The 72,089-nt window shown below is 38.1% G+C and overlaps 1 protein-coding gene across 1 annotated transcript; it reads left to right on the top strand.

The window, feature by feature from the left end:
* Window positions 1-24,054: 24,054 nt before the first annotated feature.
* SH2D1A (SH2 domain containing 1A) lies at window positions 24,055-70,238 on the top strand. Its single transcript, XM_007524283.2, has 4 exons — window positions 24,055-24,236; window positions 63,781-63,844; window positions 68,470-68,614; window positions 70,127-70,238. The coding sequence occupies exons 1-4, from the start codon at window positions 24,100-24,102 to the stop codon at window positions 70,165-70,167; spliced, it is 387 nt and encodes a 128-aa protein (XP_007524345.1). The 5' UTR covers window positions 24,055-24,099; the 3' UTR covers window positions 70,168-70,238.
* The last annotated feature ends 1,851 nt before the right edge of the window (window positions 70,239-72,089 follow it).

Raw genomic sequence — 72,089 nt, 5'->3', positions numbered from 1 at the left:
GAGTGAGGGGGAGAGTTCCTGTCCTGAAACAGGATAGCAGAGGACCCAATGGGGCTTGTATTGGTGTGTGGAAAACAGAAATGTTATGCATGTACAAACTATTGTATTTACTGTCGACTGTAAAACATTAATCTCCCAATAAAGGAATTAAAAAAAATTGCTCATCATGGCCAAGTGGGGTTTATCTCAAAAATACAAAGCTAGTTCAATATACATAAGTAAATCAATGTGATTCACCACATCAATAAAAGCAAAACCAAAAACCACATGAGTATCTCAATAGATGCAGAGAAAGACTGACAAAATCCAACATCTATTCATGATCTAGACACTACAAAAATGGGAATAGATGGAAAATTCCTTAAGATAGTGGTGTCCATATACAGAAAACCTATAGCCAATATCATACTCAATGGGCAGAAGCTGAAAACATACCCCCTCAGATTGGGGACTAGACAGGGATGTCCATTATCACCATTAATCTTCAACATAGTATTGGAGTTCTTCCCACAGCAATCAGGCAAGAGAAAGGAATCAAAGAAATACAGATTGGAAGGGAAGAAGTCAAAATGTCACTCATTGCAGATGATATGATGGTATATATAAAAAAAAACCCTAAACAATCCAGCAGAAAACATCTGGAAATAACTAGACAATATAGCAAGATGTCAGGCTACAAAATTAATGAACAAAAATCAGTGCCCCCTCTTGATTTCTCTCTGTCTCTATACAATAAATAAATAAATAAATAAATAAATAAATAAATAAAACCAAAGTTAAAAATTTAAAAGGGGCCAGGCGGTGGTGCATCTGGTTAAGCACACATATTATAGAGCATAAGGACCCAAGTTCAAGCCTCTGGTCCCCACCTGTATGGGGAAGCTTCATGAATGGTGAAGCAGGACTGCAGGTATCTCTCTGTCTCTTTCCCTTTTTGTCTCCCCCTCTTGATTTCTTTCTGTCTCTATCCAATAAATAAAACAAAATAAAAAGTTAAAAAAAATTTAAAAATTTAGTGGCATTCCTTTCTGCAAACACTAAGTCAGAAGAGCAGGATATCCAGATATCACTCCCACTCACTATCAAAGCAAAATCAATAAAATATCTAAGAATAAACCTGACCAAAGAAGAGAAAGACTTGTATACTGAAAACTATGAGTCGCTATTCAAAGAAATAGAAAATGATACCAAGAAATGGAAAGATATCTTATGCTCGTGGATTAGAATTCATATCATCAAAATGAATATTCTACCGAGAGGCATATACAAATTTAATGCGATACCCACCAAAGCACCACCAAGCTTCTTTAAGAGAATAGAACAAAAAATTACAATCATGTGGACTAGAAACTATCAAATACTTAGAGGAAAATATTGGCAGAACACTTTCCCTTCTAAACCTCAAGGGCATATTTGATGACACAAACCAATTGCAAGGAAAACTAAAAAAAAAAAAAAAAAAAATCAATGGGACCACATCAAACTGAAAAACTGCATAGCAAAACAAAGCATCACCCAAACAAAGACAACTCACAGAATGGGAGAAGATCTTTATAGGACATACATCAGACAAGAGGCTAGTAACCAAAAAATATAAAGAGCTCACCAAATGTAGCAACAAAATTGAAAATGACCCAATCCTAATGTGGGGAGAGGATATGAATAGAACATTCACTACAGAAGAGATACAAAAGGCCAACATATGAAAAATTGCTCCAGGTCACTGATTTTCAGAGAAACGCAAAAGACAACAATGATATACCACCTCACTCCTGTGATAATGTCATACATCAAAACCTACAGTAGCAACAAATGCTGGAGAGGTTGTGGTGACAAAGGAGCCCTTCTGCATTACTGGTGGGAATGTAAATTGGTACCACCTCTATGGAGAGTAGTCTGGAAAACCCTCAGAAGGCTAGAAATAGGCCTTTTTATGACCCAATAATTCCTCTCCTAGGGATATATCTTAAGTACTCAATCATACCCATCCAAAAAGATATATGTACACCTATGTTCATGGCAGCATAATTCCTTTTTTAAATGTTTAATTATCTTTATTTATTTCTTTATTGGGGAGTTAATGTTTTATATTCAACAGTAAATACAATAGTTTGTACATGCATAACATTCCCCAGTTGCCCATAAAACAATACAACCCCCACTAGGTCCTCTGTCATCTTTCTTGGACCTGTATTCTCCCTACCCACCCACCCCCACCCCAAAGTCTTTTACTTTGGTACGATATGCCAATTTCATTTCAGGTTCTACTTGTGTATCTTTATTTATTTATTGGATGGAGACAGCCAGAAATTGAGAGGGGAAGAGGAATTGAGAGGGAGACAGAGAGACACCTACAGCACTGCTTCACCACTTGCAAAGCTTTCCCCCTGCAGGTGGGGATCGGGGCTTGAACCTGGGTCCTTGCACATTGTAACATGTGCACTCAACCAGGAGTGCCACCACTTGGCCCCTGCAGCAAAATTCCTAATAGCCAAAACCTGGAAGCAACCCAGGTGCACAACAACAGATGAATGGCTGAGAAAGTTGTGGTATATATACACAATGGAATACTGCTCAGATATTAAGAATAATGAACCCACCTTCTTCTACCCATCTTGGATGGAGCTAAAAGGAATTATGTTAAGTGAGATAAGTGAGAGAGACAAAGCCAAGTATGGGATCATCCCACTCATAAACAGAAGTTGAGAAAGAAGAACAGAAAGAGAAATGCAAAGTAGAATTTGACTGAGTTTGGAGTAAGGCACCAAAGTAAACATCTCTGGAGGGAGGGTGAGCGTAGATTTTCAGCTTCACTATAGGAGTGTGGGGATAGGAACATAGAACTTTGTGGGCGGAAATGGTGTTAAGATACACTCCTATTAACTTATAGTCTTATAAACTGTTTAATCTATGTGAGAGGGGAAACTAGATTGAATGTCTTGAACTTTTAGATGTATAGACCCCAGTTCTGACTATACATTCCTTCAGTCTAAGCACTTAAAGTTTCAAATTGGTACCCAGATTGAATTTTAACAGTGTGTTCTAATTGTTAATACATTTCTAATAATGACTATTTCTTTGAAATATTAAATCACCTGTAATCTTAGACCTGGGAGACCAGAAGAAACTGTGTCACTATATAAGATACAGCTATATGTAAATAGCACTAAATGGCATAAATCATGGTGATGTCTTGTATGATATAGAAAGTCCTAACCATCGGATTTTCAAAGTAAACCAAATTCCCAAATAACTTGTTTACAATAATAACAATCTATTGCCTTCTTAAAGTTTAAGATAGCAGGAGCATTCCACACTCTCTATAAAACCCATATTTATCCCAGTCCTTAAACCTTGGGGAATGGCTCATTTTCCTGCAAGCTTCTCTCAGTCCATACCATTTGATACTGCATCTGCTGATCTCAACCAAATCAATGCAAACAGTATCACATTAACACGTTTCACTTTGGATTGTATTCAGAGATGCCAGGCATGCAATGTCAACCCTTGATCTACATTACTCTGGTGAGACCAGTCCTAACTCATAGGACTCCTGAATTCCAAGTAATTACAGAAAATAGACGTTCCACCTTCTGCATATTATAAAGGATCCTGGGTCCATAATCCCAGAGAGATAGAGAATAGGGAAGCTTCCAAGGGAGGGGATGGGATATGTAATGCTGGTGGTAGGAATTGAGTGAAATTGTACCCTTCTTATCCTATGGTCTTGTTGATCATTATTAAATCAATAATAAACTTTTTAAAAATATGAACTTTGCCAAGGTAAGGTGAATTGTAGAAACCAAGGATATTTTTCCCCCCTCACTGTGGTGCCAAAAATCAAATATATTGCCCCATACATTTGAGACTTCTGTTCTACAATTAATCTATTCTCTCAGCTGAAAAACTAATAGTTCTAGTAAATTTTAAATACAAGTGTCTAAGTCTAATATATACCATCTTGTGTTGCAATGTTCTATAATAAGCAGATAGTTTTAGATTGTGCCCCTCCCTCCTTCAGTCAATGTAAAAGTTACTATCTAAGTTGACTTTATTTTATTTACCTCAAGATAATATGCATCATGGAAGCTTCACTTGTGACATTCCCCAGCTCTTTATTTTTTTATGTTTATATCTACTCTTTTAGGTTTTATTCTTTATTCTGTACTATATTACAGAAATAATTGCACATAAAGCAGAAACCTGTGACTGCTTTTATGGTAGGCAGTATTATACCACAGTGTTTATAAAATGATGAAAAAGAACTCTCTTATGTTTTTTGTATATAAGTGAAAGTTTTAGGAGATTTAGTCTCATTTATTTATTTATTTTTGTTTGATAAACATTTACCTTGATAATTACAATGAACCATATTTTCAGTAAAGAAAAGGACTGAGCATGTATTACGGATCTCTTGTTTTTGCCACTGTAATTCCTGATATTGTCTAGACAGCTTTGAAATTTTATAGAATATAGGACTTGCTTTGTCAAATACTCATCCTATTGAACTCCCTACTGATCAATGTTTCCAGCATTTTTTCCATGAAAAATTTATTGCTAAGAAGAAAAAGGAAAGCACTGACAATGTTGTACTACAAGATGCATTAGATATCCACCATTAGTAGCTTTTTTTGCTGCATTGCAACATTTCATTCACATTTCCAAAGCCGCCTAGGGATACATTCATAGTCTAGTTCATGCCTTTCTCTTGTTTATGGTGCATAGATTAAAGTGGTAATCTGTATTTTAGAACATCAAAACTTTCTTTAAAAATGTTTGGGAAAAAATGGGATTGAATTGGATCAAAAAGTTTCAAACTTTATTTAATTTTTTTTTAAAAAAAGGAGACATTAACAAACCATAGTATAGGAGGGTTACAACTCCACACAATTCCCACCACCCAATCTCCATATGCCATCTCCTCCCCAATAGCTTTCCCATTCTCTATCCCTCTGAGAGTATGGACCCAGGGTCATTGTGGGTTGCAGAAGGTGGAAGGTCTGGCTTCTGTAATTGCTTCCCCGCTGAACATGGGCGTTGACTGGTCAGTCCATACTCCCAGTCTACCTGTCTCTTTCCCTAGTAGGGTGGGTCTCTGGGGAAGCGGAGCTCCAGGACACATTGGAGGGGTCTTCAGTCCAGGGAAGCCTGGCCGGCATCCTGATGGCATCCGGAACATGGTGGCTGAAAAGAGAGTTAACATACAAAGCCAAACAAATTGTTGAGCAATCATGGGCCCAAAGGTTGGAATAGTGAAGAGGAAGTGTTGGGGGGTTATTCACTGCAAACTCTAGTTTACTTCTGCTTTCAGCTATATATTTTGCACTAGTTTATGGATACATGTGAAAATATGCTCTACCTCATGGAACCTGGTCTATATCTAGGTTTTGGGACTTTGTTAGAAAGTGAACCACTTGGGATGGAATTAGAGAATACTATGAAAGGAAAGGTCTCACCCGAGTAATAAAGCTGAAAGGTTGTAATGACAACCTGAAGTCTCTGGACACAGTCATGAATACAACAAGTGCCACCTCAACATGCTTTAGCTCAGACTGTAGGTGGGAAAGTGTTTTACCAATGTTTTCCTCTAAGTATTTGATTGTTTCTGGTCTGACATCCAGGTCTTTGATCCATTTGGAGTTGATTTTTGTTTCTGGCGAGATAAAGTAGTTCAATTTCATTCTTCTGCATGTTTCAACCCAGTTTTCCCAGCATCATTTATTGAAGAGAGCCTCCTTCTTCCATTTAATACATTGGGCCCCCTTATCAAATATTAGATGTCCATAGGTGTGGGGATTTATTTCTGGGCTTTCAATTTTGTTCCACTGCTCTGTGTACCTATTTTTGTGCCAGTACTAGGCTGTTTTGATGATGATGGCTTTATAATATAGTTTGAGATCTGGGAGTGTGATGCCTCCATTTCTGTTTCTTTTCCTCAAGATGGTTTTGGCAATTCTAGGTGTTTTCAGGTTCCAGATAAATGATTGTAGTATTTGTTCCATTCTCTTAAAGAAGTTTGGTGGAACTTTGATGGGTATCACATTAGATTTGTATATGGCTCTGGGGAGAATAATCATTTTGATGATATTTATTTATTCTTCCAATCCATGAGCATGGGATGTCTTTCCATTTCTTGGTATAATTTTCTATTTCCTTGAATAGCGACTCATAGTTTTCAGTATACAAGTCTTTCACTTCTCTGGTCAGCTTTATTCCTAGGCATTTTATTGATTTTGCTGCAACAGTGAATGGGAGTGATTTCTGGATGTCTTCTTCAGATTTAGTGTTTGAATAAAGAAATGCCACTGATTTTTGTACATTGATATTGTAGCCTGACACCTTGCTATATTGCCTAATAACTTCCAGTAGTTTTCTGCTGGATTCTTTAGGTTTTTCTATGTATACTATCATATCATCTGCAAATAGTGAGAGCTTGAATTCTTCCCTTCCAATCTGTATTCCTTTGATTTCTTTCTCTTGCCTGATTGTTATGGCAAGAACTTTCAATACTATGTTGAAGAGTAATGGTAACTGTAGACAGCCCTGTCTAGTCCCTGATCTAAGGGGGAATGCTTTCAGCTTCTGTCCATTGAGTATGATGTTGGCTTTAGGTTTGCTATATATATGGACTCCACAATCTTGATGAATTTCCCTTCTATTCCCATTTTTTTGTAGAGTTTTGAGCATGAATGGGTGTTGGATTTTGTCAAAGGCTTTCTCTGCATCTATTGAGATAATCATGTGGTTTTTGGCTTTGCTTCTATTGATGTGGTGAATGACATTGATTGACTTACGGATGTTGAACCAGCCTTGCATTCCTGGGATGAATCCCACTTAGTCGTGATGAACAATTTTTTGATGTGCTGCTGTATCCCGTTGGCCAAGATCTTGTTTAAGATTTTGGCATCTATGTTCATCCGAGATATTGGTCTGTAGTTTTCCTTTTTTGTTCTGTCCCTATCTACTTTTGGTATCAGGGTGATGTTGGCTTCATAAGGTGGAAGGGAGTGTTCCTGTTTCTTCGATCTTATGGAAAAGCTTTAGAAGTACAGGTATTAACTGTTTCCTGAAGGTTTTGTATAATTTGTTTGTGAAGCCATCTGATCCAGGACTTTTGTTGTTGGGGAGATTCTTAATAACGGTTTCAATTTCTTTGTCTGTGATTGGTGCATTTAGGTTTTGTAGTTCTTCTTGGTTCAGTTCTGGAAGGGCATATGTTTCTAGGAATTGTTCCATTTCTTCCAGATTCTCTAGCTTGGTGGCGTATAGTTCTTCATAGAAGTTTTGCATGGTTTTCTGGATTTCTGTGGTGTCAGTTATGATAGCTCCTCCATCGTTTACAATTCTATTAATTTGAGTCTTCTTTCTTTTTTGTTTGGTGAGTCTGGCTAGGGGTTTCTCAATTTTGTTTAATCTTTCAAAGAACCAACATTTGGCTTCATTGATCTTTTGTATGGTTCTCTTATGTCCTATGTTGTTTATTTCTGCTCTAATTTTAGTGATTTCTGTCCTTCTGGTTGCTTTAGGGTTTCTTTGTTCCTCTTCTTCTAAGTCCTTGAGGTGTGCAGTAAGGTCATTTATTTGAGCTTTTTCTTCTTGTTTAATATGTGATTGTATGGCTGTAAGTTTCCCTCTCAATACTGCTTTAGCCGTGTCCCAAATATTTTGATAGGTTGTGTCTTCATTTTCATTTGTTTCCAGGAACATTTGAATTTCTTTCTTGAGTGACTCTCTGACCCAGTGGTTCTTAAGCAGTATGTTGTTGAGTTTCCAAATTCTGTGTCTTTTAATAATTTTCTGTTTGTTGTTAAATGTTAGTTTTACTCCACTGTGGTCTGAGAAGATACTTGGGATGATTTCAGTGCTCTTGAATTTATTGATGATGTCTTTGTGGCCTAACATGTGGTCTATCCTTGGGGATGTGTTATGTGGATTTGAAAACAATGTGTATTCCAGTGTTTTGGGGTGAAGGACCCTGAAAATGTCCAGGAGGTCGAGTCTGACCATCTCTTCATTTAATTCTCTTGTTTCTTTGTTGATTCTCTGCTTTGTTGATCTAAGTGTGAGAGTGGGGTGTTAATGTCTCCCACTATTATTTTATTACTATTGATGTATTTTTGAAGTTCTTTCAGTAGGTGCTTGATGTATTTAGATGGTCCCTCATCGGGTGCATAGATGTTAATAATTGTTAAGTCTTCTTGGCTGATTGATCCTCTAATCATTTTGTAATGTCCTTGCCTATCTTTTATTACTTTATTTAATTTGAAGTCCATTGTGTTAGAGATGAGAATGGCTGTTCCTGCCTCTTTTTGTGGTCCGTTAGCCTGTATGATTGTTTTCCATCTTTTCACTTTAAGTCTATGTTTATCTTGTGTTATATGGGATTCTTGCAAGCAGCATATGGTTGGGTTATGTTTTCTGATCCATCCTCCCACTCTGTGCCTTTTGATGGGTGAGTTTAAGCCATTGACATTTATTGATATTATGGATTGAATGTATTGTAGTGCCATTGTTCAACAAATTTTTATTTGCTCTGATATATTGCAAGTATTATAGTGATGTTCTTGTTTATAAGAGGTCTTTTAGAACCTCTCTAAGGGCAGGTTTGGTGATAATTGCCTCCTTTAACTGTTGTTTGTCTAAGAAGGTTTTGATCCCTCCATCTAGTTTGAATGAAAGTCTAGCAGTATGTATTATCCTTGGTTGAAACCCTTTTTCATTCAGGGCTCGATAGATATCTTGCCATTCTCTTCTGGCTTTTAGAGTTTGAGTGGAGAAGTCTGCTGATAGTCTTATGGGTTTTTCCCTGTATGTGACTTTTTGTTTTTTCTCTTGCAGCCTTTAGGAATCTTTCTTTATCCTTACTTCTTTTCATCATGACTATGATGTGTCTTGGTGTCTTCAGGTCTGGGTTGATTCTGTTTGGGACTCTCTGGACCTCTTGAATCTTAATGTCCTTTCTGTTGTTCAGGTCTGGGAAGTTGTCTTCTATAATTTCCTCTAGAATGTTTGCTTCCCCTTCCTCTCTTTCTTCCTCTGGCAGGCGAATTATACAAATGTTACTTCTTTTGAGATCATCCCATATGTCTCTGATGTTGTTTTCCGTGTCTCTCAATCTATTTTTGAGCTCTTTCACCTCTTTCTTAGTTTTCTCTAGCTCATCCTCTGTCTGGCTAATTCTGTTTTCTGCTTCTGTTAGTCTGCTTTCCCTTCCCTCAGCTGCTTTCTACAGTTCAGCTATTTCAGCTTTCAGTTCTCTAATTGCCTCAAGGTAATTAGTATTTTCCTTGATGGTCTCATCTGTTGTTTCCCTGATAACGCTAGCCCTTTCCTCCAATGTTATTTTCATTTCTGTGATTAATACATTTATTATTGCTTGCATACTTTTCTTATCTATGGTTACTTCTGGCTGATTTGGAGTTTCTTCTGGGCTCTAGTCTTCATTCATTGTAGTAGCAATTTTATTTGCTCTTGATCTAACCATTTTTTATTAATGTGTTTTTTATTTTTATGTTCTGTTGTTTTTCAGTTGTTGTGTTTTGAGTACAAGCCACACTATACTAGATACCTTTATGACAAATGCAATCACCAACCTTAGAAATTAAAATAGCAACTGAAGCAAGGATTGAGGCAGTTTAATCACTACCAGTTAGCCAAACAATGTCTCCAGGCCAATAAAAAATAGCAACCAAATCCAATTGAAGAAGAAAGAGAAAGGAAAAAAGGAATAGCAAGACTAGACAATTATGCACATCTACTATCCACTGTATATTATAGGGGTAGCAAGAGGAGAAAGGGAAATAGAGCAGAGATACATGCAGAGAGAGTCCACTCTGAGTCAGATTTCTTTCCCCAAATAATTCACAGACACGTATCAGTGAATTCAGAAAGCCGAAGAAGGAGGAAGGAAGAAGGGATGACAAGAATGAGAAAAAGAAAAAAAAGGAAGAAAAAAAAGAGAGAGAAAAGAAAAAAGACAAAAAAAGAACAGTAATAAAAGAGCAGTGAAAGGAAAGAGTTATTTATTATTGTTATTATTATTATTATTATTATGTTAGGTCTGTAATCCAAGAAATTCACCAAGAAAGACCAGAGTGATGTAAAAACAAAGAGCCTTTATTTGTAGCCTGGGCATGGGGCTAGGGCTGAGACCTCACAGTTGTTCTAGGTGCTTGACTTCGAACCCCAACACACGAGGAGATATATAGAGTATGGGTTACATAGCATACATGACAAGCTTAGCCTTGTTGTTATCTTCTTTACACATTTTAGGAAAATGTGGGGAAATGTTTAATTGTCTCTATCTCTCCAGAGATGCCTTGGAAATGCTTAATGGTTCCTATCTCTTTGGAGATACCTTGGCTCTTTATCTTTGGAGATGCCTTTCTTAATGCTCAGCTTATCTTTGTTCCTGTTGACTCAGGGCCATGAGTTCAATTTCCAGTAATAGTCCTGAATTCTAGGACCTGTTCTTCTGAAACTGGGGCCTATCTTATTTCTGCAGTTTTGGGAGCCTGTAATGGAGTCACTGCAGTCTTCACCCTTCAATTATTATTATTTTTTTAATTAGCTAGGTGGAGGGAGAAGGGGGAGAGTGGATAGGGGAGGTAGGAAGAGTGAAACAAGTTCCTCTCACAATAGATATGACACCTAATGCCCTAGCAATGAAAAATACTCTAAGAGTTAATTCTGGTCAACCTGAATGGAGGGAGGGGATACACACACACACACACACACACACACACACACACACACACACACACACATAATAAAATAGAACAGAGTAAAAAATCTGTCCTGTCTTCAGCTTGGATGGCTCCAGATTGCCTCAGGCCCCCTGAGCAGAGGCAGCTGATTGTTAAGAATATAAAACAAATAAACAAAAAACACCTCGGGTGTTCTTTCCCTGTCTGAGTAAGGCTCTGCTTGGTCGAATATTTGTAGCTGGGTTTGGCCACTTAGAAAGAAAAAGGGCCAAGGGTTTCAGAAAGGAACCGGATTGGAATTGGAATGACACCATTGTTGAGCCAGGAATCTTGGTAAAGAAAGAAGCTCAGCAGGGGAGCCTGCTAGGAGTAGCTCTCTGGCTCCTAGGGTCTGGTTATGGGGGGGCAGGGGTGTGCTTTGGGAATAATAATTAAAAAAAAGAAATTTCCTTTCTTTTTTTCTCTGTTTTCTAACCCAAATTGAGTTATAGTCATCTCCTTGATGTCACAGCTAGGACCCCTTATTCACTGTCCTGCTAAGGGCAAAAAATCCTACCATTTCCAGTAGATGTTGTTGGAGCTCAAGCCACTATCAGCTTCTCAGTTGCCATCTTGGCTCTGCCTCGCCCAAACTTTATTATTTTTTTTAGCTTAAGCTCCAGTGGTGAAGCATTATTCTTTAGATTCCAAGAAAGAGAACAGATTTTTAACAGGAAATCTGGTGTACCTTTTCAAAGTGACATTTTCTTGCTCTGTTATAACTGAGTGCCCTTAAGAAGGATGAAGGGATATAGGGAAAAAGATTTAGTTACAATTCAAAGGGAAATAGGTTGATGAAACCAAAAGGGATACATGATGATTCATTTTTCTGTCAGGCGTCAAAATGTGGGATATAGATATAGATATATAATATAGTTTTATTATAAACCAAAATGGGGCAGACTACAGGTTAGATACTGGTAAGCAAAGAATATGAAAGAAGTCTGTCAGACATTATACATTCTTCAGGGCAAATAAGAAATCACACTCTCTGTAGAGTGTTTTCAATGCAGGGAAAGAGCTGCTGGAAGTATGGTGACTGAACAGGTGGAGATAGTGTGTTAGGATTTGAGTGTGCAAAGATGAATCATCACCTCTTTCTACAAGTAGTTCATAAGCTAGTATGGAAAAGTTTGAGTAACTCTTAGGTTTTAGGTCTATCTATCTATCTATTATCTATCTATCTATCTATCATCTATCTACCTATCATCTATCTATATCATTTATATATATATATATATATATATATATTATTGGATAGAGATGAAGAGAAATCGAGAGGAGGGGGAGATATAGAGGGAAAGAGAGAGACACCCACACCCCTGCTTCACCTCTTGTGAAGCTTTCTCCCTGCAGGTGGGAACCAGGGACTTGAACCTGGGTCCTTGTGCACTATAATGTATGCGCTTAACCAGGTGCGCCACTGCCTGCCCCCCTCTGTATCTATCATTTATAATTTTCAAGGGCAAATATAAATAAAGCCTGATGAGGAATGACCTCTGGTTTCAAAAAATAAATTGGTGAGGAAACTGGGTGGTGGTACACATGGTTAAGTGTGCAAAGACCTAGGTTCAAGTCCCTGGTCCCTACATGCAGGGGAAATCTTCACAAACAGTAAAACAAATTGTAGGGATTCTCTGTCTCTCTTTCTTTCCATTCTATGCCCTTCACTTTCAGTTTCTCTCTGTCCACACTAATAAAATAAATGAAGTTAAAAAAAAGAAAAAGAAATGGTTAAGACCCTCTCCTGTACATCTGGGTTGATCCAGAATATAAAATGCCCTGAAAGCTTAAGAATATTAAATTATCTGGTAGTCTATTATTTTGGATGGTAAATAGGTTCTGATAATAATTCCAATGTGCACATTTGGAGGTAACAGGGGCTTCCCATCATCAACAAGAAATTCTCAGGTGCCAGAGAATTTGACTAAACTCTGATACTATCTACCCAGAGACAGCCTGATCTCTGCAAAGGTTGAGGACTCAGTTCCACAATATTGCACCCTCTACACAGACTTCAGATGACAATTGGAAGCCCAGGTTATCATCTATGTTTCTTTAAAAAAATTGTTTTAATTTATTTTCCCTTTTCTTGCTCTTGTTTTTTATTGTTGTTGTAGTTATTATTGTTATTGTTGTCATTGTTGGATAGGACAGAAAGAAATGGAGAGAAGAGGGGAAGATGGGGTGGGGGAGAAAGAGACACCTGAAGACTTGCTTCACTGCCTGTGAAGCAACCCCCATGCAGGTGGGGAGCTGGGGGCTTGAACAGGGATCCTCACACCGGTCCTTACACTTCGCACCATGTGCTACCACCCCACCCCCATCATCTATGTTTCCAACCAACAGTTTTTATATATTGGAGGTTCCAAGGATCCCTTTCTTGGACTTCAATGCTGGTTACAAGTGTAGTTTTAAATCTGTACTTCTTACTGTCTGACTATAAATTTGAAGTTTCCATGCACCTGTGGTTCCATTAACCTTGGGTTAAATTAATTTGCTAGACAAACTCATAACTCAGAGAAACAGTTTACTTATTAGATCACTGGTTTATGGAAAAAGGATCTAACTCAGAAACAGATAGATGGAAGAGAGTTATAGAGCCAGGTATAAAGAAAGGACTTGATATGCTGCTGGGTAGTCATGAGATTTTCTGTTGAAATAAGAACTTCAAGATGCAAGATATGAAAAATGACTTTATTGGAAGGATAGATTGGGAAGGAAAAAAATGAATCAGCTAGTTGCCTGCTCCCTTTAGTTAGGAACAACAGTGGGCCCACCTGTCAAGGAGCTTAAATAGGAATTTGCAATACTTGAATTTCTTTGACTTCTTTTGTTCCCCAGCTATTATATTAACATAAGCATGTTATATAGTATGTTGGGCTGGGGGATACCTAACTTTTTTTTTAGTTCCATGAGTTTATTTTGCAAATTTATTTATCCCTTTATTTTGTCTTTGTATGGAAAAAAGGTTTACAAGATGAATCTTTTTTTGCCCTTTTTAGCATATTTTTTCTCATCATTTTATTGGGGAGGGTTAATGGTTTACAGTACAATTGTTGAACCATGGGAACAATTTCACATTTCCCTTGATGTCCTCAAAACACTCTCACACTCAACCTAGGCCCTTTTCCAGCATCATGTACCAGGACCTCAAGGCCTATACTCAGCCCCTTTCTACTATCTCCCTCTCTCTAGTTACATTTATTTATTGGATAGAGACAGCTAGAAATAGAGAGGGAAGAGAGAGATACAAAAGGAGAGACAGAGACATCTACATTACTGCTTCACCACTTGCAAAGCTTTCTGTCTGCAGGTGGGAACTGGGGGCTCGAACTCAGGCCCTTGTGCATTGTAACATGTGTGCTCAAGCAGGTGCTCCACCACCTAGTCCTCTAATAATTTGTTCAATCCACATGTTCAAATCCTCTCTGTAAATATAATATCTATATATCTATATCTATATCTACATCTACATCTACATCTATATCTATATATCTAACAAGAATACTGTTTACCTCTGGATTATAGTAGTGTTGGGGATTGAACCTAGGACCTCAGAGCTTCAGGCATGAGATCTGTTTGCAAACCATTATGCTATCTCCTTTGTTCTACTCTCTTTCCCCAGAGTGCTTTGCTTTAGTGTAATATACCATACCCATTCCAAGTTTCACTTTGTGTTTCTTTTTGTTTTATTTATGTATTTATTTATTTATTTAGTCTCCCTCTGCCAGACTAGCTTGAGAGTGTTTCTTCCCAGGCACGTGTTCTCTGGGTTGGAGAGAACTCGACGAGAGCCAACCTGGGCTGCTGCTTACTCAGAGATGCAGGAGAGACACCAGGAACTTGTGGCAGAGCAGGAATGCAATGCGTCTTTATTGATCAGAGACAACGCCCTTATATCTTTTGAAACAGAAGTGGCAAGTCAGAAAAGGAAATGGCTAGGAAAGGGGGTGGAGAAAAGGAAAGAGCTTGAAAGTAGAAAGCTTCCATAGCAACTGTTGTGAAGGTTTAAGCTGGTGGGATTAATTAATACCCTGCAGGCAGGGCGGGTCTCAGGCAAAACAGTTATTATGTAAATAGACCATAGTATCAGTGATGGAGCAGAGCAGGGGGCTGCCCGATATCCCTACATTCTTCTCCTTCCCCAGAGTCCTTTGTTTCCATGCAATGCACCACACCAGTCTTTTTCCTTTGTGCTTTCCATTTTATCCTTCTTTCTTTCTTTAACATTTTTTGTCATTAATAGTATATTATAAGAATGTAAGATTACAGTGTTTCCTTCCACACTACACACGTCACCAAAGTGCTATCACTTCACCCTTCGGTCTACCAAGATAACCACGATAGTTCTCACAAGTCTTGGAAACAGTTCGCTTGCTTCTGTTTTTTTTTTTTTTTGTTGTTGTTGTTGTTGTTTGTTTCTTTAATTTCTTTCTTTTCTTACTCAAGTTCATGTGTATCTGATCTCTAGATTCCATGTATGAGTGAAACCATCTGGTAGTAAGAATAGAGATTCTAGAGTGGTAAGAAGCTATAAAGTCTATTTTAGGTATGTAACTAGGGGCCCATGACTTTAGTGAATTTTGCCTAAGCAACATGGAGGTGGGCTGAAAATAGTCTCTGGGAAAATATAGTCAGCATTGAGAATAGAACTAGAAAGCTGTATTAGGGCAGAAAGTAGCTCCCAAACTTGAAAAATATATAAATATAATTAACAGTTTACCCCATTAATTTCATGGCTGGCAATTCTTATCTTTTAATACTTTGAATCTCCATTCTACTCCCTCATTGCTTCTAGGGTTTGTGATGAGAACTCTGATGAAAACCTGATGGTTCTGCCTCTGTGTGTGACTTTCTTCCTTCCCCTAGCAGACTGCAATGTTTCTCCCTTACCCCTAGTTTTGGACAGTTTTACAGTGATGTATCTTGGTATGTGCCATTTTGGATTCAGTAGTTTAGGTATGTGTTTACATTCTTGGATTTCCATATTTTGAACATTGTTCAGGTATGGAAAGTTTTCTGCTATAATTTCTTTGAATGCGTTCTCTGATTCTCTTTCCTTCTCTTCTTCCATAGGGATCCCAATAACTCTGATGTTAATATTTTTGATGGAATCTGTATTTCATAGAGAAGTACTTCAGTCTTTCTAGACCTTTCCTCTCCAAGAGTTTTAAATTCACAGAGTGTGGTTGTTGTGTCTTCTAGCATTCGTATTCTTTCCTCCACCTGACTAAGTCTACTTTTGAGGCCACTTACCTCAACCTGAACTGCATTAGAAGTGTCCTTTAAGCCCTTCAGTTTTCTTTGTAGTTTCTTTTTTCCCCCTGTACTTTGTAATTCTTTGGTAAAATGACCATTGAGTTCTTGAATCTTAAGTTTAGTTTCTTGAGTTAATTTCATAATGAGTTTTCTGAACTCTATCTCTGTCATTTTTTTCTAGATTTGTGTCTGACTGGTCATATGGAGTTTCTTTTTAAAATTTTTTTAGATTTATTTATTTTCCCTTTTGTTGCCCTTGTTGTTGTTTTTATTGTTGTTATTGATGTTGTCACTGTCAGATAGGACAGAGAGAAGTGGAGAGAGGAGGGGAAGACAGAGGGGGGAGAGAAAGATAGACACCTGCAGACCTGCTTCACCTCCTGTGAAGTGACTCCCCTGCAGGTGAGGAGCCGGGGGCTTGAACTGGGATGCTTAACCTGCTGCACTACCACCCAACTCACCATTTGGAGTTTCTATCATTGCTCTTTGTATTTCTAAGTTTCTTCATTTAGTGTTAATGTTGTTGTGCCAGTAGGACGAACTGTGGCTAACATGTTTGATTTCTTCGTTTGTATATCTTGGTTGGGCAGGGAGATTTTATGCTGTATTACCAGACTGGTTTAATGTATTTGATGTCAGTATGAAGCCCTGCTGTTGTTCTTGCTTTGGGGGTAGGGGCATCACAGACTTGGAGAATTCCATTTTCCTTAGTGTTCAAAGAAAAAGCAAGATTGATGCCCCTTCCCAATTTTCTGCCTTCCTTCCTCTGACCATGTGCTCTGTTTTATGCTAAAATGGCACCTGTTACATCTAATCAAGGATTCTTAAGTTTTGAGACCTTTTCTCTCCCTCCTGATCAGCCTTCCCTGTACCCACCTGTAGCTAGATGAGTCACTTAAGAAGTCACAGTTGTGGGGGAGGAAAGATTTTTATCCTGAGTCACCAGGCTGGTTTAGTGTCTTTGATGTCAATATAGGGTCTTTGTGCTGTTGCAGCCTCTGTGGTATAGCAGCATTGAAAACTTAAGTAGTCACAGTTGTAAATTGGTGAGTTTTCAGGTATTTTTAAAAACAGTTGTTGTTGCTTTAATTTGAACCTGGGATGGTGTCCCTCAGCTGTTAATCTCCCAATCACCCCTGAGTATAGCATTTTAGTCTGAGGAATCTCTCCCTCAACTGCTTTTTCATTAATGAGCCACTCATGTCTGTACTTCTGTACGCACTTGTGGCTTGGTGAGTTTCTGAAGAAATCCTAGTCATATTTTGTTGAGTTTCTGTTGTTTTCGACGGGTTAGGTTGCTTTCGCCGGGCTGGCTTCACGGGCAGGTAACAGACGACCAGGGACTCATAGTTGAGCTGTAGGCAGTATCTCTTTATTCATGCAGGACGCAGCACAATCTAAGACGAGCTAAGCTAAACTCAAGGTAAAGTACTCTAAAACTCACAATGCTGTCTTTATATATACTTGCCAACTAGGGTGGAAACAGGGTGTGACATAGAGAGAGTGGAGAGAAAAGTGACTGGTGACAATCAGAGTGTGACAAGGAGAGGATCAGGGTGTGACAAGGAGGGGGGGTGGAGCAAAAACATATCATGAAACAATGGGGATTGAACCAATGCCCTGGAGGGAGGTGCTTGTTAACAGCGGTTATATAAATAGAATGAAGTGGTTATGTAAATAGAATAGTGTTAAGCAGGGGGGATTTAAACCAAATGAAACAGAAGGGGTCTCATGCATACCAACAAGTTTCCAGGTGATTTATGTTGAAGGGAGTCTGCTGTTACTTCATAGCCACACCCCTGTAAGTCTCTATCTGAAGAAGTCAGCACGGAATGGTGAAGCCTTGGAATCTTCAACATCACCATCATCATTATTAATAATAAAAATACCACCACCAACAATAACTAGAAAAGAGCCCTTCAAGACATACTAACCAGCGAGACTTAGGCAAAAACAGTATATATGATCATATAAGGACTAAAATAAACACAGGCATGCTACAAGCCAAGGAATGGGAACCACTGACATTTGAGAAATATAAGAAAAATATTCTGAAGGTCAAAATGACACTTCCTAGATAGGAGACCAAATCCCAATAATATTGTATGGTGACTTTAGAATTAATATTGTGCTATGGCATACAATTATAAACATGAAATTTATTTATTTGTTTATTTATTTACTTTTGCCAGGCTGATGAAATAAAGTCTCAGAGTTAGGTCAGAAAATTCTCAGCCCTTAAATGGAGCTGAAGTCATTTGCAAGTTTAAAGATTACACAGCCATATGATTAAGAATATCTAGAAATAGGCTGGGAGTATGTATAGACCTGCCAATGCCCATGTTCAGTGGAGAAGCAATTACAGAAGCCAAATCTTCCACCTTCTGTACCCCATAATGACCCTAGGTCCATACTCCCAGAGGGTTAAAGAATAGGGAACCTTCCAATGGAGAGGATGGAATACGGAATTCTGGTGATTGCTGGGCTAGCGTGGGGGTGTTTCTTCTCATGCATGAGCTTTCTGGGTTGGAGAGCACTCGACTGGAGCCAACCTGGGCTGCTGCTTACTCAGTGACGTGGGAGAGAGACCAAGAACTTGTGGCAGAGCGGGAATGCAATGTGTCTTTATTGATCAGAGACAAAGCCTTTGTATCTTTTGAAATGGAAGTGGCAAGTCAGAAAAGGAAATGGCTAGGAAAGGAAAGAGCTCGAAGGTAGAAAGCTTCCATAGCAACGGTTGCTAGGGTTTTAATTGGTGGAATTAATGTACCCTGCAGGCAGGGCAGGTCTCGAGGTAGAAAGTAGATCAGACAAAACAATGATTATGCAAATAGGCCATTGTGTCAGCAATGGAGGATGGAGCAGGGGGCTGCCCGACAGGTGATGGGAATTGTATGGAACTGTACCCCTCTTCTCCTATGGTCTTGTTGATATTTTTTATTTTAATAATTTTTTTTTTACCAGAGCACTGCTCAGCTCTGGTTTTTATGGTAGTGTCAGGGATTGAATTTAGGACTTCGGAGCCTCAGGCATGAGAGTTTCTTTGCATAACTATTATGCTATCTATCCCCACCTGACATTTTTTATTTTATAAATATTTTTTTTAAGATTATCAATAGAAAAGTTTCTACGCCTACCTCTGAAGCCAGCCAGCCAGGTACTTAGGTCCTCAGTCTTTCCTTAGTAGCTCTCCTTCCCCCTTCTGAGTCCTTGAATCTGCTATAATAGACACTGAAGATTCACCCTCTATTGCCCTTTACTTTGTTTCTTAGAGTCTATCTGTGAGTGAAATTATCTAGCATTCATCCTTCTCCCTTTAGCCGTATGACTCCTTCTAGTTACATCCAGTTTTAGTAAAATCATTTCTGGCAGCTATGCAGTATTCCATTGTGTATATAGGCCACAAGTTCTTTAGCCATTCATCTATTGTTGTACACTTGGGTTGCTTCCAAATGTTGGCTACTACAAATAGCACTGCTATGAACATAGGTGTAGAGTACCCACTTTACAATGAGTGAAGACCTGGCTTGAAGCCCCCAGCACCACTTATGAGCATTATGTACAGCAATGGAGGAAACTCCATGAATGACAAAGTGGTGCTGTGGTATATCTCTTGTCCTCTTTGTCTCTTTCTCTTTCCATCTCTATCTGAAATAAAAAGGGAAAAATGTACATCTTGGGAGCAGTGAATTTATGCATTCAGTAAGCCTCAACAGACACACTCACACACACACACACACACACACCCTCACTCACTCACTCACTTACACACAGAGAGTGTTTGCTTCATAAGATTGTTGGTATAAATAAATGAGAGAGAACGTTCAAAGTGCTTAGCAGGGATTTTTGGAATCTAGTATGCAATTAACAAATATTATCTATTATTCCAGAAACAAAACTTTAAAAGCTGGCAGCATTTCAGCTGGAATTAAGGAACACCCTCTTAAGTTATGAAGGGGCTCAGATTAGCATGGATGAAAGGAAATTTATAGAATGAGAGGACACTAAGTGGTAAAGCACAGGACTTGCATGGTTGATTCAGGTTGATCCCTGACAGCATCTATGCTAGAGTTGAACAGCGCTCTGGTAGCTTGTAGAGGCCTAGAATATAAATAAGTTGTAATGGTTTCTTTCCTTGTTTGTCATCTTCACTAGACTATAAACTACTTGAGGCCAGGTATATGCTTTTCTTATAAACCAAATCCCTACTAGAGTGCCTCCCATACAATGTATGTTCATAAATGTTAGTTGAAAAATAAACCTCTTTTAAATAGACTTAAATAAACACACACAACACCCCTGTCTCTGGTTTCTCACACACAGAAAAAGGCATTAGAAAACTCAGCCACACAGATAAACCCAGATATCATCAAAAAGAGGTGTTCCTTTGTTTAAAAAAAAAGACATTAAAACTGTTTTTCTTTTCTCATTTTTGTAAAGGAAGTGAATTTTACTAAGTGCTAAGAGAATGTGTAAACTCACCACAGGTGACACTATCACAACACTGTCACAGGAGAATTCACACTTACAGATGAGCTAGTTGAAGAACAAAGTTAGTTTTAAAAGGTTAGAGAAAAAGATTTTAAAATGTCAGATACAGTCTATAAAACTGACCACCCTTGACATCATTCTTTGAATCTGCCTAGGCTTGAGAGTAGTCTAGGGCATTTGAAATGAAGACAATTAGCACCTCAGATAGGGTATCCACATGCAAAATTTATCACCTCTCAGAGACCTCAGGAGGTGACAAGTTTAGATAAGAAGGAACACTTTCAACCTTGACTGACAATTTGTCAGAGCTTTTATATTTGATTGAAATGGCGTTTGTGTTCTCAAAGGTTGTAGTTTGCTTTAAACTATGAACCCTTTTTCCTCCACCTTATGATTTTAATCTTGGATCATTTAAAAACAGTAAGAATAAAAATCTCTCCTCTATTGAGTGGGACCTGTTTCTTGTATGCAAATGAGCTCAGTTAAACCCCCCCATTTCTTTCTAAAGTGCTCTCAGCTTACATTTAAAGCATAAAATGTTAAAGCTGAGAGTGGCATTAGGGGACATCTGGTTCAACTCCATATGGCAGATGGAGAAGATGAAGCTCAGAGAGAGGAAGTGATTTGGTGGCAAAACAGTTCATATAATCCAACTCTTAAAGTTGCTGATCTAGTCCACTTTTCAATTTATCTTGCCATTTCTAAGGTGAGCAGAGGGATGGATGTAGAACCAAGTGTGTGTGTGTGTGTGTGTGTGTGTGTGTGTGTGTATTTCTTATTTTCCCAAGAGCACTAATTTCATTAATTCATTCACTTGTGAAGCAAATATATTTAGCATGTGCCATAATCTGAGGGGACAGGGAGCAGCAAGATACCTGCCATCATACTTTCTAGTGGAAGAGGCTCACAGTAAGTAATCTGATCACCTGCTTCTATATGGACTGTGCTTGTATTTGAAGCCCACTCATCCTAATTCTTTTTTTTATTTTTTAATATTTATTTATTTATTTATTTATTTATTTATTTATTCCCTTTTGTTGCCCTTGTTGTTTTATTTTTGTAGTCACTATTGACGTCATTTTTGTTGGATAGGACAGAGAGAAATGGAGAGAGGAGGGGAACACAGAGAGGGGGAGGGAAAGACAGACACCTGCAGACCTGCTTCACCGCCTGTGAAGTGACTCCCCTGCAAGTAGGGAGCTGGGGGCTCGAACCAAGATCCTAACGAGGTCCTTGTGCTTTGCACCGCCTGCACTTAACCCGCTGTGCTACCACCTGACTCCCACCTCCTAATTCTTAACCTCTGTCACTCTCTTATTTTATTTCCCCCCACTTTCCTCTCTTATGAGAATGGTGACAGAGAGGAAAGGGAGCCATTTAAATCCCTCTTCCCCAACACTTTAAGCTCAGCATGTAGTTTCAAATTTGTTCAAGTCAGGTTTAGTACCTATACAACACTAGAGTGAAGATGTCAGTATTTTTCATCAACACTGCAGCAGTGGGCTGGCTCAGCTGTCAGCTTGCTTGTGAGATGACAATGAGGTACTGGATGTGAGAGTTGTACTATTACCTTATAATTTATCTGTTCTTTTTTTAATACAGTTTTAGTTGTACTGAACCCCATCATACCTGGATGCTTTGACAGGTGTGCTATTTTAACAACACAGAACAAAACAGAGGGAGAGTGAAAAGAAGAATTGCATGGTACGCTTTTGCTGTCAGATTCAGGTTGTTCTGTTCCTAAGTTTGTGGATGACTTGTTCAGAGATTTTAAAAAAGAAGCCTCGGTTTTGTTTTTAACCTAGGTGACACTGAATGTTCTCACAGCCCACATGGGCTGTTGTCTACTTGGGCTGCATGAAGGAAGGTAATTTTTATCTTTTTCTTTCATACTTGACATTCTACTAGTGTGGTTAATTTCTCTGGGTTTATTATTTGCTGAAATACAAACTAACTTCTCACATCCTTAACATCGGTGTATGCAACTTCTTCCTTGACCAAAGTGAGAAGTGGAATTGGCTATAAACAAGAGGGGAAGTAAGATGATGAAAGAATTTCAGCTCAGTTCCCCAGAGATATCCCCAAATTATCAGCTCACAAGCCGCTTTGCTTATTCATTTTTACTCTTGGTGTTGCAAATGATTGTAGAAGGCTTATGTTTACACATTAGCTATGAAAGTTGAGAGATTGTAAGGCTGGACATCCGCCAAATGAGGAGAGTTGTTTCGAGCAGCCACTGAAATCTTAGGGGCTTGTTCTCAACTTTCAGAGTGTGGAGTGAGCAATCATCTGGCTGTGGCACAAGACAAGCCTGTGTATCTCATCTACTGATAGGACCTGTGAGAGTTTTAGCATTGCTACCAGCCTTACTTACCATGCTTTCAAGGAACTGGGTGCTAAATTTGTAAAAGAGAGAGCATTTCAACTTTGTAGGTATTTTACATAGTCAAAAGGGCATGTTTAGCATCACTCAGCTTCAAGTGTCAACCAGTCTTTTTTTTTTTTTTCTAAAAGAAGGAATTCTTAAAAAAAAAATGGAGGAAGTTAAGCAGGGAGGGAAGCATCACTTAACAGTACATTTTGTAATAGAAACATTTTACTTCAGAAATGGAAATGAAAGTTGAAAGGTTTCCAGAAATTAATGAGTTTAGCACTGGCTAAAGAAAAACATTCTTTGTTAGTAACAGGTGAAAAGTTGCAGCATAATTATCAACTCTTGTGATTTGGTTAAAAAAAAAGTTTTCTACCTCAAATGATGAAAGGTGGGTCCTACATATCAAAGGACATATAAACACAGGACAGTAAATATTTATATATTATTATTTCTAAAATCCATATGATAGCTAAGTCTGGAACATCTTTGGACATAGACTGACTTTTGAGCCTCAAAAAGCAGTTTGGGATCTTGGACAAGAAGGTAGGAAAAATATTTGTAATTCCTAAGCATTTGGATTACTTAAACTGACTTGGAGTGGAAGAAGATGGGATAGGAGGGAGAAGAGGAACTGTTTGTTGTTAAGTTCGTTTTTCACTTATTACTTCTGATTCTGTCTCCTGGCTCAAGAGCAATTGCATTCCCAACCACACTGGTACTAACACGTTCTGTGTTTTGGTCTCAAAGGTCCTGATTCATTCCCCTCCCTTTTTCCTTTGTTTTCTTCTTCTAGGTGTAAGCCTCTGGTAAAACTGCAAGAACATCAAAATTGCCAAGGATTCCTGTCTGTGCAAGGATCTGCAGTGCAGTCTAAAGGTTTTTGGAGAAATTTCCTCCAGTTTCTGGCACCTGCCTCTACCCATCCCCAACCTTGTGTCCCTGTGCTGGGTCAGGGGTGGAGGGGGCAAGGAATGGGTGCAAGGTAGGGAGGGAATTGGACTAAATGGCAATAACCAAGCTTCTAAATTGCTGAGGTGGTTTTAATTCAAGTGTGAGAAGGAGGTTTTAGAGCAGGTAGACAACATCCTGTTGTTCAGGGTACTCCTCTACTTTTTGCACATCTGGCTTAACTGGGACTCAGGCGGCTGACTCTTCGTCTGGTTGCAGCTGCAGTGACATTTCCCCTCTACAGTCTCACAACTCGCTTACCCCAGAGCCCAGCAGGTCATGGATGCAGTGACTGTGTACCATGGCAAAATCAGCCGGGAAACCGGGGAGAAGCTTCTGCTTGCTACGGGCTTGGACGGCAGCTATTTGCTGAGGGATAGCGAGAGTGTCCCCGGCATGTACTGCCTGTGTGTTCTGTGAGTACTCTGTGGTGGCCAGGCCCCAAGGCCTGCAGAGGGACTCTGGGTCAAGGGAAAAGAATTGGGGAAGGTGGGGGGGGGGGTTGAAGGTGTCAGTGAGCTAGGCAGAGATGACATTAGCTCTTCTGCTGCCCAGCTGATGCCCCCTAGGTCCTCCACCATAGCCAGCCTGTGTTGGGCCGTGTGTTGATTTAGGGCCCTCACTGGAGATCTCACTCCTTGTGCCTTCCATTCTCCAGAGGGGTCTCCCCATGGCATTTGGTGGCAGGGAATATGCTTTCTGGTGGATAGATGCCACCTTGAATTTACCTTTGCATGAAGAAAGAGAGGGCTCCCTGCTTCCACTTTGATCTCTAATAGCTAAAGTTCTGAGATGGTGGACTGGGCAGTTTTTGTCCTCCCACACCTGAGCAGAGGAGTCTTTTTGGGCACTGTTCTTCTCACATATGGCCTGAACTGCGAGGTGGACTGGAGGCCGCTATCTAGCTATCTATAAATGGATCTGGAGGTGCCACTCCCAAGGAAAATTGCCAGATTCAAGGAAAGGAAGAAGGCTAAAAGTGAATCCATGACTTTACTACTGCACAGCCAGGCAGTAGGCTGAGATGGCTGTGTGGGAGTGAAATTGCATCTGTGAATCACTTTTCTTTAATTTAACTTGTCTTTAGAGCATTTGATCAGGGGCAGGGGATTTCAGAAACAGGAGTCTTCATGATGAAAGATAGACCTGACAGTAGTTGTTAAAGGGCATGGAAGGAAAATACCTTTGTTGTGATTCAGCTTTGCCCTTTACCTAGCTATAGCATAGTCTGACACCCTACTTTCTATCAGATGTTCCTTCATATTTACTCTGGGACTTCCCAGAGTTGTTTTAGACCTATGCTGAGGTTGTGATCTCAGCAAATTGGCTTCTAAATCTCTCAGTTTTCTCATCCATGAAAATGTGTATAGTCCTACATCATAGGATTGTGAGGACCCAGTAACATAACTCAGGTAGATAATCTAAAACTGGACCTGACACATAGGAGATGTAAGTGACTTTTTTTTCAGCTAATTTCTTCTGGTACTTATTGAAACATTCTGAAAAAGGACCTAGTGCAGTCACTTTTCTGTCAGCAGGATAAAAACACACAAGAAAATATCAGCCATAACTGAACGGTAGATTCTAGACAGAAACAAAACAAGGGGAAAATGTTTGGTAGCAATTTCAGTACCCACTGATACACTACAAACTTTTGAACTGTTTTGGTTTAGGGAGGAAAGTCTATACTGAGACTCATCTTAGAGGATTTCTTGTTCTTTATTGTTTTTTTCCCCTGGTCAAGTCATGTTTCTCTGTGACAGTTTTCTCAGATCATGCTGTCAATAAATATAATGATTCTAAAGGCTTCAAGGGAAATCTATAGAGATGTCTAACTCTTTAGGGCTCAGTTCTTTATATTTTCTGTTTAGTACTGTTTTCCCCAAGTGGAAAGTGGTAAAATCAACTAGTATTTTTGATGGCAAAGTCAACTTGTTTTCTTAGGCTTTTTTTAAAAACTTTAATTATCCTTGCTTTTATTTTTATTTATATTTTTTGTATTGACCTTTCTTTCTATTTTATTTAAGAAAGGATAAATTAACAAAACCATAGGGTAGGAGGGGTACAACTCCACACAATTCCCACCACCCAATCTCCATATCCCATCCACTCCCCTGATAGCTTTCCCATTCTCTATCCCTCTGGGAGCATGGACCCAGGGTCATTGTGGATTGTAGAAGGTGGAAGGTCTGGCTTCTGTAACTGCTTCCCTGCTGAACATGGGCGTTGACTGGTCGGTCCATACTCCCAGTCTGCCTCTCTATTTCCCTAGTAGGGTGGGTCTCTGGGGAAGCGGAGCTCCAGGACACATTGGTGGGGTCTTCAGTCCAGGGAAGCCTGGCCGGCATACTGATGGCATCTGGAACCTGGTGACTGAAAAGGGAGTTAACATACAAAGCCAAACAAATTGTTGAGCGATCATGGACCCAAAGCTTGGACTAGTGGAGAGGAAGTGTTAGGGGGATACTCACTGCAAACTCTAGTCTACTTCTGCTTTCAGGTATATATTTTGCAGTAGTTTATGGATACATGTGAACATATGCTCTCTCTCACTGAAACTGGTGTATATCTAGGTTTTGGGACTTTGTTAGAAAGTGAACCACCTGGGATGGAATTAGAGAATACTATGAAAGGAAAGGTCTCACCCGAGTAATGAAGCTGAAGGGTTGTCATTCCACACGTGAAGTCTCTGGACACAGTCTGAGGTGAAGCATGTTGAGGTGGCAATCGTGTTGATTAGGTTGTGATGCAATATTATTTGATATGGATTGGGAGAGGCATAAGGGAAAGTGGGCCCTATCCAAAGGTTCCAGGACTGGGGGGGGGCATCAAAGTAAAAACCCTGTGATGAGGGGTAGACATGCAGTTTCCTGGGCCAGTGGGGGGTGGGAGTGGGTGGGAGGGATGGGTCACAGTCTTTTGGTGGTGGGAATGGTGTTTATGTACACTCCTAGTAAAATGTAGTCATATAAATCACTAGTTAACTAATATGAGAGGGGGGAAATTAATTGTATGTCTCGAAGTTTTTAAAACACAGACGGAGTCTTTTAAATATATAGGCTGTGTATTTGATATGCAGACTCTCTCAAAAGACTAGACCAGGTAGATCAGAAGCAACCAATAGCACAGCTATATACAAGATACTGGGTACTGTACAGCAAACCCTAACAAAAGGACTTTTCAAAGTTAACCCAATTACCAAAGAATGTGATGATAACATTAACTATCCATTGTCTTTTTGAACCCTAAGACAGCAGGAACCTCACATCCCCAGTATAGAGCCTCTACTCCCCCCAATCCTGGAACCTTTCTTAGGCTTTTTTCATACCACAGGAAAGTGGAAGAGTGAGTGGATAAGCCAAAGGGACTTCTTTGGGGTTGACTAAGGCTCCTTTCCCTAAAACTAAGAAAAATATACAAAGGAATCCAGGGCAGGGGAGGAAGGATGTGCAGGGGGAAGTGCCTGACAACATTTACCTAAAACGCACTTTAGTTTCTATCACTTTTAAAATTTTTTTTATTTATAAAAAGGAAACATTGATAAAACCATTGGATAAGAGGGGTACAACTTCACACAATTCCCACCACCAGAACCCTGTATCCCATCCCTTCCCCTGATAGCTTTCCTATTCTTTAATCCTCTGGGAGTATGGACCCAAGGTCATTGTGGGATGCAGAAGGTTGATGGTCTGGCTTTTGTAATTGCTTCCCCGCTGAACATGGTCGTTAACAGGTGCATCCACTCTGAGCCTGTCTCTCTTTTTCCCTAGTGGGGAAGGGCTCTGGGGAAGCAGAGCTCCAGGACATCTTGGTTGGGTTGTCTGTCCAGGAAAGTCTGGTTGGCATTATGCTAGCATCTGGAACCTGGTGGTTGACAAGAGAGTTAACATACAAAGTCAAACACATTGTTGACCAATCATGGACCTAAGGGCTGGAATAGTGCAGATGAAGAGTGTGGGGGGGGTTTCCTCCATTTTGTAGATAGCTAGTAGGCATATTTTAGTTAAGTTCCAAAGGGCCTTTGGCTAGTTTTATTTTTTTCCTTTTTCTTTTTGCCCTCAGGCTGAAATCTGATATGCAGGTGGATCCAAGTTACTGTCTGGAAAGCTGGATCAGGGAAGAGAGTAGCTCCCTAATATGGGAAAGGGGTATAAATATTACCGTAAACCCCATTGATTTGATGTGATCTGGGGCCCATATTCAGCTTAGGAGCCTATATCTGAGCTCACATTCTGTGGTCATGAGTAGGAATATTCCAAGCTGCCCCAATATTGACCCATCTTCCTCAGATGTAGCATAGAGTATGCTGTCCATCCTCCCTTCAGAAGAAGGAACATTCTCTACCATTGTTGATCCAAGTTGAGGGCAAGGTCCTATGGGGGCCAACAAAGGGGCCTATTATGTTGTTCCTGATAGAAATGACCGATAACAATGGAGAGAGGTACTTATTCGAGGTCTAGGCCCATCAAGTCTGCTTGGGAATCTCAGGACTCCCCAAATAGGGCCCCAACTGATGAAATGGCCTGATAGTGACTAAGAGTCATCGTTAAAGTATGCCATTCTCTTTCCCTTATTCAGCTTTTGCAGTCGTTGTTTTGATAAGGTTAGCTTTGGAGTGAGTGAGAGAACTGTAATAGGAAGTAGGTGAGGTCTGAGTAGACACTATTTCATTATGAACTTGATACTGACTCACTACAGACTATTGTGTATTTTTGCCTTCATGTATATATATTTGCTCTAATTTATGGATACATGTGAACATATGGTCTATCTTACGTGATCTAGTCTATATCTAGGTTTTGGGACTTTGTTAGGAAGTGAAACTCCTGGAGTGGAATTAGTGAATACCATGAAAGGAAAGGTCTCACCCGAGTAAAGAGGGTGAAGAGTTGACATTCCACACCTGATGTCTCTGAACACAGTCTGAAGTGAAGCATGCAGAGATGGTACTTGTTGCATTGATTAGGTTGGGATCAGCGGATACAATATCATTTGGTATGACATGAGAAAAGCATGCAGGAAAGTGAGCCCTACCCTACACTTTCCAGGACTGGGGGAAATACAGGCTATAGAGGAAGCAGAAGGTTCCTGCTGTCTTAGGGTTTAAGAAGACAATAGATAGTTATTGCTCTAATCACATTGTTTAGCAATTGAGTTAACTTTGAAATACCCCTCTTTTAGGATTTTCTGTATCATACACAAAATCACCATATTTTATGTCCTTTGACATTATTTGTTTATAGCTATGCCACTGGTTGCTTCTGTTCTCCCTGGACTCAGCTTTTACGAGGATCAACATTCAAAGACTCAGCCTATATATTAAAAAGACTCACAATAATAATAACCACAATGAGGCTATAACAAGGACAACAAAAAAGGGGGAAAAATGACCTCCAGGAGTGGTGGATTCATGGTGCAGGCACTGAGCCGAGCAATAACCCTGGAGGAAAAAAAAATTAAAAAAAGACTCAGTCTGTGCTTTAAAAAGTTTAAGACATTCAATCAGTTTTTTCTTCTCATATTACTAAAATAGTGATTTATATGACTACAAATTAATAGGAGTGTACATAAGCACCATTTCCACCACCAAAAGACTGTGTTTCATCACAGCTCTCCCCTCCACCCCCCCACCCCCCTGCCCCATGAAGCTGAACATCCACCCTCACACTCTACCCAGGATTTTTACTTTGGGGCCCTACTCCAAATTTAGTCAGATCCTGCTTTGAGTTTCCCTTTCTGTAATTCTTTTACAACTTCTGTTTATGAGTGGGATCATCCCATACTCACCATTATCTTTCTGACTTAGCTAACTTCACATAATTCCTTCTAGCTCCATCCAAGATGGGTCAGAGAAGATCCGTTCATTGTTCTTAATAGCTGCATAGTATTCTATTGTGTATATATACCACAGCTTTCTCAGCCACTCATCTGTTGTTGGGCACCTGGGTTGCTTCCAGGTTTTAGCTACCACGAATTGTGCTGCTATGAACATATCTTCTTGGTTGGGTATTATGGAGTCCTTGGGGTATATCCCTAGGAGAGGGACTACTGGGTCATATGGAAGGTCCATGTCTAGCCTTGTGAGAGTTCTCCAGACTGCTCTCCACAGAGGTTGGACAAATTTACATTCCCACCAGCAGTGCAGAAGGGTTCCTCTGTCCCCACAGCCTCTCCAGCATTTGTTGCTACTGTCCTTTTTGATGTATGCCATTCTCACAGGAGTGAGGTGGTATCTCAATATTGTCTTTATTTGCATTTCTCTGATAATCAGTGACCTGGAGCAATTTTTCATATGTTTCTTAGCCTTTGGATCTCTTCTGTAGTGAATGTTCTGTACATATCCTCTGCCCATTTTAGGTTGGGGTAATTTGCTTTTTTGCTGCTATGTTTGCTGAGCTCTTTGTATATTTTGGTGATTAGTCTCTTATCTGATGTATGGCATATGAAGATCTTCTCCCATTCTGTGAGGGGTTTCCTTGTTTGTGTGATAGTTTCTTTGGCTTTTTTCTGCTTTAGTCTTCCTTGCAGTTGGATTTTTTTTTTTTTTTTATCAAAGATGTCCCTGAGGTTTAGTTGGGAAAATGTTCCACCAATGTTTTCCTCTAAGTATTTGATTGTTTCTGGTCTAACATCCATGGCCGTGATCCATTTGGAGTTGATATTTGTTTCTGGCGAGATAAAATGGTTCAATTTCATTCTTCTGCATGTTTCAACCCAATTTTCCCAGCACCATTTATTGAAGAGTGCCTACTTTCTCCATTTAATACTTTGGGTCCTCTTATCAAAGATTAGATGTCATAGGTGTGGGAATTTAGTTCTGGGTTTTCAGTTCTGTTCCACTGGTTTGTGTGCCTATTTTTATTCCAGTACTAGGCTGTTTTGATGATGATGGCTTTATAATATAGTTTGAGATCTGGGAGTGTGATGCTTCCATTTCTGTTTCTTTTCCTCAAGATGGTTTTGGCAATTCTAGGTGTTTTCTGGTTCCAGATAAATGATTGCAATTTTTGTTCTATTCTCTTAAAGAAGCTTGGTGGAACTTTGATGGATATCACATTAAGTTTGTATATGGCTCTGGGGAGAATAATCATTTTGATGATATTAATTCTTCCAATCCATGAGCATGGTATGTCTTTCCATTTCTTGGTATCAGTTTCTATTTCCTTGAAGAGTTACTCATAGTTTTCAGTATAGAAGTCTTTCACTTCTCTGGTCAGCTTTATTCCTAGGTATTTTAATGATTTTGCTGCAACAGTGAATGGGAGTGATTTCTGGATATCTTCTTCTTCAGATTTAGTGTTTGCATAAAGAAATTCCACTGATTTTTGTACATTGATTTTGTAGCCTGACACTTTGCTATATTGCCTAATAACTTCTAGTAGTTTTCTGCTGGATTCTTTAGGTTTTTCTATGTATACTATCATATCATCTGCAAATAGTGAGAGCTTGAATTCTTCCCTTCCAATCTGTATTCCTTTGATTTCTTTCTCTTGTCTGATTGCTATGGCAAGATCTTCCAATACTATGTTGAAGAGTAATGGTAACAGTGGACAGCCCTGTCTAGTCCCTGATCAGAGGGAGAATGCTTTCAGCTTCTGTCCATTGAGTATGATGTTGGCTTCAGGTTTGCTATATATATGGACTCCACTATCTTGAGAAATTTCCCATCTATTCACATATTTTGTAGAGTTTTGAGCATGGATGGGTGTTGGATTTTGTCAAAGGCTTTCTCTGCATCTACTGAGATAATAATGTGGTTTTTGATTTTGCTTTTATTGATGTGGTGAATGACATTGATTGACTAGCTTGCATTCCTGGGATAAATCTCACTTGGTCATGATGAAATATCTTTTTGATATACTGCTGTATCTGGTTGGCCAGGATCTTGTTTAATATTTTGGCATCTATGTTCATCAGAGAAATTGGTCTGTAGTTTTCCTTTTTTGTTGTATCCCTGACTGCTTTTGTTATCAGGGTGATTTTGGCTTCATAGAAGGTAGGAGTGTTCCTGTTTCTTCAGTCTTGTGGCAGACATTTAGAAGTACAGGTATTAGCTGTTTCCCTAAGATTTTGTAGAATTCTTTTGTGGAGCCATCTGGTCCAAGAATTTTGTTGTTGTGAAGATTCTTAATAACTGTTTCAATTTCTTTGTCTGTGATTGGTGCATTTAGGTTTTGTAGTTTTTGGTTCAGTTTTGTAAGAGAATATGTTTCTAGGAATTCTTCCATTTTTTACAGAATCTCTAGCTTGGTGGCGTATAGTTCTTCATAGAAGTTTCGCATGATTTTCTGGATTTCTGTGGTGTCAGTTGTGATATCTCCTCTATTGTTTACAGTTCTATTTATTTGAGTCTTCTCACCCCTTTTTTTAGTGAGTCTGGCTAGGGGTTTTTATATCTAGTTTAATTTTTCAAAGAACCTATATTTGACTTCTTTGATCTTTTGTATGGTTCTCTTATTTTTGATGTTGTTTATTTCTTCTCTATTTTTAGTAATTTATATCCTTCTGGTTGCTTTAGGGTCTCTTTGTTCTTCTTCCTCTAAGTCCTTAAGATATGCAGTAAGGTTGTTTATTTGAGCCTTTTCTTTACTTTAATATGTGATTATATGGCTATGAATTTCCCTCTCAGTACTGCTTTAGCTGTGTCCCAAATATTTTGATAGGTTGTGTCTTCATTTTCATTTGTTTCCAGGAACATTTGAATTTCTTGCTTGAGTGACTCTCTGACCCGCTGGTTCTTAAGCAGTATGTTGTTGAGTTTTGAAATTCTGTGAGTTTTAGTAATTTTCTGTTTGTTGTTAAATGTTAGCTTTACTCCACTGTGGTCTGAGAAGATACTTGGGATGATTTCAATGCTCTCTAATCTGTTGATGCTGTCTTTGTGGCCGAATATGTGGTCTATCCTTGAGGATGTGCTGTGTGTATTTGAAAAGAATGGGCATTCCGATGTTTTGGGGTGAAGAACTCTGAAAATGTCCAGGTCTAGTATGACCATCTCTTCATTTAATTCTCTTGTTTCTTTGTTGATTCTCTGCTTCGTTGATCTGTCTAAGTGTGAGAGTGGGGTGTTAAAGTCTCTCACTATTATTGTATTAATATTGATATATTTTTGTAGTTCTTTCTGTAGGTGTTTGATGTATTTAGGTGGTCCCTCATTGGGTGCATAGATGTTAATAATTGTTAAGTACTCTTGGTTGATTGATCCTCTAATTATTATCTAATGGCCTTTCCTATTTTTATTACTTTATTTAATTTAAAGTCTACTGTGTCAGAGATGGTAATGGTTGTTCCTCCCTTTTTTTGTGGTCCATTAGCATGTAGGATAGTTTTTCATCCTTTCACTTTAAGTCTGTGTTTGTCTTGCTGGGTCAGATGGAATTCTTGCAAGCAGCATATGGTTTTCTGATCCATCCTCCCACTCTGTGCCTTTTGATGGGTGAGTTTAAGCCAATGACATTTATTGATATTATGGATTGAATGTATTGTAGTGCCATTGTTCAACAAATTTTTATTTGCTCTGATATATTGCAAGTATTATAGTGATATTCTTGTTTATAAGAGGTCTTTTAGAACCTCTTTCAGGGCAGGCTTTGTGATGGTTGCCTCCTTTAACTACTGTCTATCTGAGAAGGTTTTGATCCCTCTATCTAGTCTCAATGAAAGTCTATCAGGATATATTATTCTTGGTTGAAGCCCTTTTTCATTCAGGGCTCGATAGATATCTTGCCATTCTCTTTCAGTTTTTAGAATTTGAGTGGAGAAGTCTGCTGATAGTCTTATGGGTTTTCCCCTGTATGTGACTTTTTGTTTTTCTCTTGCAGCCTTTAGGATCCTTTCTTTATCCTTACTCCTTTTCATTGTAACTATGATGTGTCTTGGTGTATTCAGGTTTGGGTTGATTCTGTTTAGGACTCTCTGGGCCTCTTGAATCTTAATATCCTTTATATTGTTTAGATCTGGGATTTTTTTCTGTTATTTCCTCTAGAATGTTTACTTCCCCTTCTTCTCTTTTTCCCTCTGGCAGGCCAATTATACGAATGTTACTTCTTTTGAGATCATCCCATATGTCTCTGCTGTTGTTTTCAGTGTCTCTCAATCTATTTTTGAGCTCTTTTACCTCTTTCCTTGACTTCTTGAGTCAAGGACCCCTTTTGATAAACATGAACCTCTCATTCCCCTATCCAATCCTGCACTGTAGTGACAAAATCAAATTTTATTTTGACATAAACCATGTACTCATTTTAAACCAAAGCATGAACACTTATGAAATACAGTGCCAATGGTGTCACAGGCACATGAACAAGGTCTATCGAGCAAATAGGAATTGATGGTGGGTTCATGCAGAACTGCTTCGCATTCTGTCTTTTGTTAATTTTCACTGTTCAAGAATGTTGGGTCTCCGTGTTTTCATTGTAGCAATAGCACATTGCATGTGCCTTTTCAAACTATTCCTGAGACTGTCTCCAGCTCTGAACCCACCCAGTCAAGGTCTTTTGGACACAGTATTTTCCTTTGTTCAGTGTTGGAAAACCAAATCCCATAAAATACTAAAGTTTTCAATTTATTTAAGATTGCTCACTTTTATTTAAAGTAAGACTTTTTCTCTCAGTTTTTTATAATCACAGATTTTTTTGGGGGATTCTATTCCTAAAGCTCCTAATACCTGCTCAAATTACAGAAAGTTTGGTAAAGTCTGATAATGCAAATGAAGGAAAATCATCTGTAGTCTTATAACCTAAAGTCAATTATAACTTTAAAGCTACAAAGATTTTCTTTTAAAAACATGCATGGGTTTGTGAACATGCATGTGCTCTTACAATACTGTATTCAGTTGTACTTTTCATGTAACATGAAAAAAAATCCCTGCTTACCCGTAACATTCTTATGATTTTTCAAAAATTATTTTATGAGTGGTTTATAGACTTGATTTTATTTATTGATTTTTAAAATTTATTTTTTTAATTTTAATTATTTATTATTCATTGGACACAGAGAGAGAGAGATTGAGAGGGAAAAGGAAAATAGAGAGGGAGGGAGAGAGAGAAAATGAGACACCTGATGTATTGATTCACTACTAGTGAAGCTTTCCCCCTACAGGTGGTGACCAGGGGCTTGAACCTGGATTCTTGCACAATGTATGTAGCGTGTATACTTAACCAGGAGTGCCACAACCTGGTCCCATAGACTTTATTTTTACCAACTTCATAATAGTCCAGTCAGTGAATTTGTTTTATTTCCTTATACAGTCATCTATATGGAGAATTTTGAATTGTTCCTTTTATTTTGCTAATCCAAATTACATCATGATTCACATATCAGAATTTTTGTATTCATAATTATTTCACTATAATCAATTTCAAGATGTACAATTTTTATGTCAGAAAATGCAGTTTAGGATTCTTGATTCTTAACCAAAATTCTTTTTCCTAAGTGGTGATTTCAATTTCTACATATCTTCTACATATTCAATTTCTACAAACAGTAGACAAGTTGAGACTCTCCCTACCATGTGTGCTAGTGTCTGTTTCAATGTGCCCTCCTAGAAATGGTGGCCTTGCAAATTTGTTATAAGAAATTCTTGAAGTTTCATGTCTCTTTCTTTATTTCACATTTCTGTGATTAGTGATCATGTGTCTGTTACATAGTTGGTCAGCTATTTTATTTGTTTGTTCATGAATTGACTGGGTGTTTCCTTTATGTAACCATTTGTATCAAACTATTTTCTTAACATATTTTAAGTTTTTATATAGCAATCCTTGATCTGTTGCAAGTATCTTTTCTTGGCTTAGTGTTTGTCAGTGGTTTTGTCTTATACACAAAAAAGTCAGCACTTTTAGTAGTCAAAACTCTTTTCATTTTCTCCTTTGCTTCCCAGCTTAGAAAGTTTTTCTGTTATATAGATGTCACACACACTCAAATTTTGTTTAATATTTATAATTTGGTTAATTTACATTTATTTTTTTAATTACATTTGAGGTTTTATTTTTATGTAGAGAAAGTATCTAATTTGATGTGTCCTGATGCAATTTGTGAGAACTTCCATTCTCTATTAATTTATTATCCTACTCTACCTTTATAAAATTCTTAATTTTAATATTTCTGTTCCTAAAATTTATTTGGTTCTATTAATGATTTATTTCTTTGCTGTAAGACTATAGTATGGTAATGTTTTCAAATATTTATATAGATTAATAGCTTTTTCTTTTATGTCAGCTCTCTGAAATGAAATCTAGAATAATTTCATCTAATTAAAATGATACCACTGGGATTACATTTGACCTATTAATAAAATAAGAAGGAATTGTTATCTTTAAGTAATTTAGTCTTCTCATTACAAACCTCTATGTCTCTCCCTTTATTGTTTTTTTCCCATATATATCAGTTGATAGCATTTTGTAGTTTTCTTTCTCTAGACCTTATGCATTTTTTGTGATGTTTATTTGTGGTTATTATATGTGCAAATGTGTTCCTTTTCTGTTTTCTGTCATAAATGAAATAATTCTCTACTATATTTTCTGCTGCATAAGAAAGCTACTTTATGTATTTTCCTGATAATCATCTAGTATAGCAATGCTCTTATTAATGCAAATAGTTTTTGTTTTATTTCATTTTCATTTTTTTCTCTTACTAGTTATTTCAAGTTTCCATTTACTAAGGTCCATCCATTTAAGCTCTTGCATTTCTTCACATCACTTTCAATGTAGAGTGTCATTGGGAAAATCCTTCTCATGGGGAGAGTCTGATAGTGGCAAGAGAAAAAAACTAATTGAATATATTTAACACAGTTAGTTTGAAGAAACTGTTTATTTCTGTAATTAGCATCATTCTGTCCATGCCAAACATTGTCTGCTATTTATCTGATGTAAAAATTGGAAGAAGAAATGTTATTATGTTCTTTAGCCTCAAGGGCACATAATGAAGTCATTTCATATACATCTTTAGATAAAATGCTAATTATGTTATCATTTAATGTTTAAGGGATGACTGAGACTGAAGTATCTATCAAATGATTGAACTGGAGAAAGGGAAGCAGGCACAGAAAGGAAGTAAAATTTTACTTTATCAGAGTGGAACAATGTGACAAAGATCTTTACAGAGTGAACAAGTGTATCTTACTGTTATTATTTTTAAAACACAGTTTCTTTTTAAATTTTTTAATCTTTATTTATTTATTTTTAATAGACCGAGAGAAATTGTGAGGGAAGGGGGGAAATAGAGTGAGAGAGAGACAGAGAGACACCTGCAGACCTGCTTCACCACATGTGAATGAAACTTTCCTCCTGCAGGTGGGGACCAGGGGCTTGAACCCAGATCCTTGCACACTGTAATGTGTGTGATTAAACAGGTGCACCACTGCCTGCCTCCCTTACTGTTATTTTTAATTCAAATGACTATTTGTATAGGTGCTGTATTTATCTTCATGATGAGTTAGGCAACCAGAATAATTTTGGATTTTCTGAGTACAACCCATTTATGGAAGAGTGACTCTGAAGGCTAGCCTAGGGTTAAATTTGCAACACATAAACCACTAAATGAGCAATTCACAGACCAGTAAATCAAGTGCTGACTCTGGTTGACAATGTAAAAATAGAGCTGCAAGATTAGCCTTGTTTAAAAAACAAAACTCATCTGAATGAATTTGAAGATATAATTGGTTTTATTAAATGATTCATGAACTAGGTAGCATTCCATCTAAAAAGAAAACTCCAAAATTAGTATAAATTGGAATGCCTTTATAACTAGGCAATGGGGTAGATAAGGAAGAAACTACAATGTGCCAGGTAATGTCACCCTCCGTTGGGGGTCAGAAAGGGCTGATCAGGCAGATTATCTTGCTAATAGTAACTGGAAAATTCTAGCATGATTACATTCCTATGAAGGGGAAAAAACTGCTATTAAATTAGAAATTAAATCTTGGTTTGATGATGTGGAGTTTGGCACAAGTAGTACCATCTGGAGTCTTTTCTCTCAATTTTAACAGTCTGAAGATGCCATTTAGTTAAGTGAAAGGGCAGCCTGGGCTGATCTCTTTCTAGCTCTCCTTGAAAGGACCTCTTCCGTTCAAGATTCCTACCTCACCCTTATACTCAGTGGACATCTCGAGCCCTAAGAGGCTTACCAGACTCCCTATTTTGAGAATTGTACTTTGGGGCTCACTTGAAGACAAGTTCATTCATTCACTCATTAATTAATTAATTAATTTTCTTTGAAATAGAGCCAACATGGCTAAGAGCTGACGTTTTTCATCTGAAATCTTTGGGATTACATCCCAACTCTGCTTTAATTAGCTATTTGACCCTTAGGCAAGTTCTTTAAAAATGTATGTGCCTTAGCTTCCTTATTTGTGAAAAATGAGGTTGGTGATGATAATAGTTTACGTATACAGTTGACTGTGAGTATTAGGATTTAGGTTTATATTTATAGGGTTAACATGTAGGGGTTGTTGGGTAGTATAAATAAAAGATCTTAATATAAGTAAAGGATTTAAAAATAATTGCAAAATGAGACTAGGCCATCATAGGACTACCTAAATGTTTTGGGAAAGAGGAGATTATATTTTGGTCATGACTAATTGAAACTGGTATTACAAAGTTTTACTATCAAACTTGAAGCTGGATGACTTGGTAGTTCTGAAAATTCAGATTCACTGAAAGAATGAAGATGGTACTATAGAAATTTGGAATCTTCTTGTACCTGAGCATAGTCTATAATGATGCTTTTGCATACGACACCATTCCTCTGGATACTAAAGTCTAGAAATATTTGTTTTTTTCTTTTAAAATATGTCATATGATAACTGTGCCTTGATTTTTTTGCATGTAACAAGGTTTTTTTTTTTTTAGTTTTTTTCTTATACTTATTACACCTAACAAGAGAAAACTGATGGCATATTAACGTAACATAAGTTTATGTAGACAGTTTGCTATGTCATGAAGAAGTCAAATGTAGCTGCAGCCCTTTTGTGTAATTCTTCAAGTGGTATAAAGAAGGAATTGATGTGGTTTTCTCTGTTCTAAACCAAGATCTGTCCTCAATACTGACCCTTTGAGAAAATAATATATAAATCAGTTTGCTTTCTTCTTGTCCATTTTTATACAGAACACTTTTAAGGGTCAGAGATAACTTGCTAAAGTAAAGACACATTTTGATATTAGTACGGCCTGAATCAACACATGCATTATAGTCATTAGAGTTTAAAATATTAGTTAAGAAAACTAATGGGAACACCAAGGAACTCTACTATGTTCTACTAATTATTCATTTTTCTGGATTTTTTCCCATGATAATTTTTTAAAAAAATTTTATTTATAAAATGGAAATATTGACAAAATTATAAGATAAGAGGGATACATTTACAGACAGTGCCCACCCCCAGAGCTCTATATCCAATCCCCCCCTTGATAGCTTCCCTATTCTTTATCCCTCTGCAAGGCGGAAGGTCTGGCTTCTGGAATTGCTTCCCCACTGAACATGGGCATTGGCAGGTCAATCCACATTCCCAGCCTGTATCTCTCTTTCCCTAGTGGGGCAGGGATCTGGGGAGGCAGAGATAGAGGACACATCCCATAATAACTTTAAACTTTCTTGCTTTTTTTTCTAAACTGTAATCTTTCTTTTTTAAATTTATTTTTTATTTAAGAAAGGATAAATTGACAAAACCATAGGATAGGAGAGGTACAACTCCACACAATTCCCACCACCCAATGTCCATATCCCATCCCCTCCCCTGATAGCTTTCCCATTCTCTATCCCTCTGGGAGCGTGGACCCAGGGTCATTGCGGGTTGCAGAAGGTGGAAGGTCTGGCTTCTGTAATTGCTTCCCCGCTGAACATGGGCGTTGACTGGTCAGTCCATACCCCCAGTCTGCCTCTCTCTTTCCCTAGTAGGGTGGATCTCTAGGGAAGCAGAGCTCCAGGACGCATTGTTGGGATCTTCAGTCCAGGGAAGCCTGGCCCGGATCCTGATGGCATCTGGAACCTGGTGACTGAAAAGGGATTTAACATACAAAGCCAAACAAATTGTTGAGCAATCATGGGCCCAAAGGTTGGAATAGTGGAGAGGAAGTGTTGTGGGGGGTACTCACTGCAAACTCTAGTGCTCTCTCACAGAACCTGGTCTGTATATAGGTTTTGGGACTTTGTTAGAAAGTGAACCACCTGGGATGGAATTAGAGAATACTATGAAAGGAAAGGTTTCACCCGAGTAATGAAGCTGAAGGCTTGTTATTCCACACCTGAAGTCTCTGGACACAGTCTGAGGTGAAGCATGTTGAGGTGGCAATCATTGTGCTGATTAGGTTGCGATCAGCAGATGTAATATTGGTAATTGGGTTAACTTTGAAAAGTCCTTTTGTTAGGGTTTACTATATGGTACCCAGTATCTTGTATATAGCTGTGCCACTGGTAGCTTCTGATCTACTTGGTCTAGGCTTTTGAGAGAGTCCGCATATCAAATACACAGCCTATATATTAAAGAGACTCAGTCTGTGTTTTAAAAACTTCGAAACTTACAATTAATTTTCCCACTCTCATATTAATTAACTAGTGATTTATATGACTACACTTTACTAGGAGTGTACATTAACACCATTCTCACCACTAAAAGACTGTGTCCCATCCCACCCACCCACCCCCACCCCCCACCGGCCCAGGAAGCTGCATGTCTACCCCTCACCACAGGGTTTTACTTTGGTGCCCTACTTACAATTTAGTCAGATCCTGCTTTGAGTTTGCCTTTCTGATCTTCTTTCTCAACTTCTGTTGATGAGTGGGATCATCCCATACTCATCTTTATCTTTCTGACTTAGCTCACTTAACATAATTCCTTCTAGCTCTGTCCAAGATGGGTCAGAGAAGGTGGGTTCATTGTTCTTAATAGCTGCATAGTATTCCACTGTGTATATATACCACAGCTTTCTAAGCCACTCATCTGTTGTTGGGCACCTGGGTTGCTTCCAGGTTTTAGCTATTATGAATTATGCTGCTATGAACATAGGAGTACACACCTCTTTTTGGTTGGGTGTTATGGAGTGTTGTATGTTTCATATTGCTTTGGTCTCCTTCCCCCACCTCTGGAAGAATTGGTTTGGCCCTTGCTAGTTTCATGCCTCACTTTCTCCCCGCCCCCTATGCTATGTAGTGCCAGAGTTCTGCTGGCAGCCGCCAGAGGAGAAGGATGCAGGACAGATCTGTGTGGTGATTAGTTTGGGTTAGTTTATGAATTGTTGTTCGTGAATAAAGATATACAGCTTCACTGCCCAGCCGTGTGTCCTCGAGTCTCTGTCTACCGCCGAGAAGCTAGCCTGGCCAGCTGGAACCCCGAACCTTAACAACAAATGGCGCCCACATGGACCTGACCTGCACATCTCTCAGATAATTGAAGACAATTTGGCTACATATGCACTATGGCCTTCTCTTCTGCTTGTGAAGAGATTTCCAAAGTCCTCTGCCCTTTCTTCACAAGACTGTTTCGCTGTTTCTGGAACATTTGTCTCTGGACCACTCTGTGGTTTGCGCCCAACGCCAGCCTGCAGGAGCCCAACGCTAGCCCGCATGAGTGCGTGGCGTGGGGCATTGGGCGTGGGGCATTGGGCGCGGGCTCCCTCCATGCTGCTCGGACCCTGGGGCATCTCGGCCCACACCTTCTGCACAGCTGGCCCACCTGCCCTCCTGCTATGAAGTCTGGACAGATCCTGGACCACCCGGAGACCGCGGGCTCCCTGCCAAAACTGGGACCCCTGGCCGAGATCCTCAACTCGGCTCTGAAGTCAGAAGAGCTAGAATACGCAGAGATTCATCCAGAGATCGCAACCTACAATTCCTAGAAGTGGAGCTGCGAGGGAGGCCACCTCTGGATGGTGACCCCCCCCCACAACTAAGACAGTATAGATCTAAATTCGTGTTTAAAATGACATGTCTTCGTAACAAAGGTTTCTCTCCTTGTGTATTAAAGACCATGTTTACATGTGTGTTTAAAGTTTGGTAAACATTAACTTTAAGGTTAAAAATATAACTTTAAGGCTATATTCTTACCAGACAAAGTTAAATGAAAAAGGTTTTCAACGTAATTCTCATAAAGATAAAATTAACTTACTTTTAAAGTCTGAGGCAAAATTTAGTTAAAAATCAATATATTTAAACTAAGTTGGTCTAAAAAAAACCTGTGCACACAAAGGGTGTTTCTCCATCTTGAATTGGTGTAAAAAAAGGTTAAATAGGCTTGTTGATATGTAAAATTCTCAAATTCCTTCTCAATTCAATTAAAAACATTAGATTGCGCTATGGTTATGCTAATGATTGTAATAGAGTTATCAATTGTGATAAACTTCTAACCTGCTACAAGTTTTGTTTCATAGTAAGTAAGTTGCAGCTGTCAAGTTCTCTACAGAAAAGTGGAATTCCAGCAGCTGACCTTCCTCACACAACATTCCATCCCCTGGCATTCTTCCGTGGACATCTGCTTTGGACTGGCATTTCTATCAGACTCACTGGTACAATTCTTGGACACTTTGCATAAAACTATCAGCTTCCCTTTATGCTGCTGGGTTTCTCAAAGACTGACTGGAGCCAGCTGCCTTGGGACTCTAGGCCATATCCCCGCCCCCATGCTAGGTAATACCCACAGAGAAAAAAAAATGCCCGTCGAGGCAAGTAACGCCCCCCAGAGGCAAAAAAGGTCCCCCTCAGGCCTTCCCTTGGCAGCACACTGGTTCTTGTCTTACATGTTCCTCCATTTGAATTTCTCTGACAATCAGTGACCTGGAGCAGTTTTCCATATGTTTGTTAGCCTATTGGATCTCCTCTGAGGTGAATGTTTTGTTCATATCCTCTGCTCATTTTTGGATGGGGTCATTGTTGCTAGGTTTGCTGAGCTCTGTATATTTTGGTGATTATTTTGTTGTCTGATGTATGGCATGTGAAGATCTTCTCCCATTCTGTGAGGGGTCTCTTTGTTTAATAGTTTCTTTGAATGTGCAGAAGCTTTTCAATTTGATGTAGTCCCATTGGTTTCTTTCTGCTTTAGTCTTCCTTGCAATTGGGTTTATTTCATCAAAGATATCCTTGAGGTGTAGGTGGGAAAGTGTTTTACCAATGTTTTCCTCTAAGTATTTGATTGTTTCTGGTCTAACATCCAGGTCTTTGATCCATTTGGAGTTGATTTTTGTTTCTGGTGAGATAAAGTGGTTCAATTTCATTCTTCTGTATGTTTCAACCCAGTTTTCCCAGCATCATTTATTGAAGAGAGCCTCCTTCTTCCATTCAATACTCTGGGCCCCCCATCAAAGATTAGATGTCCATAGGTGTGGGGATTTATTTCTGGGCTTTCAATTCTGTTCCACTGGTCTGTGTGCCTATTTTTGTTCCAGTACTTGGCTGTTTTGATGATGATGGCTTTATAATATAGTTTGTCATCTGGAAGTGTGATGCCTCTATTTCTGTTTCTTTTCCTCAAGATGGTTTTGGCAATTCTAGGTGTTTTCAGGTTCCAGATAAATGATTGTAGTGTTTGTTCTATTGTCTTAAAGAAGTTTGGTGGAACTTTAATGGGTATTGCATTAAATTTGTATATTGCTCTGGGGAGAATATTCATTTTGATGATATTAATTCTTCCAATCCATGAGCATGGGATGTCTTTCCATTTTTTGGTATCAGTTTCTATTTCCTTGAAGAGTTACTCATAGTTTTTAGTATACAAGTCTTTCACTTCTCTGGTCAGCTTTATTCCTAGGTATTTTAATGATTTTGCTGCAACAGTGAATGGGAGTGATTTCTGGATATCTTCTTCTTCAGATTTAGTGTTTGCATAAAGAAATGCCACCGATTTTTGTATATTGATTTTGTAGCCTGACACCTTGCTATATTGCCTAATAACTTCCAGTAGTTTTTTGCCAGATGTTTTAGGTTTTTCTATGTATACTATCACATCATCTATAAATAGTGAGAGCATGAATTCTTCCCTTCCAATCTGTGTTCCTTTGATTTCTTTCTCTTTCCTGATTGCTATGGCAAGATCTTCCAATACTATGTTGAAGAGTAATGGTAACTGTAGACAGCCCTGTCTAGTCCCCGATCTGAGGGGGAATGCTTTCAGCTTCTGTCCATTGAGTATGATGTTGGCTGTAGGTTTGCTATATATGGACCCCACTGTCTTTAGAAATTTCCCATCTATTCACATTTTTTGTAGATTTTTGAGCATGAATGGGTGTTGAATTTTGTCAAAGGCTTTCTCTACATCTATTGAGATAATCATGTGGTTTTTGCTTTGCTTTTATTGATGTGGTGAATGACATTGATTGACTTACGGATGTTGAACCAGCCTTGCATTCCTGGGATGAATCCCACTTGGTCGTGAGGAACAATTTTTCTGATGTGCTGTTGTTTCTGGTTGGCCATGATCTTGTTCAATATTTTGGCATCTATGTTCATCAGAGAAATTGGTCTGTAGTTTTCCTTGTTTGTTGTGTCCCTATCTGGATGTTGGCTTCATAGAAGGTGGAAGGGAGTATTCCTGTTTCTTCAATCTTATGGAAAAGCTTAAGAAGTATGGGTACTAACTGTTTCCTGAAAGTTTTTTAGAATTCATTTGTGAAGCCATCTGGTCCAGGACTTTTGTTGTTGGGGAGATTCTTAATAATGGTTTCAATTTCTTTGTCTGTGATTGGTGTATTTAGATTTTGTAGTTCTTCTTGGTTCAGTTTTGGAAGGGCATATGCTTCTAGGAATTGTTCCATTTCTTTCAGATTCTCTAGCTTGGTGGCGTATAGTTCTTTATAGAAGTTTCACTGGATTCTCTGGATTTCTGTAGTGTCAGTTGTGATAGCTCCTCCATCGTTGACAATTCTATTAATTTGAGTCTTCTCTCTTTTTTGTTTGGTAAGTCTGGCTAGGGGTTTGTCAATTTTGTTTTTTCTTTCAAGAACTAATATTTGGCTTCATTGATCTTTTGTATGGTTCTCTTATTTCCTGTGTTGTTTATTTCTGCTCTAATTTTAGTGATTTCTGTCCTTATGGTTGCTTTAGTGTTCCTTTGTTCCTCTTCCTCTAATTCCTTGAGGTGTGCAGTAAGGTCATTTATTTGAGCTTTTTCTTCTTGTTTAATATGTGATTGTATGGCTATAAGTTTCCCTCTCAGTACTGCTTTAGCTGTGTCCCAAATATTTTGATAGGTTGTGTCTTCATTTTCATTTGTTTCCAGGAAGATTTGAATTTCTTGCTTGAGTGCCTCTCTGACCCAGTGGTTCTTAAACAGTATGTTGTTGAGTTTACAAATTCTGTGTCTTTTAATAATTTTCTGTTTGTTGTTAAATGTTAGTTTTACTCCACTGTGGTCTGAGAAGATACTTGGGATGATTTCAGTGCTCTTGAATTTATTGATGCTGTCTTTGTGGCCTAACATGTGGTCTATCCTTGGGGATGTGTTATGTGGATTTGAAAACAATGTGTATTCCAGTGTTTTGGGGTGAAGGACCCTGAAAATGTCCAGGAGGTCGAGTCTGACCATCTCTTCATTTAATTCTCTTGTTTCTTTGTTGATTCTCTGCTTTGTTGATCTAAGTGTGAGAGTGGGGTGTTAATGTCTCCCACTATTATTTTATTACTATTGATGTATTTTTGAAGTTCTTTCAGTAGGTGCTTGATGTATTTAGATGGTCCCTCATCGGGTGCATAGATGTTAATAATTGTTAAGTCTTCTTGGCTGATTGATCCTCTAATCATTTTGTAATGTCCTTGCCTATCTTTTATTACTTTATTTAATTTGAAGTCCATTGTGTTAGAGATGAGAATGGCTGTTCCTGCCTCTTTTTGTGGTCTGTTAACCTGTATGATTGTTTTCCATCCTTTCACTTTAAGTCTTTGTTTATCTTGTGCTAAATCAGATTCTTGCAAGTAGCATATGGTTGGGTTACATTTTCTGATCCATCCTCCCACTCTGTGCCTTTTGATGGGTGAGTTTAAGCCATTGACAGTTTTTGATATTATGGATTGAATGTATTGTAGTGCCATTGTTCAACAAATTTTTATTTGCTCTGATATATTGCAAGTATTATAGTGATGTTCTTGTTTATAAGAGGTCTTTTAGAACCTCTCTCAGGGCCGGTTTGGTGATGGTTGCCTCCTTTAACTGTTGTTTGTCTAAGAAGGTTTTGATCCCTCCATCTAGTTTGAATGAAAGTCTAGCAGTATGTATTATCCTTGGTTGAAACCCTTTTTCATTCAGGGCTTGATAGATATCTTGCCATTCTCTTCTGGCTTTTAGAGTTTGAGTGGAGAAGTCTGCTGATAGTCTTATGGGTTTTTCCCTGTATGTGACTTTTTGTTTTTCTCTTGCAGCCTTTAGGATCCTTTCTTTATCCTTACTTCTTTTCATCATGACTATGATGTGTCTTGGTGTCTTCAGGTCTGGGTTGATTCTGTTTGGGACTCTCTGGATCTCTTGAATCTTAATGTCCTTTCTGTTGTTCAGGTCTGGGAAGTTGTCTTCTATAATTTCCTCTAGAATGTTTGCTTCCCCTTCCTCTCTTTCTTCCTCTGGCAGGCGAATTATACAAATGTTACTTCTTTTGAGATCATCCCATATGTCTCTGATGTTGTTTTCCGTGTCTCTCAATCTATTTTTGAGCTCTTTCACCTCTTTCTTAGTTTTCTCTAGCTCATCCTCTGTCTGGCTAATTCTGTTTTCTGCTTCTGTTAGTCTGCTTTCCCTTCCCTCAGCTGCTTTCTACAGTTCAGCTATTTCAGCTTTCAGTTCTCTAATTGCCTCAAGGTAATTAGTATTTTCCTTGATGGTCTCATCTGTTGTTTCCCTGATATTGCTAGCCCTTTCCTCCAATGTTATTTTCATTTCTGTGATTAATACATTTATTATTGCTTGCATACTTTTCTTATCTATGGTTACTTCTGGCTGATTTGGAGTTTCTTCTGGGCTCTTGTCTTCATTCATTGTAGTAGCAGTTTTATTTGCTCTTGATCTAACCATTTTTTATTAATGTGTTTTTTATTTTTATGTTCTGTTGTTTCTCAGTTGTTGTGTTTTGAGTACAAGCCACACTATACTAGATACCTTTATGACAAATGCAATCACCAACCTCAGAAATCACAATAGCAACTGAAGCAAGGATTAAGGCAATTTAATCACTACCAGTTAGCCAAACAATGTCTCCAGGCCAATAAAAAATAGCAACCAAATCCAATTGAAGAAGAAAGAGAAAGGAAAAAAGGAATAGCAAGACTAGATAATTATGCACATCTACTATCCACTGTATATTATAGGGGTAGCAAGAGGAGAAAGTGAAATAGAGCAGAGATACACACATAAAGAGTCTACTCTGAGTCAGATTTCTTCCTCAAAATAATTCATAAAAGAATATCAGTAAATTCAGAAAGCTAAAGAAGAAGGAAGGAAGAAAGGAAGACAAGATAAAAAAGAGAAACAAGAGAGAGAAAAGAAAAAAGATAAGAAAAAGAGCTGTAATAAAAGAGCAGTGAAAAGAAAGTTTTTTAATTGAGTAGTTTATTTTTTATTTTATTTTATTTTTTTAATTAGCTAGGAGGAGAGAGAAGGTGCGAGTGGGTAGAGTAGTTAGGGTAGTGAAACAAGTTCTTCTCTCAATGGATAAGATGCCTGGTCCCCTAGTAATGGAAGATATATTAAGAGTTAATTCTGGTCAATCTAAAGGAGGGCTGGAAGAGATACACCTTTATATAATATTAATAATAAAATAGAGCAGGGTAGAAAACCTGTTCCAGATTGCCTCAAGCCTTCTGAGCAGAGGAAGCTGATTGTTAAGAAAGTAAAATAAACAAACATAAAAAACCCTCAGGAATAGACAAGAATACCAAGAATAGATAGTTATGCAAATCTACTATCCACTGTATATTCTAGGGGTAGCTAGAGTAGAAAGGGAAGTAGAGCAGAGATACACACATAGAGTCCACTCTGAGTCAGATTTCTTCCTCAAAATAATTCACAAAAGAATATCAGTGAATTCAGAAAGCCAAAGAAGAAGGAAGGATGAAGGTAAGACAAGATAAGAGCTGTCATAAAAGAGCAGTGAAAGGAAAGTGTTTTAATTGAGTAATTTATTTGTATTGTATTTTATTTTTTTAATTAGCTAGGAGGAGAGAGAAGGTGCGAGTGGGTAGAGGAGGTAGGCGTAGTGAAACAAGTTCCTCTCTCTATAGATAAGACGCTTGGTCCCCTAGTAATGGGAGATATATTAAGAGTTAATTCTGGTCAATCTCAATGGGGGGAAGAGATACACCTTTATATAATATTAATAATAAAATAGAGCAGGGTAAGAAACCTGTTCCAGATTGCCCCAAGCCTCCTGAGCAGAGGCAGCTGATTGTTAAGAAAGTAAAATAAACAAACATGAAAAACCCCTCAGGAATAGACAAGAATAGCAAGAATAGACAGTTAGGCAAATCTACTATCCACTGTATATTCTAGGGGTAGCTAGAGGAGAAAGGGAAGTAGAGCAGAGATACACGCAGAGAGAGTCCACTCTGAGTCAAATTTCTTCCCCAAAATAATTCCCAAACATGTATCAGTGAATTCAGAAAGCCAAAGGAGGAAGGAAGAAAGGATGACAAGAATGAGAAAAAGAAGAAAAAGAGAGAGAGAGAGAGAGAAAAGAAAAACGAACAGTAATAAAAGAGCAGTGAAAGGAAAGAGTTATTTATTTATTTATTATTTAATTAGCTAGGCGGGGGGAGGAGGAGAATGGGTAGGGGAGGTAAGAAGAGTGAAATAAGTTACTTTAGCAGTGGATAAGACACCCAGTCCCCTAGCAATGGAAAATACACTAAGAGTTAATTCTGGTCAACCTGAAGGAGAGGGGAAAAGGGATACGCGTTTATCTAGTATTGATAATAAAATAGAACAGAGTAAAAAACCTGTGCTGTCTTCAGCCTGGATGGCTCCAGATTGCCTCAAGCCCCCTGAGCAGAGGCAGCTGATTGTTGAGAAAGTAAAGCAAGCAAACAAACAAACAATCAAAAAACCTCTGGCAGTCTTTCCCTGTCTGAGTAAGGCTCTGCTTGGTGGAATATTTGTAGCTGGAATTGGCCACTTAGAAAGAAAAAAGGCCAAGGGTTTCAGAAAGGAATAGAATTGGAATTGGATTTACACCCCCTGTTGGGACAGAAATCTTGGTAAAGAAGGAAGCTCAGCAGGGGATCCTGCTAGGAGCAGATCTCTGGCCCCCAGGGACTGGTTATGGGGGCAGGAGGGGGTCAGGGGTACACTTCGGGAATAATAATTAAACATTTTTTCCCTTTCTTTTTACTCTATTTTCTAACCCAAATAGAGTTATAGTCACCTCTTTAGTGTTACCGCTAGGACCCCTTATTGACTGTCCTGCTAAAGGCAAAAACTCCTACCGTTTCCAGTAGATGTTGTCTGAGCTCAAGCCACTAGCAGCTTCTCAGTCCGCCATCTTCTGGAAATCCCTCAACTTTTCTTGCTTATCAGCGAATTTAACAAAAAATTGTAGGAGGAAAGATGCAAAATTTACACTATATTTTTGGCTTGTGTGAGTGAAAGGGGTCACGGGAAAGATAATCCTAAAAGATATGTAACTGTCTTTAAAGTTGTGCTCTATTTTTCTGGCCTGTGATTTTTCTTACAGAAGATTAATAAAACTTCAAATTATACTTCTACTCATTTTTATTTAAAAAGTCATTACTCAGTTCTATAGATTTAAAAAGAAATTAATATATATTTAAATGTTTATTTATTTGTTGGAGACAGAGAGAAATTGAGAAGGAAAGGGTGAAAAAAGGGAGAGAGCACCACTCGTGAAGCTTCCTTCCCTGCAGATGGGGGCCTGGGACTTGAACCCAAATCCTTGTGCCCTGTAATGTGCATGATCAATCAGATGAGCCACCACTCAGCCCCCACTAATATTTAATTCTGTTTTGTTTCTTAAAGTATTTATTTAGTGATAGGAGAGATGGTATAATGGTTCATCAAAAAGACTTTCATGCCTGAGGCTCTGAAGTCCCTGTGTAGTTCCAGTTTCACTCCCCAGTACTACCACAAGCCAGAGCTATGTAGTGTTCTAACAAAACATTCCTCAAATATTTATTTACCTTTTTTTCTTTTATTACTTATTTTACCATTCCCATCACCAAAGATGTGTGTCTGCATCCCCACACCCACAGATAACCAATATAGTTCTCCCACAGTCTTTTGGGCAATTTATTGGTGATAACCACTACCAGGAATATATGGAGAAACTAATGTCTGAATTACCAAAGGTAAAGCTGTTTATTCAGGATTTTAGGACTTTTATGGTGAAAGAGATCAGAGCACCATTCAGCTCTGGCATATGATGGTGCTGGGGATCAAACCTTGGCCCTCAGACATGCAAATCCTGTGCTCCAATACTCCCTAGCACTTACTTCTAGTTTACACACATACATAAACAGTTTTGAACAGTTGGATTCTGTCTGTTGTTTCTTTGTGTCTACTTCTTTTTACATGTTATTATTTCATATCACCAAAACCCATGTGCCTTCAAGTTTTGGAAGAATTTTGGACTCTAATTCCTTTGAATTTTGGTATGATTTTGAACTACTTTTTGTGTCTTCATTTCCATACTTTAAGTAATATTCTTTATTTAGGGGTACTTAAGTTAATTCCATTTTTTCAGTATTCAAAGATAACTACCAAGACAATCTCTGTCAGATTGGTTTTTCCTTTTGATTCCTTGAAGTGAAGAGAGGCAATGTCATTAGGTCAATAGTATAGTTTTATAGCTCTCATTATAACATCCATTTATCTACCAGAATAGTGGTGTTTTTTTTTAGTGCACAGGGAACCAGTGTGAGTAGTTTGAAATGAAAATCTGATCAGTATTTTAGTTTAATTTTATAAAAGTATTGCTTCAAAACACAAGCTACAGAAACAAAAGTAAGCAATACTGTTGGACCACATAGAGTAAATGGTTTAGAAACACTTTTCCATAAAGACTGAAGCCACTGAAACAGCTGCATCTTACATACATGTAAGGGGAAGTGTATTCTTTTGGGGCTGGTTAAATAGCTCACGTAGACAGTGAGCTGCATTGCCATGAGTGTGGCCCGGGTCTGAGCCTGGCTGCCAAAGAAGCTTTGGTGTTGTGGTCTCTTTCATTCTTTCTGCCTCTACCTAGGGAAAAAAAGGAAAATAAATTGTGTTCTTTTTATATACATACTTTAAAAAATCTACTTACTTATTTATTTTTATTTGTTTCAATTTTATTAGCCTTGCTTATTGATTGGATAAAGACAGCCAGAAATATAGAGGAAAGGGAGTCATAGAAAAGGAGAGAGACACTTGCAACACTACTTCATCATTCACAAAGCTTTCCCCCTGCAGATGGGGAGGGTGTGGTTTCAGGGGGTGGGACTCATTCATGGATTGTAATGTAGCTCAAGCAGGTATGCTACCACTCGGTCCCTTAATTATTATATATATACATATACACATACACATACACATACATATACACATATACATACATATATATGAGAGACAGATAGAACAGATCACCATTATGTCATTTCATGGATGGTTCTGGGATAGAAGCTAGGAGCTAAGGACTCACTTATGCAAGGAATTTGCTTTAGCCGCTGAGATACCTCTCCCAGGCCAGCCAGTTTATTGAATTCTTTTTAAAAATTATCTTTATTTATTTATTGGGTAGAGACAGCCAGAAATTGAGAGGGAAGGGGGTTATAGAGGGAGAGAGACAGAGAGACACCTGCAGCACTGCTTTACCACTTGCAAAGCTTTCCTTCTGCAGGTGGGGACTGGGGGCTCGAACCAGGATCCTTGTGCACTGTAACATGTGTGCTCAACCAGGTGCGCCATCACCCGGCCTAGTTTATTGAATTCTTAAAGCACAGATTGAGGGACATGGGGCAGGTGGCATAGAAGTTTCCTGGGACAGTAAAAGAAGTGAGTATGACTTGGAGAATAATGACATCAATATTTCCAGTGTGGTGTGTAGATTCTCTTTGCATTTTAACCAGCCTTTCTGTAACTGTACTGTTCTTATGAATTACCTGGAAATCTTATTAAAATGCAGAATCTGATTCAGCAGTTCAGGAGTATGGCTTGAGATTGTACATTTCCAACAAGCTCCCAAGGTATGCCAGAATCTGGGAATGTAATTTGAATTGCACTGTTTAGATTTCTTCCATCCATGACACATGATAAAGGGACTGGCCTGCAAGGGGATCAGTTACTTCAGTGATTTGAAAGTGGAATAAATGAACTGCTGACTTATTTGAGGGGTGGAACAATTTTGCTCATTCAGAAAATTGAGGGTTTGGAGAGTAGGAAATTGCTAATATTGCATGCGTTAATCATGAGAAGTTTTATGTGCTAATAATGCCAGGTTGTTCAGACGGAAGGAGGTAAGGACTTTTGAAGTGGTACTCAGGTTCCTGCAGCTTAACTGAAAGTGAGATAAGATCAGATTCGTTAGGAAACCATTTTCAAAACAGACTAAAGTATTTTGACTAAAGGAGGCTGAATGGTAGTAGGGAGATAGAGTCATTGTAGTTTCTGGAGACCAATTGGTTTAAAAAGTAGAAAACCATTTGCTTACAATTTGCTTGTGATTTTGTTTGCTTCATTGCTGAGATTTTAGACAATGTACTTCTACCCCATCTTTAATGATACCTACTTATTGCAATAAATTGCTACCCAAATGAAGCTAAAGGCATACACCATTTCCCTTTTTTCACCTCCATTTTGCTGGATGACTTTCCGAGAATCACATAAGGCCTTTCATTTTGAGTTCCTATGGTGAAAAGTGGAATCATAGTTCTTTCCTTGCTCCCCATAGAGTACTAACTGAAGCCAGTGAATTCTAAAGTAGACTTTAATTACTAAAAAGACTTCAAAAAGTAATATTTTCTAGTTATCTGGTATACTCTACATGCACATATCAAGTTGTTTTATATATGATCTAAATATTCTGGCAAACCATCATAACAAAAAATAAAACATTTCTATAACCACTCAGTAATTAAATTGGCTTTTTTTCAGTTTCACAAATTAAACAAATTTAGTTATAATTTTATTTATTTTTGTCCTTTAGATAATCAGTACTGGTACATATTGATTAAGGATATATTAATTTAATCCACCTATTAAAATGCATTTAGTTTTGAAGTTTACTGGTAAATGAGGTCAGCTAGTCAAAGATGCCTTTCTGAAATACTTTATTATCACTTTCTTTTAAGTTAAGACACATTTATTTTTAGAGAGTTTAGCATGTGTTCTAACCAATGATCTATAATTACTCAAACTTATGCCAAGAATATTAATCAGAAAATATCTTAAAACTCTGTTCAACCAGATTTAGTCATAAATTATTTAGCTTGTATAAAGTTATGTTATTTTCCTATGAATTAAAAGCTTGTTAGGCCAGTTAAGTAGCATTGCCATACTTACTAAAATATAATAAATAATCTGTATCTATTATAACCAGGACTCCAAAGTTAAATAAACCCTATTCAAATGTCCCCTTTGTTGCTTCATCTTTTATGTGGTTTTTACTACTTTTCAAAGTTTCACTCTCCTCATCAATAAAGTGACTTTAACAAAATGAAGCTCACCGAATTGCTATGAGGTTCAAAAGAGAAAATACTTGTGTTATGGAATGAGTCATTCCTTTCTTCCCCAATTCATATGTTGAAGTACTAACCCCCAATGTGGTTCTACATTTGGATATAGGACCTTTAGAAGGTCATTAAGGTTAAATGGGTACTATGGGTGGGACCTTATCCAATAGTTTTGTGATGCTATGGGAAGAAAAGATCTCTCCATGCAAACACTTGAAAAAGAGATCATGTGAACCCATAGCAGGAAGATAGTTGCCTGCAAACCAAAAGAAGAAACCTCAGAATAAAACCCACGTTGTTGGAACGTTGATATTGGACTTAGAATCTCTAGAACTATGAGAAGACACATTTCTTTTGCTTAGGTTATTCAGTCCATGTTGGTTTGTTATGGCAGCACGAGTAGACTAATATAGGTTTTGGTACTGGGAGTCAAGTGTTACTATAACAAATACTCAAAACTGAGGATGTGGCTTTGGAATTGTGTAATTGGTAGAGCCTAGAGAAATTTGGAAATACATTTTAGTAAAAGTTTGTGTTGTTGTGATCACAATGCTGTTAGAAGTTGAGGTTATTTTGTGGAGTTCTCAAATGGAAATGGGGGTAATTATTATTGAAAACTGGAGGGAAGGTCATTCTTGTAGTAAATGACAAAAAAAAACTTGGCTGAACTATGTTCTATTATTTTTGTTGAGAGTAGAACTTGCAAATGATGAAAGTGAGTATTTATCAGAAGGTATTTCTTTTTAAAAAATATTTATTTATTCCTTTTTGTTGCCCTTGTTTTATTGTTCTAGTTATTATTAATGTTGTTGGATAGGACAGACAAAAATGGAGAGAGGAAGGGAAGACATAGGGGGACAGAAAGAGAGACACCTGCAGACCTACTTCAACACTTGTGAAGCAACTCCCCTGCAGATGGGGAGCCAGGGGCTCAAACCAGGATCCTTATGCCTGTCCCTGTGCTTTGCACAACCTGTGCTTAACCCGCTGTGCTACCACCCGACTCCAGCAGAAGAGATTTCTAAGTGAAGTATTGGAGGAGCAGCTTGATTCAATTCAAAGGGAGAGAGATGAATAAGAGAAAGAACTGCTAAGCTAAAACAAATTTCAAACTTGTTTATAGATTTGAAAACTTAAAAATTTGGAAAATACTCAGCCTATCCATATAAGAAAAAAAAAGAGACCGCTTTTTTCTTTCTAGGAAGAACACCGAGAATATGTCTGTACAATCAGTCCTTAAGATTACTCATGATGGGGGGTTTGGGCAGTAGCACAGTGGGATAAGCGCACATGGTGTGAGGTGTAAGCGTGTTCGAGCCCCTGGCTCCCCACCTGCAGGGGGGGTCGCTTCACAAGCTGTGAAGCAGGTCTGCAGGTGTCTGTCTTTCTTTCCCCCTCTCTGTCTTCCCTGCCCTCTCGATTTCTCTCTGTCTTATCCAACAACAACAGCCATGGCAACAACAATAATAATAACAACAACAAGGGTAACAACAAGGGCAACAAAATGGGAAAAATGGCCTCCAGGAGCAGTGGATTCGTAGTGCAGGCACCAAGCCCCAGCAATAACCCTGGAGGCAGGAAAAAAAAAAAAAACCATGATGTTAGCTAGTCATCTCAACAGAAGCCAGTAATCATTTGGACCAAAGAACTGAAGACACTCAGTTTGGACCAAAGGGAATAGGACAGGAAAATAGAGTAATATGACTATAAACATACTTTATCTTCTGAGAAATAGGAAGAACAATTTTGAGTTCATGGAGGCTGCTACTCCATATACCTAGAGAGGATAGGCTGCTTCCACTAGGTTTCAAAAGTAGATCCAGTGTCTAGCAGAAGGCAGTGGGTGGGTTCACACTGGGAGGGCTGAGTGGGGGGGGGGGGAGTGGGTGTGACACTGCCACCCAGTGGACTTGGAGGGAAGAACGTCCGAAAGAGGATTCCTCGAGGCTTCTTTTTTTTAGATTGAAAAATATAATTATCTATTTATTATTGGATCATTTAACTTCTTTTTTATATTTTTATTTTTTTATTTAAGAAAGGATACATTAACAAAATCATAGGATGGGGGGTACAACTCCACACAATTCCCACCACCCAACCTCTATATTCCGTCCCCTCTCCACTTGCTTTCCCATTCTCTGTCCCTCTGGGAGCATGGACCCAGGGTCGTTGTGGATAGCAGAAGGTGGAAGGTCTGGCTTCTGTAATTGTTTGCCTGCTGAACATGGGCGTTGACTGGTCGGTCCATACTCCCAGTCTGCTTCTCTCTTTCCCTAGTGGGGAAGCTGAGCTGCAGGACTCAGTGAGTGGGGTCTTCAGTCCAGGGAAACCTGGCCGGCATCCTGATGGCATCTGGAACCTGGGGGATGAAAAGAGAGTTAACATACAAAGCCAAACAAATTGTTGAAGAAACATGGACCCAAATGATGGAATAGTGGAGATAAAGTGTTGGGGGGTACTCACTGCAAACTCTAGTGTGCTACTGCTTTCAAGTATATATTTGCCCTGGTTTATGGATATGTGTGGACATATGCTCTATATCCTGGAACCTGGTCTATATCTAGGTTTTGGGACTTTGTTAGGAAGTGAACCACCTGGGATGGAGTTAGAGAATACTATGAAAGGAAATTCTCACCTGAGTGATGAAGCTGGAATGTTGTAATTCCACACCTGAAGTCTCTGGACACAGTCTGAAGTGAAGCATGCTGGGGTGGCACTTGTTGTGTTGATTAGGTTGCGATCAGAGGATGCAATATTATTTGATAAGAATTGGGAGAAGTATATGGGAAAGTGGGCCCTACCCTAGGGTCCCAGGACTGGGGGAAGTTTAGACTCTATAGTGGAAATGTGAGGTTCCTGCTGTCTTAGGGTTCAAGAAGACAATGGATAGTTATTGTTATCATCACATTATTTGATAATTGGGTTAACTTTGAAAAGTCCCTTTGTTAGACATACAATCAATTTCCCCCCTCTCATATTAATTAAATAGTGATTTATATGACTACAATTTAATAGGTGTGTACATAATCACCATTCCCACCACCAAAAGATTGTGTCCCATCCCCCCCAGCCCCCCCACCCCACCCCTGCTGGCCCAGGAAGCCACATGTCCTTCCTCCCCCTCACCACAGTGTTTTTACTTTGGTGCCCTACTTTTAAGTTAGATCCTGCTTTTAGTTTCCCTTTCTGATCTTCTTTCTCAACTTCTGTTGATGAGTGGGATCATCCCATACTCATCTATATGTTTCTGACTTAGCTCACTTAACATAATTCCTTCTAGCTCTGACCAAGATGGGTCAGAGAAGTTGAGTTCATTCTTCTTAGTAGCTGCATAGTATTCCATTGTGGATATATACCACAGCTTTCTCAGCCACTCATCTGTTGTTGGGCACCTGGGTTGCTTCCAGGTTTTAGCTATTATGAATTATGCTGCTATGAACATAGGAGTACACACCTCTTTTTGGTTGGGTGTTATGGAGTTCTTGGGGTATATCTCCAGGAGAGGAATTACTGGATCATACGGAAGGTCTATATCTAGCCTTGTGAGAGTTTTCCAGACTGCTTTCCACAGAGGCTGGACCAATTTACATTCCCACCAGCAGTGCAAAAGGCTTCCTCTGTCCCCACAGCCTCTCCAGCATTTGTTGCTGCTGTCCTTTTTGATGTATGCCATTCTTACAAGAGTGAGGTGGTATCTCAGTGTTGTCTTTATTTGCATTTCTCTGACAATCAGCGACCTGGAGCAGTTTTTCATATGTTTGTTAGCCTTTTGGATCTCCTCTGGAGTGAATGTTCTGTTCATATCCTCTTCCCATTTATGATGGCATCATTTGCTTTTTTGTTGCTAAGTTTGCTGAGCTCTTTGTATATTTTGGTGATTAGTCTCTTGTCTGATGTATGGCATGTGAAGATCTTCTCCCATTCTGTGAGGGGTCTCTTTGTTTGTTTAATAGTTTCTTTGGCTGTGCAGAAGCTTTTCAATTTGATGTAGTCCCATTGGTTTGTTTCTGCTTTAGTCTTCCTTGCAATTGTGTTTGTTTAATCAAAGATGTCCTTGAGGTTTAGATGGGAAAGTGTTTTACCAATGTTTTCCTCTAAGTATTTGATTGTTTCTGGTCTAACATCCATATCTTTAATGCATTTGGAGTTGATTTTTGTTTCTGGTGAGATAAGGTGGTTCAGTTTCATTCTTCTGCATGTTTCAACCCAGTTTTCCCAGCATCATTTATTGAAGAGAGCCTCCTTCTTCAATTCAATACTCTGGGCTCCCTTATCAAAGATTAGATGTCCATAGGTGTGCGGATTTATTTCTGGGCTTTCAATTCTGTTCCACTGGTCTGTGTGCCTATTTTTGTTCCAGTACCATGCTGTTTTGATGATGATGGCTTTATAATAAAGTTTGAGGTCTGGGAGTGTGAGAGTCTTACTATCTTAATAGAATTTGCCTTTTACAGCTTTGTATGTTCTTGGGATCTGTCAGAATTATAATGTATATACTATGCCTGTCCCACCATCGTATTCTCCACCAAAACCTGATTAGATGATTGTTGGGCAGTAAGCCAGCTCCCACCTGCATAAAGCCTCTGTCTCTAATCCTGCTTAACTAAACACCACCCTGCCAGCTTAACACTGCTGTCTATTTACATAACACTGTTAACTAAGCACCGCCCTGCCTCCAGGGCATTGGTTTAATCCTCACTGGTTTGCACACTTTTTCCTTCTCTCCACCCCTTATCCTACGTACATCCTCTTCCTGACAGTTCCACCTCAGGATATATAAGGACAGGATTGTGATTAGAGACAGCTTAGATTGTGCTGCGTTCCACATGAATAAAGACTGAACTACATACCACTCAGCCATGAGTCCCTGGTCGTCTGTCTCCCGCCTGTGAAGCTAGACTGGCAACTGGTGCCCTGTACAGGGACTGGCAGATGATATGAAGATGAGCCCGAACTTTAGACTTTAGAGTTGGTGTTGAAACATGTTATGACTTTTGGGACTGTTGAGAAGGAATGAAGGTACTTTGCATATAAGAAAGAACACGAATTTTCAGGGACCAGTGTGCTGTGGACAAAATCCTGTGTCCCTGTATTCATATATTGAAGTCAGTCCTAACACTTAATATGATTAATTTCATTTGAAGATAGGGCACTCAGAATATAATTAAGCTTAAATGAGGCCATAGGAGTTGGAACTTAATCTGATATGATTGGTGGTCATTAAAAGAAGAACAGAGAGATCACTTTCTTCATGTGCACACACAGAGAAGAGGTCATATACCAGAAGGCAGCTGCCTGTAAATCAAGAGCCTCAGAAGAAAATTTTATTGCTGGCATCTTGACCTAGAACTTACACAAACGTGAGAAAATATATGCCTTTTGATAAAGTCAGTTATTTTATGGTATTTTGGTATGAGACCCCAAGCAAACTGTTACAGCATGTAAAACTCCCGATCTGTAGTAGAAGTCAACTATGCAGGGGAGTCGGGCTGTAGCGCAGCAGGTTAAGCGCAGGTGGTGCAAAGCGCAAGGACAGGCATAAGGATCCCGGTTCGAGCCCTGACTCCCCACCTGCAGGGGAGTTGCTTCACAAGTGGTGAAGCAGGTCTGCAGGTGTCTATCTTTCTCTCCCCCTCTCTGTCTCCCCCTCCTCTCTCAATTTCTCTCTGTCCTATCCAACAACAACGACATCAATTATAACTACAACAATAAAGCAACAAGGGCAACAAAAGGGAATAAATAATAATAAAAAAAGAAATCAACTATGCAGATACACAATGTGCATTCACACTGAATAATGGGAGCACATTAACCGTATCTAAAAGGACTACCTTAACAAGATTCCTTTTGAATTTACATTACTGCCATTATTATATTATTATGTAATTTAGCATAAAATCATGATACTAGTGATCTTCTGGGAATATAGCATATTCACAATATTTATGTCACATCAACTATTTAAGTTGGTCTGATAATACTTTATGCTAGTAAAATGTATTTGTCTTATGGCACTATATTTTTGAAAGACTATTTTCTTAAATATATTTAATAATTCATGTTTACTTTTTTAATAACAACAGGTTTCTAGTTTTTTACTATCCATATAGTCTCCTGCCTTTATCCTCCTTCCTTCCCTCTCTGCTGCCATGGTTTAAAAAAAATTTTTATAATTTATTTATTATATATGAGAGTTTAAAAGAGGGAGAAATGTCAGAGGACATTTCTCATTACCCGAGTGATGAAGCCCTTCAGCTTCATCACTCAGGTGAGACCTTTCCTTTCATAGTATTCTCTAATTCCATTCCAGGTGTTCCACTCCCCAATAAAGTCCCCAAACCTAGATATAGTTCAGGTCCCCTGAGATAGAGCATGTGTTCACACGTGCCCATAAACTAAGGAAAAATATATACCTGAAAGCAAAAGTACACAAGAGCATGCACGGAATACCCCCAACACTTCACATGCACGATTCCAGTCTTTAGGTTCATGATTGTTCAACAATTTGTTTGGCTTTGTATGTTAACTCTCTTTTCAGCCACCAGGTTCCGGATGCCAGCAAGATGCTGACCAGACTTCCCTGGACAGATGACCCCATCAATGTGTACTGGAGCTCCGCTTCCCCAGAGCCCCACCCTACTAGGGAAAGAGAGAGGCAGATGGGGAGTATGGACTGACCAGTCAATGCTCATGTTCAGTGGGGAAGCAATTACAGAAGCCAGACCTTCCACCCTCTGCAACCCACAATGACCCTGGGTCCATGCTCCCAAAGAGATAGAAAATAGGAAGGCTATCAGGGGAGGGAATGGGATATGGAGATCGGGTTATGGGAATTGTGTGGAACTGTACTCCTCTCATTCTATGGTTTTGTTAATGTCTCCTTTATTAAATTAAAAAAAAAGAAACATTTATAATTTATTTATTATATATGAGAGTTTAAAAGAGGGAGAAATGTCAGAGGAGCACTGTCGTACATGTGATATTGGGTTCAAACCAGGAACTTCAGGCATATGAGTCATAACGCTAACCCTTTTTAAACTTTTTTTTCTTTTTTTTCAATTTCTTTATTAGGGAATTAATGTTTTACATTCGACAGTAAATACAATAGTTTGTACATGCATAACATTTCCCAGTTTTACATATAACAATACAACCTCATTTCAGGTTCTACTTGTGTTTTCTTTTCTGATCTTGTTTTTCAACTTCTGCCTGAGAGTGACATCATCCCATATTCATCCTTCTATTTCCGACTTATTTCACTTAAACATGAATTTTTCAAAGTCCATCCAAGATGGGCTGAAAACGGTGAAGTCACCATTTTTTTATAGCTGAGTAGTATTCCATGTATATATATACCACAACTTGCTCAGCCACTCATCTGTTGTTGGACACCTGGGTTGCTTCCAGGTTTTGGCTGTTACAAATTGTGCTGCCAAGAACATATGTTTACACAGATCTTTTTGAATGGGTGTGTTCGGTTCCTTAGGATATATCCCCAGAATAGGAATTGTAGGATCATAGGGTAGGTCCATTTCTAGCATTCTGAGAGTTCTCCAGAATGTTCTCCACAGAGGTTGGACCAACTGACATTCCCACCAGGAGTGGAGGAGGGTTCCTTTGACCCCACACCCTCTCCAGCATTTGCTGCTGTTACTTTTTCTGATGTATGACATTCTCACAGGAGTGAAGTGGTATCTCACTGTTGTCTTTATTTGCATTTCTCTGACAATCAGAGACTTAGAGCATTTTTTCATGTGTTTTTCAGCCTTTTGGATCTCTTCTGTGGTGAATATTCTGTCCATGTCCTCCCTCCAATTTTGGATGGGGTTATTTGTTTTCTTGTTGTTGAGATTTGCAAGTTCTTTATATACTCTGGTTATTAGCCTCTTGTCTGATATATGGCATGTAAATATTTTTCTCCCATTCTGTGGGGGGTTTCTTTGTTTGGGTAGTGGTTTCTTTTGCTGTGCAGAAGCTTTTTAATTTGATGTAGTCCCATGGGTTTATGCTTGCCTTAGTCTCCTTTGTAATTAGATTAGTTTCATTGAAGATGTCTTTAAAATTTATGCAGAAAAAAGTTCTGCCAATATTTTCCTCTAAGTATCTGATAGTTTCTGGTCTAACATCCAAGTCCTTGATCCACTTGGAATTTACTTTTGTATTTGGTGAAATATAGTGGTTCAGTTTCATTCTTCTGCATGTTTCAACCCATTTTTTCCAACACCATTTGTTGAAGAGACTCTGCATTCCCCAATGAATAGTCTGGGCACCTTTGTCAAAGACTAGGTGTCCTTAGGTGTGGGGGATTACTTCTGGGCTCTCAATTCTATTACACTGGTGATTGTGTCTATTCATGTTCCAATACCAAGCAGTTTTGATGACAATGGCCTTATAATACAATTTGAGATCTGGGAGTGTGATGCCTCCCGATATATTCTTTCTTCTCAAGATTGTTTTGGCAATTTGAGGTCTTTTCTGCTTCCAGATAAACATTTGTAGCATTTGTTCTATTCTCCTAAAAATGTGGTTGTGATGTTAATGGGGATAGCATTAAATTTGTATGTGGCTCTGGGTATTATATTCATTTTGATGATGTTAATTCTACCAGCCCATGATCATGGAATATCTTTCCACTTCTTTGTGTCTTTTTCAATTTCCTTGAGTAGTGACTCATAATTTTCAGTATACAAGTCTTTCACTTCTTTGGTTACGTTTATTCCTAGATATTTTATTGTTTTTGTTGCTATAGTAAAAGGAACTTATTTCTGGATTTCAACTTCTAACTTGGTGTTTGCATAGAGGAATGCCACTGACTTTTGAATGTTAATTTTGTAGCCTGACACCTTACTGTATTTCCTGATGATTTCCAAAAGCTTCTTGCTGGATTCCTTAAGTTTTTCTATGTATATTATCATATCATCTGCAAATAGGGAAAGTTTGACTTCTTCTTTTCCAATCTGTATGCCTTTAATTCCTTGCTCCTGCCTGATTGCTATGGCAAGAACTTCCAACACTATGTAGAATAGTAATGGTGATAGTGGGCATCCCTGTCGAGTACCTGATCTGTGGAGAAATGCTTCCAGTTTATCACCATTGAGTATGATGTTGGCTGTAGGTCTGGTATATGTAGACTCCACTGATTTTGGGAATTTTCCATCTATTCATATTTTTTGTAGTGTTTTGATCATAAAGGGATGTTGTTTTTGTTAAAGTCTTTCTCTGCATCTATTGATATGACCATGTGGTTTTTGGTCTTGCTTTTATTGATGTGGAGCTGCCACGGTTTTTCACTAAAGCTTCATACTTACATGATTCCACAGATCTCAGTGGATTTACATTCCTTTTTTTGACACTTGTTTAACATGAGAGAAAGAGGCAAGACCACAGCACTGCTCTACTGCTTGTGACATGTCTTCTTTGTATGTTGCTCTCATGTCATACCTCATGCATGGTAAAGTGTGTCCTCTGCTTGATAAATTATCTTCTGGTTCCCTCCACATTTCTCTTGACTAGAGAAATCCTTAGGTGTGTGAGTTTCCACATTAAAAAATACTGAAAATATATAGAATATATCTTTGAAATTGTGATTAGCAAGATATAATATTCAAGGACGTTATATTCCTCATGTTTTTCTTTCTATGGATGCAATGGAGCCATATTTGTGTGTCCCAGTATGTGTAATATTTATAAATATTATTTAAAGAAGAGATCTATGTATGTTCATAGTAGCACACTGCATAATAACCAACACTTGGAAGCAACCCAGATGTCAAACTACCGATGAGTGAGTTATAAGGTTGTAGTATATATACAAACAATGAAATACTACTCACCTTCTAAAAATGATGAAGTCATTTCCTTTGCTTCATCTTGGATGGAACTGGAAAGCATTATGTTCAGTGAGGTAAGAGAGAGAGAGAAAGAGAGAGAGAGAGAGAGAGAGAGAGAGAGAGAGAGAGAGAGACCAGATGATATATATGGAACTTAAGAAAACAAGGACAAAAAAGAAGACACAAACTGAAGCTCGGACTGGGTGGGGTGTACTAAAGCTAAGTAAAAGCCTCTAGGGAACAAGAGGGTGAGAAGGGGTGAACAGGATATTGGGGTCTTGGTATATGATGTTGTAAAAGGGCCCAAGTTGGAGGTGAGAGTATTCTGCATACACCTACCATGGGGAGATGAGAGGCTGTACCCACATGTCAACAACTGTACTGTAAGTGATTAACCCCTTTCCCTATAAAATGGTAAAAAAAAAAATAAAGTGATACTTAAGGTCAAATTTTGAGCATCCATTGTTCATTTGGAAATTTTTAGTAATGAAAGTTTATTCTTTCACAGGTATCAAGGTTACATTTATACATACCGAGTGTCCCAGACAGAAACAGGTTCTTGGAGTGCTGAGGTATAGCTATTTTATTTCTTTTTGCTTCTGTGGGTATTTGAAATTTAGGATGGTTTTATAAAAGAGCTGTCAAATCATATACCCCTCCCCCAGTCTGCCAAATTTCTCAGATTCAAATCACTAAAGCTTGCTTCTAAAATTGTTTGTGGATGGTTAAGAAGCTTTTAAAGTATTTTTTCCCCCATTTCTGTTCGCCCACTACCCTATGGGGCAGTCTCATTTTGTGGTGAAGGGCAAGTTAAAAGTTGGAGAGTTGTATCTTTTTTTTTTTCAGTGCTTATCAGCAAACTTTGGAAATATGCTGAATATGTAAAATAAGCCAGTAATTAGTTACCAAATGATGTTAATATGAGTGGAGGTATACATGTGGGATTCAACAATATAATCTTAATTTCTAAGAGGCTATACTATCCTGTGTGAGATACAGCATGGATTCAATAGCAATGTGAGAGCTAGCCTTTACTTTCAGGTAGATCTGAGTTTTACATTTAGTTCCACCTCCTTCCTCAGAAATTTATGACCTTGGGCATAAAACTTAACTTTTTTTGGAATCAATTTCTTCCTCTGTAAAATGAGCCTAAATTTAGTCTCTTATCCATGGGGCTCATTTTGAAGATTAAATGAGACAATGCATATAAAGATAGCTGTTAGCTACAGAGCCTGGCACATAGGCCTCAAAAATGTGAACTGCTGCAAATAATTGAACTATATAATTATTTATAGTCAAGTACTAAGTTATCCACAGTAGGAGTTCAGCAAAGAGAGGATTTTCCAAATGCCATGGTTGTCAGGGCTGCTCTCTGTGTAGACAGTACTCCCATCTGGGAGGTTTCAGAAAGACTTGAATGGATAGGTTAAAGATAGAGGGAATATTGCAGTGCTTTTAAAGCCATGTTCTGCAGCATCCTAGGATTCTTTTACTAGACCCCTTGAGGTTTTCCTTGAGGTTACGGAAGAGGAGGATATAGTAAGTGGGTATGATTTAGGTCCCTCATTATCTTTGCTGAACAGTTTCTCCTTATTTTGCAAATCGACTGAGGCTCTGAGTAAGACGTCATTAGGGAAGTCAATTCTGATATCTTTGAAAAAATTTGAAAATCACTACATCATTGCAAGGAGTGCCTGCAAAAGAAAAATTATTTCCATGTACCATGGTAGCGTACCACTTCTTCCCAATGTAGAGGTCTCTACAACTGAAACTTTTTATCTCAAGTGCTTTCTCAAGACTTCTTACTTTTTAGAACAGCCCATCACTATAATGAAAGCACTTCCTTATCTTCTGTTTGAAAACATATATGTTGATATTGAGCCCCATTAATAATAATTCAATCAACCTATGCATTTAAAGAATTCTAAAATCGAGTTAAAGTAAGACACCTTTATAAATTTATTAGTAAACAAGAAAGCACAAATTGTAGGCTAGAAAAAGTTTTGAACTATGGAGATAATTAGGGGAAATTTCCAAACACATTGTTCCTTTACAACACAGTAATCCAGGAAAAACAGAACCATTTTAATCAAGACCATTTATACCTGTTTAAGAAAATTTTCACATCACTGCAAAGATGACTAAACAAGAGGTAAAAATTCATTTCTTAGTGGAATTGTACCCCTCTTATCCTATGGTCTTGTCAGTGTTTCCATTTTATAAATAAAATTTTAAAAAGATTCATTTATTAGGAATAATAGTTGTATGTGATATATACATATGAATTTGAATATAATTTGACAAGAAATAGTCTTTCTCCATAGAGAAGTAAGTTTCAGCTGCTAAAGAATGTTTTCAGTGGAAAGGTCTTAAACTATAAAGGTTTAGCTATCCTTGTCTTTAATCTTGATTTCTTCCATTTTAACATGCATAACATCTTATGCATATTGTTACAAACTTGTGATTATGCTAAGGAAGAGAGTGCTTAGTGAGCATCAGTACTCTCTCATGCTGTTGTATGATCTGACCCCATTTATATAATAATATTGTAATTATGTGCACCAAGAGAGCAGAAGATTGGCATGCTTTCTCCAAAGGACAAATAGTTATTTTTGAAATGCATATCGATTTTTTCCCATCTACTAAATATGTCTTCTTAGTTATATTTTTGCTAAGGTGAATATTAAACTAGTGTGTATTCTCAGAGCTCATATCACCTGCCTGGAAAAAAATTATTCTAGAGCATATTGAAGACCAGCTGTGATCTCAAACAGGTTTCCATGGATAACTAAAAGATGACAGCATGGAACATGTATGAATCTGAACAATAACTGGGTTCAGAGACAGAACGGGAGTTGTCAGTGGCAAAATTTTTTGATAAATGTACTTTCAAATTTGAGTAAATGACAGATATTTATAATGCTTTCTGGAACAATGCATTGCCACACTGCAAGAACAGTAGTGGCAACAGAACTTCATTCTCTGCACAAAGATTGTGCTAGAATTCTAGGTTAGTCAGAGATTTGTTTCTAAGAGTGGAATAAAATTAATCCTTAAACTCATGGAGTTATGAAAGATAAATATTTCAATTTCTAGTTATAGACTTTTATATTTTGTTACTGTCTTGTATATTTATTTAACTCACATGACCCAGGCTAAATATTTCTAAGTTAATTTAGAGCACTCTCTCTACAGAGAACTATCATTTATTACTATAGACACCGTAGACAGTACATTGTAAAAAATGTACTGTCTATTGCTGACTTCAGTGCCGTTGATATTTTCTGGATATTTTATCATTAGTAGATTTGAAGTAATTTTACTTATTAACCTAATCAGAATTCTATAAATTAGGTGAGTTGTTTGATAATGAATGATTGTATCCCAGATTTAAATAGTTTTTATTTGTCTAGTGCTATTATTCCTCTCTGTTGGTATGGATAAATAAGTGTTATTACATATATGCTCCTATAAAAAGATGTTTCTGTTGTTAGGTAGTTTTATAAGCCACAAGAACAGCTAAAATGATGTGTGGTTTAAAATCTTTCCATTCAGGGGAGTATACAGTTTCTCTTCTGGTTGATGATATTTTCATAGAAACCCCTTTGGATCAGTTCTAATCTGAAAAGTCTGGGTCCTGTGATCTGGAATCCATTCGTTTTGCCCTCTGCTTATTTGTGTAAGATGAACTATCTCTATGTATTTCTACTTACTTTTCTGTCAAACACGAATAACCCAAATCAGAGGACAGATAACTATCAATTTGTGAGGAGAGTAAGGGAGACAAGAGGTAGGAAAGTGCTCAGAAAACAAAAGTGACAAGGAATAGTACTAAAGAGTTATTTGGTGCTGGCAACCTGAATTTGTGATATGAAGATTCTATTTCAGTTCTTGGAGCCAAAGGACTGCTTGAACCTCTGTCAGAATAGCCATGTCTATGTGGTCTCAATAGAATTCTAGGAAGGTGTTTTGACTATAGCACTGGGGACTGATCTATATCTGCTTTGGCTCCTAGTTGTGTGAGCCTGTGAGCAGATGCTTATTTAATGCAAGAAAGAGAACTTTTTCAGTGTTTACAAGGAAAAAAAATACCCCAATATAGAAAATGGCCAAGAGTTACAACGGAAAGTTTGCTCTCTTCAGTTTTTTTAGCCTAGATGACAGAAAACTGCAATCAGCCTTCATGACTTCTCATAAAATGCTAACAAACAGCTCCACCTAAAAAATATTCCACATGGAATAACTAAAACACAGCTTTCTAAAAAAAAAAACTTGTTATTGTTCAATTGCTTATAGCAATACAATTTTATTTCATGTAAATGACAGTTTTGAGCTCTTGCCTAAAACTTGGTTCACATGCTTTGCAGGAAATTGTGTTTTTTTTTTTTCAAGAGTGTTTTTCAAGAGAAGTGATGTCAGGGAAGGAATACATTTTAATAGTCACCTGCAAGTAATGCTTTTTTTTCAAAAGCAAACAAATAAAAATGACCTCATGTCATGTTTCATTTTGAAGTCTTGAAGTAAACTTTGTTGATGGAGAGAGCAATTTGGAAGAGGTTAGGGAAGTTTCTAAGCAAGAGAAAAATGTGATGCAAAGGATGAGGCAGGACACATGGTGAGGTGAAGGAAGATGGGAACTAACTATCCATGCTTTGTGTGTATTACAGCAGTCAATTCTTGATTTCCTCTGGAGCATTTGATCCTGCGGAATGACAAGGAGGATGGGCTGCTGTTGGTAGTTTATTTATTTTGATTCCTTGGGCTATTTATTAACAACCTGTAGGATCTATGTTTTGGGGATCTATGATTTTTTTTCTTTCTTTTTTCGTGTTTAACTGCCTTGTCTCTGTTGGTGAATTCATTGTGGGTAATGGCCTGTTCAGGATGTATGATGGGTATGAGGTTCAGGATGTATGATGGGTAGCAGGCAGAAGGGCAGGATGATGAACAAGAGCTTGTACAAACTAATACCACCCTTGGGAGAACTGAAATGACAGCTCATTAGCTCCGCTTGCAGGGAAATTCAACCAATCAAGTAAGCTCTTCTGGAATGTTGTTTTTCTTTCCTCCTTATGTTTTCAAATGTTTGAACACGTTTGACCTCTTTAAGCATTCCTCATATATTTTATTGGCCTTTGTTTTTATTTTACATCCTTATGAGGTAGGTGAATAATTTGCTTGGCCTTTTCTTTTCCAGACAGCACCTGGGGTACATAAACGATTTTTCCGGAAAATAAAAAATCTTATTTCAGCATTTCAGAAGCCAGACCAAGGGATTGTAATACCTCTGCAATATCCAGTTGAAAAGAATGCCTTGGTGAGAAATACACAAGGTACTGCAGGTACGGTTTACTGTTATTTATTTACTTTAAAAATATTTATTAGTTTTTAAATATTTATTGGAGGTTAGTGGTATATTCATTATTTTTTATTGGAGGGGACAGAGAGAAATTGAGAGGGGTAATGGGATAAGAGGGAAAGGAGGGAGAGAGACACCTGCAGCACTACTCAAACTCTTGTGAAGCTACCTCCCCTGCAGGTGGGAGCTGAGGGCTTGAACCAGTGCTCTTGTGCATGGTAATATGTGTACTCAACCAAGTGCACTACATCCTAGTCCCCCTGCTCCCAACTTTACTATTATTTTTAACAGTGTTTGGAAGTCTAAAGTTATGCTTCATCTCATCCATAAATATATAATTATAGGAAGTTGATAAGAAGAATAAGAAAGTAGATGAAGCCAGCAAATGAAGAGGGAACAACTGTCCACATGCTATGATTTAAATATGTTTGTTATACTATAAGCTTTTAATAAAACTTTGCGAAAGAAGTTAAAACTTTGATTAACTCATAATGAGGCACAGGGGAGTGAACCTAGGACCTCACAGATGCTTAATACTACCAAGTATTATATAGTTATATAATTACATAGTGCATATATGGAGGGGGGAGAGAGAGAAGAGATAGACAGAGACGACAAAGCACCATTCCACCATCCATGGAGTTCCATGGTGGTCTCATATAGTGCCAGTGTTCAACCTCAGGGTCTTCCAAATAAGGTATGAGCTTTACAGGGTGAGCTATCACACTTTACCAAACTCACAACCTTTTAGCTTCTCTTGCACCTTCATATTGATACATTTCCATCATACATTTTTATTGATACATTTATTGATATATAAATACTATGGCATTGTACTAATTCAGACACAAGTCATTTAAAAGATGAGGCAATTCAAAGAACACTGACGTTACTCTTTATCTCTGTGTAGTAAAATATATTGTTTCTCTTCAGGGATGGAAAGGCTAGTGTTCGCTTGTCCTATATTATACCGATCTCTAAATCTGTTTTGCTGGATTTGATAAACATTTATTGTATAATAGAGCAATATATTAATAGATTTGATTATTAGACTGGAAAATACTACTCTATCTACTGAGTAATGTTATTTTAGCATGTGTCAAGTTAATAATTGAACGCTAGACAACGATTAAAACAGCAAATATTTACAATCAAAGAAGAGGCATTGCCATCTCCTTTCTTTTTGACAGGGACCCAGACTCAGACATAAATAATGAGACTAAAGTGGTGAATTAAATTAACAAACAGTTAGACTTTAAAATAGAAATGTAAATAAAACTCCAGCTTATGAATTGGTTCATTGTTCTTTTCTGCTCGGTATTCCATTCTCTATAACTAAATTTTTAATACTAGTTGTTTAAAGTATATCATTGGATGGCATCTCTGTGAATTGTATATATTTGAGAGATCTCATGTTTATAAATTTGAGTTAACCTGTAATTATAATGACTGTAAATTTATGTTTTGCTGACTTTTGTCATTATTATTTTTTTAGGGCGAAGAGAAAACCCTGATGTTTGCCTCAAAGCACCATGAAGAGAAATAAAACACTGTGTACCCTATTTTCAATAATTTAATAAATGCTGTCATATATTGTAGATAACACAGTTCAGTGATCTACAGAAGCATTTCTAATACCATCATAGTCCTGTAATGGAAACATCTAGCATGATGTTAAAACTAAAATAGACTTTGTGGATAATGAGGAGGTTTGAAATGAGAACTGAAAAAAAATAATTCCACAGGTTATTTCCAGTTATTATACTTACAAATGGAAAACAATTTAAAATTTGGCACATTATAAAAAGTTAATGTCAATTCTTTCTAAAAATAAATAAAAAGAATCCTCAGCTTTTCTCAAAGGCACCATTTTTTTTAGTGAAATATTATTTGAGAGATACTTATTGTTAAATGCCTTGCTTGATTTTATGGTGGGAAGATTGTTTGCATGCCTTATCCTTGTCCTATGTAATTATACATTAGGAATTATTTGCTGTCCTATAGCTATAGTGTGCTGTAGGCTCTTTTGGGGGTCTATGAAGTTGTGCACTGCATGTTAAAATGAACATTAAAGAAGGAAGAAGTCCTGTTTAATTCTGAAAGCAATATTTTGGATAGTAAAAACTCACAAGCTAGACTTCCAAAATTCCATAATTTAAAACGTGCTGTATATATTCAATATATTTGCTACCATAGGATTTAACATTATTTACAAGTCTGTTGAAGTGGACCTTTCTTCACTTATTTCTGTCCCAGCTGTTGTTACTATGTGTGAAAACCTCATTTTCAAGGGAGGCAACTGTAGCTCATAAGTAGCTGAGTTAGAAACAGCTTATTATTAGGTAACCCTACGAAAGCACTGCAAGCTTATGGTTATGTAAATGTGTAATGATTCCAAAGATTGGAAACCCCAGCGAGAGCCAGGGTTTTAGATTCTATACAGTGAAGGGTGTTTGCATTTTCTCCTCAAATTTATATTTTCTTGACTTTGTGGTTTGACTATATGTCAAGTTGCTTCAGGGCTTCATAGAACTCATTCGGTCAACATACCTCCGGTGCTGGGGTAAAGAAGGAAAAAGCATTTAATCCTCATTCATAGCCAGTCCACTGTAAGTTGGACAAGAAGATAATTACAAATAAAATAAAACAAAAGAAGGTAATATGGAGTGACAAGAAAATGATAAAAGATAACTAAATGGTAAAAGTGAATTCCAATGTTTAGGTAGCTCCATCTTTGTAGAGACAGAATGAATCAACAAAAACACTGTGGTCCATGGTCTATTGGAAAAGGGTAGTTCTTGTAGTAAACAAATGATCTGGGATGCCGGAATGTACAGGAGTGTCAGCTTGGTTAGTAATAATTCATGAACTTGTATATTGGCAAGATCTGATACCTGAACGCTGAATGTGATCCAATGGGCTTAGAGAAGTGAAATAGAGCCACAATAATGCATTGCGCATGTTGTGACCATTTAGAGAAGTAAGAGTGTCATTTTAACTTGTAAAGGAATCCAGAGAGCTGACTTTCAAAATAAAATGTTTATGTATAGATAAATTTTAAGTTATTTGTTGCTTGGATTTAAATTTTTAATTTCTCCATTATGGAATGATTATAATTATTTTGCCTTGCCTTCGTAGAGGATTTTTTTAAAAGCTTTTTTTAATGATGGTCTTTTGTTTTTTAATAAAATATTTGAAAGCCTTATTTACCTACTTTGTCTAAAAATATTCCTTTTAGAATATCCAGAGATAGGCACTAATGTACTAAGTACCTTACTTATCTTATTGGACTTATTACCTGAAAAAGGTAAGTGCTTCTATGATTTTGTTACTGTTGAACTTTCCTGTTGATGTATCTATCCATCATCTTCTTTTGTAGGCTTCTTATTCATCAAGTTTTTCCTGAAATTTTCTCTTTCTAACATGTTTATTTTGCCCATTTTCCAATACAGAATATC

The sequence above is a fragment of the Erinaceus europaeus genome, chromosome X (assembly GCF_950295315.1).
Source record: "Erinaceus europaeus chromosome X, mEriEur2.1, whole genome shotgun sequence".
NCBI classification, from domain to species: Eukaryota; Metazoa; Chordata; class Mammalia; order Eulipotyphla; family Erinaceidae; genus Erinaceus; species Erinaceus europaeus.
Note: the sequence above shows the minus strand (reverse complement) of the source record. Positions and strands in the feature narration are given on the sequence as shown.

Bases quoted from the DNA above. Each gene is read 5' to 3' on its own strand.
- SH2D1A (XM_007524283.2), top strand. From the start codon at position 24,100: ATGGATGCAGTGACTGTGTACCATGGCAAAATCAGCCGGGAAACCGGG. The intron at 63,845-68,469 runs GTATAGCTATTT...TTTCTTTTCCAG, and splicing joins CAGGTTCTTGGAGTGCTGAG to ACAGCACCTGGGGTACATAA. The intron at 68,615-70,126 runs GTACGGTTTACT...TTATTTTTTTAG, and splicing joins AAATACACAAGGTACTGCAG to GGCGAAGAGAAAACCCTGAT.